We start from the raw sequence: 72,089 nt of genomic DNA, 5'->3' as shown, positions 1-72,089 counted from the left end.
TGTTATGCTTCAACATCCACTCCACTTGCCCACACGATTCATTAAGTATCCAAACTCGAAGCAAGTACTTATTCCGAGGCCAGTACATATCAGATGCCACAATGTACACCCCCTTTTTTGATCTTGCTATATTAATATCCGGATGGCCCTCCATTGTAAGATCCATTGGTGGTTTAATTACACTGTATGTATTGTTACACAATGATATTCTGCAAAATGAGGCCAAAAATTATTTTAACTAGAAACTAGTAAGATAAAATTCTAATCAAATACAGTATTAAACAATGTACCTCATGAGAAAATTATGATTGCAGTGTACATAAAGTGCTCCTCGAAAATAGACGGCATGGAATGGCCAATAACCCACTCGCATTTGACTAACAGTCCCTGCAGCCTCACCTTGTCGGGTGAAACACCTCTCCTCCCAACAACCCGACTTGGTTGAGAAAACATACATCTTGCATAGGGATGGTGGCCATTCAGACTGCTCCATCGAGGGGTCTATCTTGTAGTAGCGGTACAAAGTGGGGATCTTAAACACCTCGTAGTGAGGTGATATCATCGGATCATAGACTAGATGCATACTACGGTGCATGACATGCCCTATACCATCCTCCTCAGCCGGGCACGTTGGCAGAATATTCCAGCGTCGCGTTGCAGGGTTAACCACGCAGTTACTCTGAAGCAAAAGGAGCCCGTTGCAGTGATCCTGGATGTTGTAGTTTCGCCAATCAACGCAGCCCTCCTCCCAGAAGTAGCCGCCATGGGGGCTAGCGGAGGGCAGGAAGCTGAGATCGCCGCTGACCGCACAGGAGCCGGCCGCCGAGGAGGGGGGCCGGGCGAGGAATTCTGGGTACTTGTGCTCGTTGAAGTGGACGAAGAGGCCAGCGAGCGTGAGCGGGAGCAGGTCGGCGCGCAGGAGGCCGCGGCCGTCGACGGCGTCCCGCCACGCCCTGCACACGCAGCGGGAGGCTGCGAGCCAGCGCGGCGGCACGCGGCGGAGGACGGCCGCGAGCACGTCGTCTGGTAGGTGCGCCGCCTGGCCCTCCTCGTCCATGCCGTCGCCGCGAGGAGCTGTACGTTGGTTTTCAGCGCTGGCCATCGATCGCCTAGCCGCGAGGACCTCGATTTCCTTTTTTGAGATGCGAGAACCTTGATTTCGTTTTGATTTGGGGAGGAAAAACTCAGGATCAGTCGAGGAGGTGTACCGACTTCCGATCGAGAAACCAGTTGGGCTCGGTTTGGTCAGGGCACCTACTCGGACGATCAGCCCAGAAACCGACATGGTTACTCCATCTTTTTCCCTACAAAAAAAAGGTTACTCCATCTTTTGTGCGATTTATCTGTGTGGTTTTTTACTCAAGGGGAAGGGACCGAAAGCAACAAAAGGAAAATGAAAACTTTATTTTTTTAAATGGAACTATGTTCCACTAAACCTGCTGCAAAAAAAACTTAATTTTGTTTCTTCGAACAAAAGCTCTGTTTTTTGGAAAATTTGCTACAGCACACCGTTATTTCTGGCGTTTGCCAAAATACATCATCCAATTATGTTTTTGCCAAGTACCATTATAATTTTGTGGAACATTTGGCAGAACACACCACTTGTTCAAAAAGGAAAAGTTTTGTGCTTTTGGCTGGGCATGACCATGCTATGACTGATTTTGAAGAAAAAATGCAAAACTTTTACTTTTTCGACAAGTGGCGTGTTCTAGCAATTGTGTCACAAAATTGTAATTGTACATGACAAAGACACAATCGAGCAGTGTGTTTTAACAAACGACGCAAATAATAGTGTCTTGTAACAAACTTTCCCTTTTTTTTATGACCATAAGGCCTCGCTTGGGAGGCATGCCACATAGCATCAAGCCATCAACACAGTGAAAAAAGTTGAAGAAAGCTTGCCGATGCTTTGGTCGCACCTGAGTGAGCTGAGCTCCATTCCCTATTGTTTTTGATGGGTCAAATTTCAGAACCCAATTTTAACTAACTACTATTGATAGCTATGCTTATCTTGGCTACCTTAGAGCATCTCCAGTCGCGTCCCCCAAACCGTCCCCCAAAGGGATTTGGGGCGCGCCGGACAAAAAAAAGCGTTCCAGCCGCGTCCCCCAAAGCCCTTTTTTGTCCGGCGCGCCCCCATTCGGTGTCCGGCGCCCCGAGCCCGTCCCCGTCCCACAGGGGACGCATCGGGGACGCCGGACACAGCGAAAAGCGAGGCGGGGAGTGGCGGGGCTGACCCGTCAGCGGCACAATTAATTTAAACCTAACCGTCGCCTACCTCGCGACGGAAGTTATTGGCGCGCAGCGACGGTGCAGCTTCCCGCAGAGGGCGCAGCGACGCGTCCCGTCGCGCCTAGCTCTGCGTGCCGGCGTTAATGAGCGCCACCGCTCCTCCGCCTCCCTCCGGCCTATAAAAAGGGGCGCCTCTCATCGTCCCTCTCACACACAAACCCTAGCGCCTCTCTCCCAAACCCTAGCCGCCACCATCTCTCAACAAGACTCGACGCTATGTCTGGTAGAGGCGGACCTCGCGGCCGCGGCCGTGGTCGTGGTCGTGGTCGTGGCCGCGGCATAGCTGAACGCTCGCCGTCACCTTCCACGCCGCCGCCTTCATCATCGTCGGAGATGGACGTGGAGCCGGACGTCCTGTTCGAGTTCGTCCACATCCTCAAGGGCGACCCGCGCGGCATCCAGAGGCTGCCGGACTCCTTCGCCGAGTACGTCGGCGGCGTACGCCCGCGCACGATGCATCTGCGGGAGCATTCGTGCGGCTACTGCCGGTGGATCGTCAAGGCGATCTACGACGCGCGCGGCAAGATGTACTTCAACATCGGCTGGGAGAAGTTCGCGCGCCACCACAGCCTCCAAGCCGGCTTCATCCTCGTGTTCTCCTACTTCGGCAACAGGGACATGAGCGTCAAGGTCTTCGACGAGAGGCGCTGCCTCCGGGACTACCACGTCGACAGGGACGACGACAGCACCGACGAGGAGGACGACTGAATGAGTGTTGTTTCTTCGCAGCGAATACGTGCACGGAGGTTTCTGCCTGTTCGCCTCATCGGTAGAACCAACAAGGGCACCATCCTCCCGCTGGATTTTCCGAGTTTAGGTGATCTGGGTGTGCCCTCGAGTGTTCTTTCTTAGCAGCGAACACACGAAACCTTCGATGCACGGCCTACTTAGGTTTAGTTTCTTTGCAATATTTTATATTTGTGTCCACCATGGTTCAAACTATGTATTAGTTTGTGGAAAACCATGTTCCAAACTGTGTTTTCGTGTAAACCACGTTCCAAATTATGTATTAGTTTGTGGAAATTGAAATAAAAATGCCAGAAAAATTATTTTAAATGTTTGGGGCGGCGTTTGGGGGACGCGGCTGGGGAGCGACGTCCCCCAAACGCGGCACGAACGAAACACGTCCCCCAAACGCTCGATCCGGCGCGGTTTGGGGGACGGTTTGGGGGACGCGACTGGAGATGCTCTTACAGTTTGTGTTTTAAATTTTGAATTTGATTTTTGTTACATAGTTGATACATATATTATATTTATGTCATCAGTTTCCCTTTGCATTTTCGTTACTTTTACTATGAGGTTTTCAAGTTTGCGAGTATTGAAAGTCCATCGTGTGTTGGAGTATAGGACGGGTGCGTGGATGGGATTCCATGCCTATGGCATATTTCTCTCACCTCGCATTTTTGTACAATTTGGTGATGAAACACCAGTTGGGTAACCTTTCTTGCGAGAAGTGTCTCCTTGGTCGCCGTGCCGTTAATTGGGATGTGGGACTCGTGCAGCTTTTTTAAACCTATGAGAGTAGTTAAAGTTTTACAAGATTATATTGATCTTCTACGGTTTCATCATTAAGAACTAGAGATACCAAAAAAATTGAAAATTGTGACGATGACTTTGGAATACCTTGATGTAAATTTTGTTCAATTAGAGATCTTTCATTGTTTGAATGTGTTTTGGTGTACCAGATTTTATGTACACTATTTCAATAATGAATAAAGTCAGACTTTTTTCTAAAATAATATGCAAACTCTAAGGAATTCCTGGGATACAAAATACATATGGTGAGCGTGAAGGGCCTCGATGGCGTGCGCAGATGACGTCGATGAGGCCGAAAGGCGCTTGCGGACCATCCGACGGGAGGGCCCTAGTAGAAAAAGAGGCTTCCATACGCCCCCATTAGTCCCCAAAATATTCGAACCGCGACTAAAGGGGTCTTTAGTGGCGGTTCGGGAGGCGACCCGCGACCAAAGGTCTGGGCTCAGCGGGCTCGGTCGACAACTGGTGGACGGGAGGGTCTTTAGTCGCGGTTGGGGTCCTCAAGCCTGGCCAGAAAGCCTTTAGTCGCGGTTGGCCAGGCCAACCGGGACTAAAGGCCCATCCCTATAAATGCAGTTCAGCACACTTCACTTAGCCATTTGGTGCCACTTCTATTCACAATATTCACAAGGGGGGGGGGGTTGCTTTTGGTTCCTCTTATGCACACAAGGTGTTCGATGAAATGCCCGAGAGCATGAAACAAACATGATATGAAGTGTCCGAGCCACACTTGAGCTTTCTCATTTATTTTTCCTCCTCGATCGCGGTTAGCAACTTGAACCTTTCATGTGTCATTAATAAAATATGCATGTGTGTAGTTCATTGTTTAATTTCTATTATTTCTAGCTAGTTAGTTTAACAAATGCATGATGTTTAATTATATACTTTATATAATAATAATGCAAATGAATCGGCAATGGATGTACGGTAACCGACTCTCCGGCGAGTTCATTACGGGTTTGAAAGATTTCCTCGTAGTGGCTAATACGAACAAGCAGGGGGTTTTGTTATCTGTCCATGTGTTGCCTGTAAGAATCAGAAGAGTTACTCTTCCTCAAGAGACGTTCACCTGCACCTGCTTCGACACGGTTTCATGCCAAGCTATAATTGTTGGACCAAGCATGGAGAAAGAGGGGTTAGAATGGAAGAAGATGAAGAAGGGGATGATATCATCGATGACAAGTATCCTGATCATTTCGGTGATACTTTCATGGAGGATGCTGAAGGTGGGGAAGGTGAAGGGGAAGGTGAAGAAGAGGCACGTGATGAGCCCGCTGATGATCTTGGTCGGACCATTGCTAATGCACGGAGACGCTGCGAAACTGAAAAGGAGAGGGAGAATTTGGATCGCATGTTAGAGGATCACAAAAAGTCGTTGTACCCAGGATGCGATAATGGACTGAAAAGCTGGGTTGCACACTAGATTTGCTGAAATGGAAGGCACATGAAGGTGTAGCTGACTCAGGATTTGAAAATTTGCTGAAAATGTTGAAGAATACGTTTCCAAAGAATAATGAGTTGTCCGCCAGTACGTACGAAGCAAAGAGGGTTGTCTGCCCTCTAGGTTTAGAGGTTCTGAAGATACATGCATGCATTAACGACTGCATCCTCTACCGCGGTGAATACGAGAATTTGAATGAATGCCCGGTATGCACTCGCATTGCGTTATAAGATCGTAGACGATGACCCCGGTGACGATGTTGAGGGCGAGAAACCCAGGAAGAGGGTTCCCGCGAAGGTGATGTGGTATGCTCCTATAATACCACGGTTGAAACGTCTGTTCAGGAACAAAGAGCATGCCAAGTTGTTGCGATGGCACAAAGAGGACCGTAAGTCGGATGGGGAGTTGAGACACCCCGCTGATGGAACGCGATGGAGAAAGATCGACAGAGAGTTCAAAGATTTTGCAGCTGACGCAAGGAACATAAGATTTGGTCTAAGTACATATGACCTGAATCCTTTTCGCGAGCAGAGCTCCAGCCATAGCACCTGGCCCGTGACTCTATGCATCTACAACCTTCCTCCTTGGTTGTGCATGAAGGGGAAGTTCATTATGATGTCAGTGCTCATCCAAGGTCCGAAGCAACCCGGCAACGACATCGATGTGTATCTAAGGCCATTAGTTGATGAACATTTATAGTTGTGGGGCAGACCTGGTGTACGTGTGTGGGATGAGCACAAAGAAGGGGAATTTGACCTACGAGCGTTGCTTTTCGTAACCATCAACGATTGGCCTAATCTTAGTAACCTTTCGGGACAGACAAATAAGGGATACAATGCATGCACGCACTGCTTACATGAGACTGAAAGTATATATTTGGGTAATTGTAAGAACAACGTGTACCTGGGGCATCGTCGATTTCTTCCCCGAAATCATAACATAAGAAAGAAAGGCAAGCATTTCAACGGCAAGGCAGATCACTGGCCGAAGCCTGCGGAACGTACTAGTGCTGAGTTATTTGATATGGTCAAGGATTTGAAAGTCATTTTTGGAAAGGGTCCTGGCGGACAATCAGTTCCGCAGGGAGTTGACGGGCACGCACCCATGTGGAAGAAGAAATCTATATTTTGGGAGCTAGAATATTGGAAAGTCCTAGATGTCCGCTCTGCAATCGACGTGATGCATGTTACGAAGAATATTTGCGTGAACCTCTAAGCTTCTTGGGCGTGTATGGGAAGACAAATGATACAAAGGAAGCACGTCAGGACCAACAACGTTTGAAAGACCCAGATGGCCGGCATCCGGAATGGTTTCAAGGTCGTGCCAGCTACAATCTTACCAAACAAGAGAAGGTCATCTTTTTTGAATGCCTGAGCAGTATGAAGGTCTCGTCTGGCTTCTCGTTGAATATAAAGGAAATAATAAACATGGCGGACAAAAAGTTCCAAAACCTGAAGTCTCACGACTGCCACGTGATTATGACACAATTGCTTCCGATTGCTTTGAGGGGGCTCCTACCGGAAAATGTTCGAGTAGCCATTGTGAAGCTATGTGCATTCCTCAATGTAATCTCTCAGAAGGTAATCAATCCAGAAGATCTACCATGGTTACATAACGATGTGGTCCAATGTCTTGTCAGTTTCGAGTTGGTGTTCCCACCATCCTTCTTCAATATTATGACGCACCTCCCGGTTCACCTAGTCGAAGAGATTTCCATTCTCGGTCCCGTATTTCTACACAATATGTTCCCCTTTGAGAGGTTCATGGGAGTATTAAAGAAATATGTTCGTAACCGTGCTAGGCCAGAAGGAAGCATCGCCAAGGGCTATGGAAATAAGGAGGTAATTGAGTTTTGTGTTGACTACGTTCCTGACCTTAAGCCGATTGGTATTCCTCAATCGCGGCACGAGGGGAGACTAAGTGGAAAAGGCACGATAGGAAGGAAATCAACGATATGTATGGACAGCCATTCTATGACTGAAGCACACCACACAGTTCTGCAAAATTCCAGCTTGGTGGCTCCATACTTCGAGGAACACAAGAATATTTTATGCTCGAACAACCCGGGGAAGCCTGAATCCTGGATTAGAAAGGCCCACATGGAGATTTTCGATGGTTGGTTGCGAAAACATTTAATGAACGATAATGATGTTGGAGATCAGTTGTACATGTTGGCCAAGACACCATCTTCGACTATAACGACTTTCCAAGGGTACAAGATAAATGGGAATACATTTTACACGATCGCCTAAGATAAAAAGAGCACCAACCAAAACAGTGGTGTCCGTTTTGATGTAGCAACCGAGAATGGGCAAGAGGTCACATATTATGGTTACATAGAGGAGATATGGGAACTTGAGTATGGACCCTCGTTCAAGGTCCCTTTGTTCCGGTGCAAATGGTTCAAGCTAACAGGAGGTGGGGTAAAGGTGGACGAGCAATACGGAACGACAATGGTGGATTTCAACAATCTTGGTTACCTTGACGAACCATTCGTCCTAGCCAAAGATGTCGCTTAGGTTTTCTATGTGAAGGACATGAGTAGCAAACCGAAGAAAAGGAAAGATAAGAAAACGAGTACATCATGCAATGATCCAAAGCGCCACATTGTTCTTTCAAGGAAAAGAAACATCGTGGGAGTGGAGGACAAGATAGACATGTCAGAAGATTATAATATGTTTGGGGAAATTCCGCCCTTCAAAGTGAACACTGATCCAAGCATTCGGTTAAATGATAAGGATGCTCCATGGATACGGCACAATCGTAAGCAAGGGACACAAGGGAAGAAATTATATGTAATAATTTATTGTACCAAACTTTGTTGGAATGGATCATGTGAATTATATTATATGTGATATGTTTGGTCTCCATTTTCGAATGATTCGATTGATTCGAGATACCACTGATGATACATGAAATTTGAACTACAGCCAATGATGTGAAGGACATGCCTAGGCTTAGGAGTACATCTTGGAATATTGGAGTGATTTAGTCATACTCATGCCTAGGCCTATAATATGCATACTCATAGTCTTCGTAGTCTCCGCCATTGTACTGGTAGTCGTCGCCTTCTAAGTTGCCACCGTCGTCGTCGCTGTCGTCGGGCGGCGCTTGTGGCTCGATCCTCGACTGGTAATGAGGGTACCGTAGGTGGGGGATATCGCTGGCCGTGATGTAGTCCATGACGCTCCGTAGAGTCCGGCCGCCCCACCATAGCCGACGGCCGGCCTCGTGGAAGTTCCCAGGAGGCAGACCATCCTCCTCATACCTGGCGAGCGCCCTCTCATGCCGATTGATGAAAAAGGCGTCCCAAGTCTGCTGGTTGTTGGGATGTCAGCGGGGATTCATCCGCTGCTCCGGCATGAGATCGAGGTAGTAGTGGTTCGTGATGGCCGCCCGGCGCGCAGTACCCTGAGGGACAGGAGGGACCGGCACGCCTCCGGCGCTTAGGCTCCAGCCGGCGGGGACGTGGTAGCCCGGTGGACAAGGGTAGTTTGAGGCGCAAAGCTCCTCCACCTGCTGGTAGGTTAGAGTGGGTACGGTGGAAGCCATGAGAGATTGTAGAGATGTGATAATGTTGGCCAAGCCGGGCTACATATATAGAGTGAGAAATGGCGGGAAAAATGTGGATGGGAAGAAAGGAGGCGGGAAGACAGTGACAGGAACAAATGTGGGCGGGAAGAAAGGAGGCGGGAAGACAGAGGCGGGAACAAATGGCGGGAAGAAGAGGAATCTAGACCTGGTCATCTAACCTTTAGTCCCGGCTGGTGGGTGCAACCGGGACTAAAGGTGGTTTTTGTGTCATCTAACAAAACTGTCGGTGAGATAAGGACGTCTGGGTAAGCTTTAGTCCCGGTTGATGGGTGCAACCAATACTAAAGCTACCGACAGGATAAGGACGCGTGGGTGGACGCACTGCTCGATGAGATAAAGCATGTAGCGCACGACGCCCTGTCGGAGGAACAAGACAAAGCAGAAGCGGCGTCGTGCCTATAAAAGGAGCATCGATACGTCTTGGCAAGCAGACCAACAAGCCAACCTAGCATCGATACGCCTTGGGAAAATTTTCCTGCAAGCCCGTGAAAGACTCCATCTCCTCTAACAGTGCTGGGGAAAGGGTTGGAAAATCTCCCGTGGCGCAGCTTCTCGAAGATGTCGTTGGTGCACACGCCCTACGACATCTTCGGAAGTTGCGCCTCGGAAAAATTTTCCTGCAAGCCCGTGAAAGACTCCATCTTCTCTAACGGTGTTGGGGAAAGGGTTGGAAAATCTCCCGTGGCGCAGCTTCTCGAAGATGTCGTTGGTGCACATGCCCTACGGCATCTTCGGAAGTTGCGCCTCTGGAAAATTTTCCTGCAAGCCCGTGAAAGACTCCATCTCTTCTAACAGTGTTGGGGAAAGGGTTCGAAAATCTCCCGTGTCGCAGCTTCTCGAAGATGTCGTTGGTGCACACGCCCTACGGCATCTTCGGAAGTTGCGCCTCGGGAAAATTTTCCTGCAAGCCCGTGAAAGACTCCATCTCCTCTAACAGTGTTGTGGAAAGGGTTGGAAAATCTCGCGTGGCGCAGCTTCTCGAAGATGTCGTTGGTTTACACGCCCTACTGCATCTTCGGAATTTTTTGATATATTATTTATATTTTTAAGATTTTGAAATGAATTATTTTTATTTTTCTGAATTTTTTATATATTATTTGTATTTTTAAGATTTTGAAATGAATTAGTTTTATTTTTCTGTATTTTTGATATATTATTTGTATTTTTAAGATTTTGAAATGAATTAGTTTTATTTTTCTGAATTTTTTGATATATTATTTGTATTTTTAAGATTTTGAAATGAATTTATTATTTGTATTTTTAAGATTTTGAAATGAATTAGTTTTAATTTTCTGAATTTTTTGATATATGATTTGTATTTTTAAGATTTTGAAATGAATTAGTTTTATTTTTCTGAATTTTTTGATATATGATTTGTATTTTTAAGATTTTGAAATGAATTAGTTTTATTTTTGTGAATTTTTTGATATATTATTTGTATTTTTCAAATTTTGAAATGAAAAGTATTTGGAAAAACACCTTTAGTCGCGGTTGGTCTGGCCAACCGCGACTAAAGGGTCTTTACGCGGGAACCAAAATTCCGGCGAAAAAAACCTTTAGTCGCGGTTGGTGGCACCAACCGCGACTAAAGGGTGACCCTATATATTCGCGCGGGCGCGAACGGCCGCGCCAGTTCTCATCTTCTCCACCAACACCGAGCCCCTGCCCTAGCGCCGCGCCGTCGCCAGCTTCTCATCTTCCGCCGTGAGGCTACACGACCGCCACGCCGTCGCCGTCGCCGTGCCCCTCTGTCGCCAACCGCCGCCGCGCCTCGACGTTGCCCCCGCGTCGGCCTCTCGTCGCGTCTTCTCTCTCCGCGCGCCTCGACAAGCAACCGGCGCGCCGGCCGTCGCCGCCCTCGTCGTCGCCGCGCGCCGTCGCCGTCGCCTCGTACGCGCCGTCGCCGCCGCCGCCACACACACACGTGCGCCGCCGCGCCCCGCGCCGGCCAGTACACGGGAGAGATGGAGGGGCGCCGCGTGTGCCGGCCAGTACACAGTACGGGCGGCGCCCGGCCCCCCTTCAATCTCTCTTTTTTTTACTTAAGAAAAATTTAACTTAACAAAAATCTTGACTTAATAAAATTTTAACTTAACAAAATTTTAACTTAATAAAATTTTAACTTAACAAAATTTTAACTTAAAAATCTTGACTTAATAAAATTTTAACTTAATAAAATTTTAACTTAACAAAATTTTAACAAAATCGGAGAACATAACCACCGCGCGTATACGGAGGGGGCGGCGAGGAGGCGGCGCACAACTTTGTACGCCGCGCCCACTCGTTGCCCCTCCATATACGAGCGGTGTTTTTTTTGGGATCGAGAGGGGGCGGCGAGGGAGGCTCCTATGTGTGTTGTCCTCGGCACCGCCACCGCCCTTTCGCCACCACCACCGCCCTTTCGCCACCGCCATCGCCCTTTCACCACCGCCACCGCCCTTTCGCCACCACCACCGCCACCGCCCCCTTCCGCCACCAGGCGTACGCGCGCGCGTCCTCTCACGCGCCACACTATATTGTTTCTTTACTTAATTAGTTTTTACTACATGTCTTCAGGAGTGACATATGGCGGACGATAGAGCTGACCCGATTCTTGCAAGCTACTATCCGGAAGCCGAAGCACATATAACCGCCCTCATAAACGGCGATATTGAGTATGTGCCGGAAGAAGATGAAGAAGATGTCTCTTCTTATCTGAACCTTGACGATGAAGGTGTTGGTGAAGGTCGAGAAGCTGATGACGAAGGAAGAATGGAAGTTATTGAAACGTTTGCCTCCGGAGGGCAAACGACAAACGACGATCTCGAATTAGCAACCACCTCCGGCGAGGTATATATATACATTGAGCCTCTGGTGATACAAACTTACTGATTTGAATAAATATGTATTAACGCGCATGACTCTCTTTCTTTTTTTAGCCCTCGGCCGGATCGTCGAAAAAATCGAGTACGACAAAGCGTGGCAAAACCAAGACGATGAAACAAGGAGAAACATATACTATCGATGTTGTCAGTGCAACTGGCAGGCCGCTGGAGCCCAAAAAGCATTATACAAAGTTCATCAACCAATGCGGAGTCGTTGTTAGAGACAACGTCCCGATCACCGTCCAGGAATGGAATGAGCCAAAGAAGGCACGTGTTGGTTTCAGTTTTGTCCACAAGAGAACGAAAAAGGATTGCTGAAGAAAGCTTATGGAGCATTTCATTCTACCTCCGGAATTCAACAAACTCGATGAACAGGGGAACGAGATTCCCGGTGGACGTCAGAGGAGGAGGCTAGTCAAAGAGTTTACTCTTCAGAAGATGGCCGAAGCATTTCGGACATTCAAGAAAAATTTAGCCCGTGACTATGTCTCCCAGAAAAAGACTCCGGATTTCAATGGACAATATGAGAAGCTGAAAAATGATTGGCCCGAATTTGTGAGGCAAAATCAATCAGAGCATTTTTTACACCTGAACCGTAGGGAAAAATCCCTACGGTGTAAAAAGAAATCGGAGCATTTCAAGGCCATATCGGAAAAAATAAGGAAAATGCGTCTAAGAAAGTGTACCATCATATTATGGGGCCAGGAGGATACTCTCTTTCGGAACCTAAGTGGGAGAAGATGGAGCACGACCTGAGGGAGCGAGGAATCCCTCTAGGTACAGAGGGATGGGCCAAAAGCTGCTGGTACGGGCATGGGGGATCGCTAGACCCGGAGACAGCGATGTGTGTTCACCGGAAGAAAGCGTTTAAACCCACCCAAGCCCTTATTGACACAATGACCAAAGCTCAAGAGGGTAAGATCAAGTTCAACAGAGAGAACGACGCGCTGACATTTTCCCTCGGGAATTGTGAACACCCAGGACGTGTACGAGGCAAAGGCGCCATTCCGTGGTCCGTCGGGTTTTCCCAGGACGATGACCCGTACAGTTACAGAAGTTGTAAGAGAGAGACGGATCGGGATGCATATCTTGTGGGGCAGTTGGCATCGGAAATCTATGAGGTGAAGCAGATTGTGCATGAACTAGTAAAAGAAAGATCATCGGCAGGGCCGCATGAATATCATGCAGCGGATGTCGGAAGCCAGCAGCGGAGAGGCAGCGTGGCTTCCACGGAGGCCCCGGGTGGTGCTAATGCACCCTTCACCTCGACTGGTGCTAATGCACCGACGATCGAGATTCATGCACCGAAGCCTCACTACCCCGAGGATGATGTAAAGGGGATGAAAGAATGTGATCTGCATTATCCAGTGGGGAACATTTCCATGAAGGGAGCGATCGGCAGTGCTTTACCATGTACACCTGGAGCACTCCACCACAACAACCCCATTGAAGATGGCTATGCTCGTGTCATGGTGGAAGACATAGTCCAAGGGTTTGAGGACCTGGAGATTGACTATGCTAAACCCGAAGGGGAGAAAAGACTTGGAGATGTCAAGCGCCAGTTCATTCTATGAAAAAAGAAGTACATAGTGTTTCCAGGCGAGGCGCCAAGGCCAACAAGTCCACCCCCTTCCGGTGGTGGTGGTGGCGGTGGTGGTGGTGGTGGTTCACCTACACCTCCTTCACGTCAGCCGACGCCGCCCCCCCCCCCCCAATCCACCTCCGGCGGGTAAGTGATACGTCTCCAACGTATCTATAATTTCTTATGTTCCATGCTAGTTTTATGACAATACCTACATGATTTATTAATACTTTATATCATTTTGATGCATTTTCCGGTACTAACCTATTAACAAGATGTCGAAGCGCCAGTTCCTGTTTTCTGCTGTTTTTGGTTTCAGAAATCCTACACAGGAAATATTCTCGGAATTGGACGAAACAAAAGCCCACGGCCCTATTTTCCACGGAGGGTTCCAGAACATCGAAGAAGAGTCGGAGACGGCCAGCAGGGGGGCCACCCCATAGGGCGGCGCGGCCCACCCTCCTGGCGCGCCCAGGTGTGGGGAGGCCACCCCCTGGCTCCTCCGAGGCCGCCCTTCCGCCTATATATTCTCCCAGATGCGAAAACCCTAAATCAATCAGTCATATTCCACGAAAAGTTACGTAGCCGCTGCCATCGCGAAGCCAAGTTCGGGGGACAGAAGTCTCTATTCCGGCACGCCGCCGGGACGGGGAAGTGCCCCCGGAATCCATCTCCATCGACTCCATCGCCATCTTCATAGCCGTTGCTGTCTCCCATGATGAGGAGGGAGTATTTCTCCCCCGAGGCTGAGGGCTCTACCGGTAGCTATGTGGTTCATCTCTCTCTCTCCCATGGTGTGATCTTTATGTGATCATGAGCTTTGTGATCTAGTTGAATATGTAGATGTTACTCTTGTCTATTATGCACTCTAGAGGTTACTTTAATATGAACTCTGGAGTTACTCTCCACGGTGTGATGGTGACAGTGTGCGCATCGTGCGTGATTCCTTTATGAAGTTGTGGAGCTTGTTTACTCCGGCTTGAGGTGTGCTTTTGTAGCCCTACACAATGAATGATGTTTGTCATCCAACAAGAGAGTGTTTGAGAGTAGCATTTATTTATTCAATTATGTGATCATTGTTGAGAGTGTCCACTAGTGAAAGTATGATCCCTAGGCCTTGTTTCTAAGCATTGAAACACCGTTTTCAACAAGTTCTGTTACATGTTCGCTTGCTGCCATTTTTATTTCAGATTGCAATTACTACTTATAATCATCCATATTACTTGTATTTCACTATCTCTTCGCCGAACTAGTGCACCTATACATCTGACAAGTGTATTAGGTGTGTTGGGGACACAAGAGACTTCTTGTATCTTAATTGCAGGGTTGCTTGAGAGGGATATCTCTGACCTCTACCTCCCTGAGTTCGATAAACCTTGGATGATTCACTTAAGGGAAACTTGTTGCTGTTCTACAAACCTCTGCTCTTGGAGGCCCAACACTGTCTACAAGAATAGAAGCACACGTAGACATGAAGCTATTTTCTGGCGCCGTTGCCGGGGAGGTAAGGTAAAAGGTATTCACATCCTCCGACTACTAAGCTATTTCCTAGCACTGTTGCCGGTGTGTGAGTGCTCGAAGGTATCCCCTTTAGATTCTGCAATTTTATCTTTTTGTCTATTGTTTTTATTTTCACTAGTTAGGCTTAATGGAAAACAACAAAAATATTAGAGATCTCTATAGTATTTATCTTGAGTTAGGACATGAGTAGTTTGAAGAGAAAATTAAAAAAACCTATGGAACTTTATATGCATGCTAATGGCAATGTTATTAGTATGAATGCATTGAACACCATTGTTGCTAATGCTATGGAAAACTCTAAGCTTGGGGAAGCTGGTTTTGAGGAGCATGATATTTTTAGTCCCCCAAGCATGGAGGATAAATTTTACTTTGATGATACTTTACCTCCTATATATGATGATTACAATGATGACTATCATATTTTCAGTCCACCTACTATTGAGGAGAAAATTAATTATGATTACAATATGCCTCCTATATATGATGATTATAGTGATGAGAATAATAATGATAGCTATCTTATTGAATTTGCTCCCACTACAATTAATAGTAATGACTATGCTTATGTGGAGAGTAATAATTTTATGTATGTAGCTCATGATAAGAATGTTTCATGTGATAGTTATATTGTGGATTTCATCAATGATGCTACTGAAATTTATTATGAGAGAGGGAAACATGGTTATATGCATCTTAATAATATTAAGTTTCCCCTCTTTATGTTGAGAATCTTAAAGTTGCGCTTGTGTTGCCTTTCTATGCTTGTTGTTTTGTGCTTTCAGTACTTGTTCCCTTACAAGATTCCTTTTCATAGGAAGTGGGTTAGACTTAAAAGTGTTTCTTATTTGCTTTTGATCCTCTCTTTTGCTTCAACTCTTATTTCTTGCGAGAGCATCATTAAAATTACTGAGCCCATCTTAATGGCTATAAAGAAAGCACTTCTTGGGAGATAACCCATGCTTTTATTTTGCTACTGTTTTGTTGTGTATTGGAAGTTGTTACTACTGTAGCAACCTCTCCTTATCATGTTTATTTCATTGTTGTGCCAAGTAAAGTCTTTGATAGAAAAGTTGATACTAGATTTGGATTTCTGCGTAGAAACAGATTTTTAGCTGTCACGAATTTGAGTTGATCTCTCTGTAGGGAACTCATAAAATCCTGAAAAAATTCATGCGTGATCCTCAGATATGTACGCAACTTTCGTTCAACTGGAGCTTTTCCATCTGAGCTTGTTAAGTTCCTCGAAAAAATTCGTCTTTACGGACTGTTCTGTTTTGACAGATTCTGCCTTTTATTTCGCATTGCCTCTTTTACTGTGTTGAGTGGATTCCTTTGCTCCATTGAATTTCAGTAGCCTTGGGTAATGTCCATAAGTGTTGGGAATGATTGTGTCCTTGCTGAACATGTGAATTTTGATTATGCACTAACCCTCTAATGAGAATGCTTTGAGTTTGGTGTGAAGGAAGTTTTCAAGGATCAAGAGAGGAGGATGATATGATATGATCAAGAAGAGTGAAAAGTCTAAGCTTGGGGATGCCCCCGTGGTTCATCCCTGCATATTTCAAGAAGACTCAAGCGTCTAATCTTGGGGATGCCCAAGGCATCCCCTTCTTCATCAACAACTTATTAGGTCACCTCTAGTGAAACTATATTTTAATTCCGTCACATCTTATGTGCTTTACTTGGAGCGTCTGTGTGCTTTTATTTTTGTTTTGTTATCTTAGTTCTCTGAATAAATTGGATCCTATCTTGTTTGGGAGAGAGACACGCTCCGCTTTTTCATTTGAATACTCCTATTCTTCGCTTATATTTGTTGAGTATTCAGTTTTTGCACTGTGTAGCTTCTAGCTCTTAGTTTTCATGTATCTCTTGTTCAGAGCTATTAGTTATTTTATAGAAAATACTCTCTTACTTCACTTATATTTGTTTTGAGAGTTTCTTGCTATTTAGTTGGAAACAGAAAATGCTTCATGTGGTAATTGGTATATTGTCCTGAATAATTTGATACTTGGCAATTGTTTTGAGCTCTCAAGTATATCATGTATAAGCTCTTGCATCATGTAGTTTAAATCTATTAGTGGAGAACTACCGTAGAGCTTGTTGAAATTTGGATTGCATGATTGGTCTCTCTAAGGTCTAGATATTTTCTGGTAAAAGTGTTTGAACAACAAGGAAGACAGTGTAGAGTCTTATAATGCTTGCAATATGTTCTTATGTAAGTTTTGCTGTACCGGTTTATACTTGTGTTTGCTTCAAACAACCATGCTAGCCAAAGCCTTGTACTGAGAGGGAATGCTTCTCGTGCATCCAAAACCTTGAGCCAAAACCTATGCCATTTGTGTCCACCACAACTACCTACTATATGGTATTTTTCTGCCATTCCAAAGTAAATTGCTTGCGTGCTACCTTTAAAAAAATTCATTCCTTGTCTTTGCAATACATAGCTCATGGGAAAGTAGCCTAAAAAACTATTGTGGTAATGAATATGTCGCATATGTATCTTAGTTCTTATAAGTTGCTTGTTGAGCGGTAACCATGTTTCTGGGGACGCCATCAACTCCGTCACACCTTTGTTGAATATCATGTGAGTTGCTATGCATGTTCGTCTTGTCTGAAGTAAGGGATATTTCTCATGATTAAATGGTTTGAGTATGCATATTGTTAGAGAAGAACATTGGGCCGCCAACCAAAGCCATGTATCATGGTGGAAGTTTCAGCTTGGACATTAATCCTCAAATCTCTTATGAGAATATTATCTGTTGTTGAATGCTTAAAGTATAAAAGAGGAGTCCATTATCTGTTTTCTATGTTGTCCCGGTACGGATGTCCTCAAGTTCAAATCTATCAAAATCGAGAAATCAAATGTGATTTATCTCCTTGGACCTTTGTACAGGTGGCATAGAGGTACCCCTTTGTGACACTTGGTTGAAACATATGTAATGCAATGATAATCCATGGAAGTCCAAGCTAATTAGGACAAGGTGCGGGCACTATTAGTATTCGATGCATGAGGCTTGCAACTTATAGGAAGTTTTATGCATAACACATATGAATTATTACTACCGTTGACACAATTGTTTCCATGTTTTAAAAATAAAAAGCTCTAGCACATGAGTAATCCCTGCTTTCCTCTGCGAAGGGACTTTCTTTTACTTTATGTTGAGTCGGTTTACCTACTTCTTTCTATCTTAGAAGCAAACACTTGTGTCAACTGTGTGCACCGATTCTTACATGTTTACTTATTGCACTTATTATATTACTTTGTGTTGACAATTATCCATGAGATATACATGTTGAAAGTTGAAAGCAATTGCTGAAACTTAAATCTTCCTTTGTGTTGCTTCAAAACTTCTTATTAAGAATCTATTGCTTTATGAGTTAACTCTTATGCAAGACTTTTTGATGCTTGTCTTGAAAGTACTATTCATGAAAAGTTTTTGCTATATGATTCAGTTGTTTAGTCATCATATTTTTGTTAGCAAACTATAGACCATTGCTTTGAGTCACTTCATTCATCTCATATGCTTTACAATGGTATTGATCAAGATTATGTTGGTAGCATGTCACTTCAGAAATTATTCTTTTTATCGTTTACCTACTCGAGGGCGAGTAGGAACTAAGCTTGGGGATGCTTGATACGTCTCCAACGTATCTATAATTTCTTATGTTCCATACTAGTTTTATGACAATACCTACATGATTTATTCATACTTTATATCATTTTGATGCATTTTCCGGTACTAACCTATTAACAAGATGCCGAAGCGTCAGCTCTCGTTTTCTCGCTATTTTGGTTTCAGAAATCCTACACAGGAAATATTCTCGGAATTGGACGAAACAAAATCCCACGGCCCTATTTTCCACGGAGGGTTCCAGAACATCGAAGAAGAGTCGGAGACGGCCAGCAGGGGGGCCACCCCATAGGGCGGCGCGGCCCACCCTCCTGGCGCGCCCAGTTGTGGGGAGGCCACCCCCTGGCTCCTCCGAGGCTGCCCTTCCGCCTATATATTCTCCCAGATGCAAAAATCCTAAATCAATCAGTCATATTTCACGAAAAGTTACGTAGCCGCCGCCATCGCGAAGCCAAGTTCGGGGGACAGAAGTCTCTGTTCCGGCACGCCGCCGGGACGGGGAAGTGCCCCCGGAATCCATCTCCATCGACTACATCGCCATCTTCATCGCCGTTGCTGTCTCCCATGATGAGGAGGGAGTAGTTCTCCCCGAGGCTGAGGGCTCTACCGGTAGCTATGTGGTTCATCTCTCTCTCCCATGGTGTGATCTTTATGTGATCATGAGCTTTGTGATCTAGTTGAATATGTAGATGTTACTCTTGTCTATTATGCACTCTAGAGGTTACTTTAATATGAACTCCGGAGTTACTCTCCATGGTGTGATGGTGACAGTGTGCGCATCGTGTGTGATTCCTTTATGAAGTTGTGGAGCTTGTTTACTCCGGCTTGAGGTGTGCTTTTGTAGCCCTACACAATGAATGGTGTTTGTCATCCAACAAGAGAGTGTTTGAGAGTAGCATTTATTTATTCAATTATGTGATCATTGTTGAGAGTGTCCACTAGTGAAAGTATGATCCCTAGGCCTTGTTTCTAAGCATTGAAACACCGTTTCCAACAAGTTCTGTTACATGTTCGCTTGCTACCATTTTTATTTCAGATTGCAATTACTACTTATAATCATCCATATTACTTGTATTTCACTATCTCTTCGCCGAACTAGTGCACCTATACATCTGACAAGTGTATTAGGTGTGTTGGGGACACAAGAGACTTCTTGTATCTTAATTGCAGGGTTGCTTGAGAGGGATATCTCTGACCTCTACCTCCCCGAGTTCGATAAACCTTGGGTGATTCACTTAAGGGAAACTTGCTGCTGTTCTACAAACCTCTGCTCTTGGAGGCCCAACACTGTCTACAAGTATAGAAGCACACGTAGACATCAGTAAGCAGCCGCCGCCCCCCAGTCCGCCTCCGGCGGGTACGCCGCCCCCCAATCCACCTCCGGCGAAGAAGCAGAAGCAGGCTGACAGCAAGGCAACCCCCTCCTGGACTATTAACCCGGACCCTTATGTACCTAAGACCACAAAGGTACCAATGCCATCACTGAAGCCTCTCATCCCGAGACCTTGGGAACTTAGTGTCGAGGAAACCAACGCGGCCGCGGCTGCTCACCATGAGAAATGGAAGGCGGATATGAAGAAGAAAAAAGAGCCTGAGCCCAAGCCAGTATTTACTGAGAAGGAAAAGAAGTGGGGTAAGGATTTTTTGATGACACCGTCCCAAGTCGAGCGGAATCTGCCAGACGACTATGGACGTGAATTTCGTAGGCAAGAAGCAATATTGGAAAAAGCGAAGGCAGAGCAGGAGAAGAAAGCCTTGGAGGAGAAGAAAGAAGAAAGTAAAAAAAGCGAGAAACAAGTTGCCGAGCTCGGGGAACAGAATAAACAATCGACCCCCCCCCCGCTCATAGTGAAAGTCGGTCCGGATGCTATGACGTTGTCCTTCAGAGCCGATATGGATAAGGACTTTGAACTAATGAACCCCGCTATCAAAGCAGCTGCGGCAGCATAGGGAATGACTGTAGCGGAGGCCAAAAAAAGAGCGGCCGAGTGGGGTATGACTCTTCGTGCATTGTTAGGCCTTGAGGATGCGCCACTAAGTGAGGTAGCATTTACATATGTGCTGAATGGGCCTCTCGCCAAGCCTGCGCAGGAAGAGAGTCTACCAACACAAATGCGAAATCTGCTACGTTGGTACAAGAATTTCATAAAAAATAAGGTCGGCAAAGAATATATTTATGCGGAAGTTAGAGAGGAGCATTACTTCAAACAGTACTCTGTACAAGTTCATATGAGTGAATTGTTCCAGCTGTTCAATCTGCGCGAGCTCGACAAATCTATCCTGAGTTGCTACGTTCTGTAAGTGATTTATTTCTACCTCATCTCGTTCATTGCCTGCACTATATATATTGTCCTAAATATATTGTTGTGTACGCTATTATGCAGAATGAAGATTGGGGAATGCAAAAAAAAGGAACATCCATGATGTTAGGTTCATTGACCCACATATCGTTAATGGATATGTGTTAGAAAGACACCCCCGCGACGTGGAGAAAGACCTGTGGGATTTTCTTACAATGCAGCAACTCGAAAGTCAAATTCTATTTCCTTACCATTTTGGGTGAGTGTTTCTGTCTTGTGCACATTCTCTTTTGTTTACTCCATGCATGGTATGTCTAATCGATGAGTTATGCATGACTGTGCATGTAACGTGTCCGCAGGTTCCACTGGATTCTGCTAATAATTGAATTTCACACCTCCAGAGTTCTCATCATGGACTCTCTGAATATGGATTCAAAGCTTTGGGTCGACATGAGAAATATGCTGCAAAAGTAATTATTTTCGATCATTTGCGCCCTATATCGATCGGCCTCTTCCGTTCATTTCCTAATATCAAGTAACTAATTATTCCCTTGTTCATTTAATTTTCTTTGCCCTGTAGGGTTTGGAGACGGTTCTCAGATCAAATGGTTGGTGAATTCAAACATGAGCTTGAATTTAGAAGGTTAATTAATGTGGATACTCAGCCACCGGGGACCAATCTATGTGGATACTATGTTTGTGAGTTCATCCGGAGACACACCACTGAGCGGAGGGCGTCGGATAGCAACTTGCGGAGGAATGACTTGCGGAAGAAGCTTAGTCCAGAAGCTCGCTTCCGACCAATTCAAGAGGAATTAGCAGGATTTTTGGCGAGGGAAGTCCTGCATCCTAAAGGAGAACACTATTACGAGGACGTAGAACTTCTGATGCCATAAATTGTGTATGGAAACTTGTTCGAAGTTGTATATGGTCACCCGAGATTGAATATATATTGTATATTCCTCTTGAATTCTTCTTGTTTGAAATTTCAAACTTGTTTGAAATTGTACATTCATATGCATCAACGTGTAACATGCATGTATATAGTAGCGTAGTACTGAAACTTCTTCAAAATTAAAATAAAATACAAAATAAAATATAAAAGAAATAAAACACTACAAATTAAAAAGAAACCAGATTTATGGGGTCAAAAACCCTAAACCTGCGGAGGCCTTTAGTCGCGGTTGGCCAGGCCAACCGCGACTAAAGGTCCTCCGCCCCGACGGACGCCTGCCGCCCACGTGGACGGGCCTTTAGTCGCGGTTCGTAAGCAACCGCGACTAAAGGGGGGACCTTTAGTCGCGCATAATTGGTCCCGGTTGCGCAACCGGGATTAATGGCCGTTGCGAACCGCGACTAAAGGCCGTTTTTCTACCAGTGCTACTCTCTCCAGCGGCGACTCATCGACGACATTCCTTGCGGGCTAAGAGGCGGCCGGATTGTGGGGCGGTTGGATTGGGGGTCAGGAGTGAGCGCCGCGAACAGGTGCGACAAGATGGAGACAATAAGCAGGAACTGAGCTAGTGGGGGCCATGCCCCCCTGTGTTGGAAATTTTTGTGAAAACACCTATAAACTATGTGTTTTGGCCCCTAAATTTGCTAAGAATTGGCTATATGGCACCCTCCATGTAATTGCATGTTTATTTGGCCCTCTCAGGTATTAATACTGGCTCTGTCCCTGACAATAAGGTCTCCTTTTCCTTTTTCATTTCCAAGTAAAGCTGTTATGAATGTTTTTACGATGTTTTGGATGTTGTCAACTAGACAAGTGACTGGTGACGAAACAGCGAGGTCGGCTTAAAAGTGCACGGTGCAGCTTTGACCTTTTTTCTCAAAAGATATATTTTCATAACTCCAAGCAGCACGTCCAGTTCAAAAAGAAAAAAGGAAACGTGTCAAGACATGTTTGACCTGATACGAGTACAAACAACTCCACTACCCATGGAAGCAACAACTAAGTTTTTAGCATGCCTTTGCCTTTAGTTTAAGATTAAGAAAGGGTGACGTGCTCATTTCTTTTTTCCCTGACAAACCCCACTTCTTTTCTTGCAGCTCGCATTCCTTTTCATGCATGATTGTTTCTTGGGCTGATAAAAAGGGGTGCACTACAAGTAATTCTTGGTTTCTACATACATACATCAAGAAAGATGTTTTACACTCCATGACTCGAAATCTCCGATCACTTTGATCTTTGACTCGTCCAGATATCAAACCTGTCATGTACCCCTACAGCCCTACCACAACTAAAAGTTAAGAGAAAACTTTACTCGCTCGTCTGTTTAATGTACCGGCGTCACAATTTTTTGGTGGCCAATCTTCACTAACCTCTACCAGATGTATTTTCCTTTCTTAAGACAAATATGGTCGGGCGTGCTAAATTATGGCAAAAATGCAACAGTTTTATTTTCACCCTTGCACGTGGTGAGTCTGTAAGACTAGTCACAATGCATAGTATCATATAGAAGTATCATGTGTATGATACTACTACGTAGTATATGTTATTATGTCCACAATGCATGGTATCATATGCTAGTATCATAATCTTCTTATATTAATTAATTTGAAGAATCTCAATGCAAATATATGTACAAGATTTGTTTGGCATTAAATTTTCTAGTACTACGTGCTATGATACAGTATCTACCTATGATACTACTACCATCTCTCTCTTCTTTAATTGCACTGCCACATCAGCTTTTTGCATGCATGTGATGCATGATACTACCTATGATACTCCCATTGTGGATAGTCTAAGCACCTTTTGTAAAAACCTTGTCCCTATGTGCAACATTATCTAAGCTTCCCTCCGACTCCCCAATCCCCTCGCTTAGAAACCCTTGCTCCAACTACCAAAAGCTATGGCCGGCAACGAATAGTCGGGTTGAGGACTGCATGTAAATCCTTCTTCCGCCTTTGGTCCTAGGCCTAGCTGCAAAGAATGGCTGCAAGCGCCGGTGAGACAGGCAGTTGGCGGCTCTAGCTCTGGTAGGAGTCAATTTGTCGGGCTTGACCTCAACATCCCTTATGAACATTCAAATGTGTCCTGAATTTATACACATTTGGATGTGTTGTTATATATCTAGTAATGCAACATTTTCATGTTTTGACATAACTAGCGAGAGAACGATATTTGCCCCATGTGATACATATATTTGTCCGAGAAAAAAAAAATTCAAAAAAAAGTTTAGCTACCTTGGGGCGCGCCCAGGCTCCGACAGTTTTCTGAATCTGCCACTGCTCTACGTGTAGAGTTTATTTATAAATGGGAGCAAAATGCTTTCAAGAGAGGTATGTACGATACATCATGCGATACTATATTACCCTTGACCATGGCTAGCCTAACATTGTACTCTAGTGTGAGGTTTCCTTTGATTCATATGATAGAAAGGGCATAGAAATAGGAAAATCTAGGATTGAGATATCATGCCTACTTGAATTTTATGGGATATGAAATATGTTTGATTGTAGCAATTTTCTAATGTTTTTTGCTATAAGATTTCTATTGGGTTATTCTTATAGGATTAATTCCTATAAAATATGTTCCTATTAATCAAACAACTTATATGGAATTTTTTTCATAGAACCTAAATCCTTTAAAATTCCCATACAAAAGAATTTTCTAATGTTTTTCTATAAGATTTGCACTACAAGATTTTTATAGGATTAATTTCTATAGGATATATTCCTATGAACCAAACAATTTATATGGAAATGTTTCCATAAAACCTAAATCCTATAAAAAAAATTGTATGAATCAAATGGGCCCTTGGTGGAGGAAATTGTCATGAAACCGTATACAATGGCAGATTAATCTTAACTGAAATTCTGAACAAAACAGCAGAATCCAGTCCACACATGTGGATGTGTGCAGGAAGTGGAGTAAATGGCAGGCCATCAGTGAGAGAGGAAAGGCACAAGAACCCACGCCTGGTTGCTTCTTCTTCTCGGTTACCCAAACAGGCACACTGTGAGTGGGTCGAGACAAGGCATTGGATACGGAGCAGCAATATACTACTCCCTCCTTGATTGTGCCCTGCCCAAAGTGTGAAAGTGGCAGCAGCTACCAGCGTGCGGCTGCGGCTGCTGAGCTGAAAGCTGGAACAGGTGCCGGTGGTCAAGGAAGCAGAGCCACCTTCCCGTTCTCGCTGGTCTTGGGGTCGTTCCTGAGGTGAGACCTTGCATTCTTGCTCTTGTTTTCCCAGTTGATGTGAAACGTTATAGCCATTCGAGCACCAGATGCGAAAAAACCGGAGTTCCTTGCATGGATTTGGTTGGCGCGGAGGAATCTTGTTCTTGTCATTATGCATTTCTTTCTTCGCTTCTTCTCCAGGAGCTCTGATTTCGCATGAATTGCAGGAGATTTCAAGATCTTGCTCACCTGGCCGCATTGCGAGCGAACCGGATGCGAAACTGACCTCCGGGGATGGAGGAATCGAGGCGGCGGAGGGGGCCGGCGAGGGTCCGGGCCGTGCCGATCGCCGTCACGCCGGAGGGGTTCTGGTGCTGCCCCTCGCCAGCGGCCCTGCACAAGAGCCTCAAGAACCCGCACCACCACCATCACGGCGCCGGCAACAACAGCAGCCACTGCAGCAAGCAGCAGCAGCGCAAGATCCCGTCAGCGCCCCCGTCCGTGGCGCCCTCCTCCGTGCAGAACGCGCCATCCGTAACCGGCGAATCGGCGCGCCGCGAAGCTCCCGACGAGCAGGACACGGCGGCGGCCGAGGTGGCGGCGGATAAGCGGGAGGAGAAGACTGGCGACGTGGGAGGCGAGGTCCAGCAGCACAAGATCTGCGTTGGATTTGGGCAGCCTGAGACGAGTGACCTGACCGTGATGCTCTACGGGAAGGAAGGGATTGCCGTCAGGATGAGTGTGCACAGGGATGTGCTCTGCGAAAGCAGCACATTCTTTGCTGAGAAGCTCTCGGAGGATGGCCATGGTGGCTCTCCGGTGCGCTGCGTGGAGATCCATGACTGTGATGATGCAGAGATCTATGTGGAGACCGTCGGGCTGATGTACTGCGACGAGGCGAAGCACAAGCTGCTCAAGCAGAATGTGTCTCGTGTGCTCCGCATCATGAAGGTATATGGATGTTAGGAAATGGGAACTCACATTTCAGTATTGTCATGTTTGTTGCAGAACCTCGTGTTGCTTAGATTGCATGAGTTACATTTTCCATAATAAGTTGCATGAATTGCATTTTCCAAAAGAGTTACATGACAGTCAATTGTTGGTTGGTTCTGAAATTTAGGCACTAGCAATACTAGGTAACACCATATTTTATAATCTTAGTTCATGTAGTCAATTGTCCTGCATATCTCACAATACTTGGCTAAATTTGCAGGTTGCTGAATCACTAGGTTTCCATGCCTGCGTCAAGTCATGCTTGGATTATTTGGAAGCAGTTCCTTGGGTAGGTGAGGAAGAAGATAGCGTTGTGTCGTCGATACGACATCTGCAGAGCAAAGCCTATGGAGTTAGCCCTTTACTGAAAAGGGTTACTTCTGACAGTGTGTACTCACCAACCGATACTTTATCTAACATTATGGAGATGGTCTTGAAGAGCAACGATGACAGGGGGCGTCGTGAGATGAAAGCCTTAGTTCTGAATCTTCTCAAGGACAGCAGCCGTTGCACGGATGGAACTTCAGACATCTGTTCTGAATTATTTTACAGTTCATGTCGGTGTTGCTTAGAGAGACTTCAGCTGCTCTTTGCAGAAGCATCTGAAGCAGGTTTCCCTTCTCAAGTTACACGGCAAATAACTCTGGAGACCGATAATCTCCTCTGGTTGGTCGAGATATTGGTTAACCACCGAATTTGCGATGATTTCGTGGTCATGTGGGCAAACCAAAGTGAGCTTGCCTCATTACATGCAAAATTGCCTGTTGCCTCTCGCCACACAGTCAGCTCTATCACAGCAAGGCTTTTTGTTGGCATTGGAAGAGGAGAAATGCTTCCGTCCAAGGACACTCGTCTTCTTCTCCTGCAAGTCTGGCTGCAGGCACTCATCGATGACTACTCATGGCTACAATGCAGCTGCCGGTCATTTGATAGGAAGCTCGTTGAGGAAGGGATTGGGCAGACAATCCTGACACTTCCTTTGGAAGACCAGCGGTCTATACTACTGTCATGGCTTGGGAGGTTCTTGAAATTAGGCGATAACTGTCCGAATTTACAGAGGGCGTTTGAAGTGTGGTGGAGAAGGACTTTCGTCAGGCCTTATGTCAGTCAGGCAAGGTAACGTGCTATGATCAAACACAAATTCATCTTGAAATCATAGGGAAGAGTAGTGATTGACAGATTGTGCCCGTAGATTCTTTCGGAGATTGCCGTGGTCAATCTGATAGTGGACTACCTGAAACCCGGTGAGAATCTAGGTGACTAGCTTTTTTCTTATCATGTAAATGTCGATGGCACCAGAAATTTGTATGAGTGCACATTTGGCCTATGTGTAAAGCTGTATGGTTTTCCACTAGTTAATATAAGAATACCTCGACCAATAGCTCCCTCCCCTTTGTACCTCTGTTTGATTTTCATGTTGTTATCAAATATGACCAGCACTTCCCTTTGTTATGGTTACCTGAAGGTTGCTTGCTTGAACTGGGGGCCCCGGTACCCACCCGAATCCCTCAAAATCACTCACTGATATGACAAAAGCAGAAGTCACTTTCATAGTAAATGTCTCTTTCTCAGAAGCTTACAGATAGAAAAAAAATGGTGACTCTGTGCATGTATAGTCCATTTCAGGTCTTACATTTCCCCATGAAACTTGTACCAGCCCAAAAAATCCTCGAAAATCTCCTTGTGAACTTCCCAAACAAGCTGATCTAGATGACACTGACTGACTGATCTATCACATTCTGTTTCTCTAGACTAACTCGGTTGAGGACTTGAGGTTTCTGTAGAATGCAGAAACATTTCAAGAAGCATAAGTGAAACACAGAAACATTTTAATAAAATAAGATAGATGCTGGCCAGAAGTATGCGCATGAAAATCTGACCAATTTCTCTTTATTGCCTATATTGTGACATTCGTACCATGATTGTAGATTTTTTTTGTTTCCATTTGTGATCATCACCATATAATGTTTCTCTTTACTTCTTTAGGTATCTGAGTTGTGTTTTACTTGTCTCTGAGGACAACATGATCTTCATATGAAAAAAAAATCCCGCATAAAAAGAGAGTGCTAAATGTTCTTCATGTGGAAAATATATTCCTTTGGACCAAATTTTTATTTTCTTTAACTGACTTAATTTTGGATAGCGATGGCGGATGAACCCGCAGATGGAGGACTAGGGCATGAGTAGGAGAAAGAAAGAAGTTATCGCTACCTATGACCATGCCTGTATGCATCAACTTGGCCCAGATGGTCTCTGTGTCATGGTATCAGTGGAAGCTTGCACCTCAGAAATGACATGGAAAGCAACACAACTTAGCATTTAGTGATGCTGATGATGATGTGATGCTTTTATTAAGCGTCATTGTCGATGACTCATGAGACATTTGTGATTCGACTGCATCTTATTGAATCTGAAAGAAGCGTAGATCCCACGCGCCTTGTCTGCGATGCATGAATTTTCCTGAAAATGGCTCAATTCCTGCATTAAACAAGAAATATTCCAATTCTATCTATAAAAGATTGATGAAGGGGGAAAGATGAACATGTGACCTTTTTCCCCATGATCGAGGTTTTGGTACGAAAGCTGATTCCCTAAAATGGTAATTTGGCATGCTCTAATTTTTTATGTTCGTTATTATCGTTTTGTTTGGGGATACGTCAGAAGTTCAATAATCTGCATTCTGAGGTAGTATCTCTACTAAATATCTGCTTAACATGAGCTGGACCAATTGCCCCACATGGTGTGTCTCAGATCAGCAAGTTACAGTGGAGGTTGCTTGATTATGCATGTACCTAATCATCTCATTAGCTCATACCGACTCTGGGCATGTATAGCAATAACATATGTGTAAGCATGCAATAGAAAAATATCTGTGTTTGCATCTGCATGTTACTGTTGTTATTGCTTTCTCTTATTGTATGCAGGAGCGGTGCTAGTTGTGCCTAATTAAAATGCTGAGCAGAGTACTACATGGCATGGATTGGTGAAGTACCTTATTTGCTATGTTATTGAGCCGGTGAACCTAACTAGAGTAAAATAAGAACTTCTATGCACCAAGTCTCCCAGTTGTGTATTGTGGTCAAGGATACGTTGTATTTTATCATGAAGCCATTTGATGGATCAAATTATTTTCCTAAACCAAGATAAACTATTTAGGAGTGGGGTGGAGTTTTTTGCACTAGTTGGATAGAAAGTGGAGTAGAGGGATACTTAGAAAAATTGCACTATTTTATAAAGTTGCATTACAAGAATGGGTAGGATAGGCCGGTCTAAAAAAACTGGATATCAGCAGACTACACTTGTTTCATCGGCAAAAGGTCTGTCTACAAAAGAAAGTACGATTAGCCAGGGATGTTAATCCCATGGTTATTCACAAATAAGATAATAAATAATCTATACCGACAAGAAGATTGTACAATTTTTATGTTTAATAACGTGCAACTACCTAATCTACGAATTTTCACTTGCAAAATACAAATATCCCGTGCGGCTATATATATTTAGAAATGAGCCTACCTGAGTTACATGTTTAAAACATAAATTTACGCTTGTATTTAGGTGTTTCTTCAGAGTTTAGGCTCAGCAATATGCGCAACAGCTACGTACAGAACCGAAAACTAAAATAAACAACGAAGAATATTTTGTCTTCAGCCTAACTTTTGTAAGTTGTATCACAGAAAAAATCACATACTCAATAAAATAATAATATCGATAGATGCTATTATGTTTATACTAGAGCATATCCACCCGTTCCCCTATATGCCGTTCGACAACAACGCGTAATTGGTCGGAGTGCCCAAGCATGGTGCCAGTGTTTGGGGAGCATCGGGCACATGGTGACATCCTCACAAAACGACACCCGCCCATAGATTATTTTCAGTTTTCTTCCAAAATTCAACCACATTTCTAACAAAGCTGCATAGTTTCATCCTAAAACAATTGCAATAATTAAAACTAGAAATAAAATAATTCATATAATTCAAACAAAATGAAATCCAAGGTCAACTAGATCATGTGACATTTCGTTCTACTTGATCATTTTGGAGTTGGTGATGAATAAGCTCATTATAGGATTTCCGAATGCATAGCGAGGAAATCAGCGAACTCAGCCGACACGTGGTGATCAACTTAGGGAAGAGGTCATTGTTCATCATACAAACTATCATCAACCACTGTAGCAACGCACTCACTCTTGATGATCATGTTATGCATGATCACACAAATATTCATGACCTTCCACATATGGTATGTTGACTAGGTAAAAGTAGGGTATCAAACAATAAAATAAACGAGGTTGGAGCACACACCAATTGCCCAAATCGACATCCATCCAATTTCTACGACTCTCTTGGTGTATATTTTTCTGATCTAGTGGAGATGAAATTGTTTTCACAAGTGTCGACCATCTTGGATTGATATCATTAGCTAGGTAGTACCTTGTTATGTATTGGTGGCCATTGATATCATAGTTGCACTCTTGTGAATGGCCTTCAGCAAGTCTCTCGAACAATAGAGAGCGTTGTAGCATGTTGATATCATTGTAAGATCCATCCATGCTAAAGAAAGCGTGTCAAATTCACATGTCATAATCTAGCAACTTTAAGTAACACACCACATTCTCTTGTATGACATTTGTACAAGCCTTACCAAGCAAATGGATAGCATGCAATCAATGTTTTCAAACACCCCAGGAAATCCTCTCAATGTATTATATGCCAGGATTTGAGCTTTGTTTGCTTCATTTGGTGCTCTCAAATAGATTAGTCCAAACACTTCCGCCACTGCCATGGAGAATCTATATGATTTAATGGTTGTGGACTCGAACATGCATAGGTAGTCATCTTGTGTATACGTAGGAGATCCATATGCTAGCATGCTCGTAGAAGTAGTGCATTTTTTAATAGATGAGTAATCATACATTCTAGTGCAATCTTTCTATAACATGGAGTCGTTGTCGTACTTCCTCGCACCATACACCAGCTTCATGGACAATTATTCTTTCATCCTAAAGCATCACCAGAAATCCTTTTAAAAAAAATGAATTAGTGCTAGGAGGAACTAGACACTAAATGATATAGTAGAAGCGGGACCTCGGCGTGAGAATTCCAGAAATTCGTTCCTGACAGGATTCGAACTCTGGTCGTTGGGGTGCACCACTGCGACCCCAACCACTGGGCTATGCCCACGTCCTCACCAGAAATCCTTTTGGGATATGCATGTGTTAATTCGTTGGAAAAATAGTCGACATATAGCATACAATGATCCTCCATTCTTTGCCTTGGTTTGGTCTTCCTTCCCGCCACACTTTGAGCCTACACTAGTAGTACAAAATGGCTTTGCGTTTTCGCCATTGGTAACATGGATCTGGCACGCCACCAATATGGGTAATACTAGCGGTGTGGTGCACTACGCCACCAGTTTTGGAACCAATAGTGGTGCGCTGCATGCCACTATTAGCGAACACGGTGGTGGCATTTTCGCCATTTCTACGCACGACTGCTTTATTTTCTGACGTTTTCTTGGGCTGATTTCATTCAGCTTGTATGGCAGTAGTTCTCGCTATATAAAAAACGACATGCATAAGAAACTTATTAACTTATAATTGCCGGTCAAACATATACTCTCTCCATTTCTAGATATAAGGTGTATAAAAATCCAGAATATAAGATCTATTGCATTGCATAGCTATTTGGACATTTTTTTAGGTATTTGATTGTGTTTCCTTATCTTTTCCGAACTCCTCTATTTTCACATGTCAATTGTCCGCCCAAACTTGGTATAATTTCCCCTCCATGTATGTTCTTTAATTGTCATGCCAAAAACTATATACTTCCTTCCTCCCTGTTCACACAGGGCTTACGCGTATCCCTGGGTTGCTTATTTGATCAACATAATATCATTTGTATAGTATAAAAATTATATCATTAGAAAGTAGAACATCTAAGCTTTCTAGTGATATATATTTTATAATATATATTTTGTATTATGTTGATAAAATTTACAACCTAGAAATACGTGCAAGCCCTATGAACTGGGACGGAGGTAGTACCTTATATCTAGAAAGAGAGGGAGTATTTATTAACCATATATCAAACAGGTGACATGCATAAAAAACTTATTGACTTATAATAACTAGAACATTCTATATGTATGCTCTCCATCACAAATATCATGTTCAAGTTGGGCTGCCCTATGGTCTTGATTGTGATAAGCACAACTTGTTCAACCTGTATATCCTCCTCACCCATGTGGAAATCCTAGCACGCCTCTCTGTTCAAGGGCCGATGGCATCGACCTCTATCTTGCACACAATAGTGTCGGCACGACCTGCTCCAAGACACACTCCAGCGAAGCCTTTACCAGGATGGTAATGGAGGAAACCATTTTCTTAGGTAATTTCTAATATGATGTCGTGGATGCAAAAGAAATAGAGAAATGAAGTCAAAAGACAGCCACAAACCACATTGTGTTTGACAAAATTAGAGTTTGTCAAATGAGTCACAAATGACACGTCATTAAAGGAACTGGCTTGTGGTATGGTATCCAAGAGGCGATATTCCTCATCCTCGGGAAGGTTTCATCCGTGGGCGATAATGATAGACTTAAATGAGCCTTGGTTGCCACCGCCGATATAGAGAATGATACGTCTCCGACGTATCGATAATTTCTTATGTTCCATGCCACATTATTGATGATATCTACATGTTTTATGCACACTTTATGTCATATTCGTGCATTTTCTGGAACTAACCTATTAACAAGATGCCGAAGAGCCGATTGCTTGTTTTCTGCTGTTTTTGGTTTCAGAAATCCTAGTAACGAAATATTCTTGGAATTGGACGAAATCAACGCCCAGGGTCCTATTTTTCCACGAAGCTTCCAGAAGACCGAAGGAGAGTCGAAGTGGGGCCACGAGGTGGCGACACACCAGGGCGGCGCGGCCCAGGCCCTGGCCGCGCCGACCTAGTGTGTGGGCCCCTCGTGCCGCCTCTTTACCTGCCCTTCCGCCTACAAATAGCCTCCGTCGCGAAACCCCCGCACCGAGAGCCACGATACGGAGAACCTTACTGAGACGCCGCCGCCGCCAATCCCATCTCGGGGGATTCTGGAGATCTCCTCCGGCACCCTACCGGAGAGGGGATTCATCTCCCGGAGGACTCTTCACCGCCATGGTCGCTCTCGGAGTGATGAGTGAGTAGTTCACCCCTGGACTATGGGTCCATAGCAGTAGCTAGATGGTTGTCTTCTCCTCATTGTGCTTCATTGTTGGATCTTGTAAGCTGCCTAACATGATCAAGATCATCTATCTGTAATTCTATATGTTGTGTTTGTCGGGATCCGATGGATAGAGAATACTATGTTATGTTAATTATCAAGTTATTACCTATGTGTTGTTTAAGATCTTGCATGCTCTCCGTTATTAGTAGAGACTCTGGCCAAGTTTTCGCTATTAACTCCAAGAGGGAGTATTTATGCTCGATAGTGGGTTCATGTCTCCGTGAATCTGGGGGAGTGATAGAAACCCCTAAGGTTATGGATGTGCTGTTGCCACTAGGGATAAAACATTGATGCTATGTCCGAGGATGTAGTTATTGATTACATTACGCACCATACTTAATGCAATTGTCTGTTGTTTTGCAACTTAATACTCGGAAGGGGTTCGGATGATAACCTCGAAGGTGGACTTTTTAGGCATAGATGCATGCTGGATAGCGGTCTATGTACTTTGTCGTAATGCCCAATTAAATCTCACTATATTTATCATGACATGTATGTGCATTGTTATGCCCTCTCTATTTGTCAATTGCCCGACTGTAATTTGTTCACCCAACATGCTTTTATCTTATGGGAGAGACACCTCTAGTGAACTGTGGACCCCGGTCCTATTCTTTACATCGCATACAATCTACTGCAATACTTGTTTTACTGTTTTCTTGCAAACAATCATCTTCCACACAATACGGTTAATCCTTTGTTACAGCAAGCCGGTGAGATTGACAACCTCACCGTTTCGTTGGGGCAAAGTACTTTGGTTGTGTTGTGCAGGTTCCACGTTGGCGCCGGAATCTCCGGTGTTGCGCCGCACTACATCCCGCCGCCATCAACCTTCAACGTGCTTCTTGGCTTCTCCTCGGTTCGATAAACCTTGGTTTCTTTCTCGAGGGAAAACTTGCTGCCGTGCGCATCATACCTTCCTCTTGGGGTTCCCAACGAACGTGTGAGTTACACGCCATCAAGCTCTTTTTCTGGCGCCGTTGCCGGGGAACGAAGAAAAGTTACACCACAAAGATTTTCAACTCCCACGTCAACAGCTCTTTTTCTGGCGCCGTTGTCGGGGAGATCAAGACACGCTGCAAGGGGAGTCTCCACTTCCCAATCTCTTTACTTTGTTTTTGTCTTGCTTTATTTTATTTACTACTTTGTTTGCTGCATTATATTAAAACACAAAAAAATTAGTTGCTAGCTTTACTTTATTTACTGTCTTGCACTCTATATCAAAAACACAAAAAAATTAGTTACTTGCATTTGCTTTACTTATTTCATCATGTTTCCTTTTAATTTTACCACAAAAGACATACCGGTAGGACGTGGGTCTATAGTTGGGAGAAACAATATAGAAGAATTTTTCAATCATGTTAGTACCGTTGAAGATTTTGAAGATAGACACTTGGTAGAACTTGCTCCTACTTATGAAATTGCTGCCGCTGCTTTAGTTCGCATGTTGGAAACTAAATTTGTTAATCTCAATCCTATAATCCAACACATGTTTCTTACACTCGGTGATATGGAAGAAGGGGAAAAGAAAGATTTTGTTTTAGAAACCCTTCTTAGAGAATTTGGTGGTTTAGCAAGAGAAGCTAGAAAGGTCTTTAGTAAATATAAGATGCTTGGTTCTTATACCAATTTTGCTAGTATCCTTGAAAAGATGGACATGGAGAGAATAAGGTACACTAATAATATTAATGACGGTGGGGAGATCAAAGCGCCGATACCATGTAAGCTCCTAGCGATGAATGAAGCGCTAGAAAATAACTATGCTTGGCTTGTTCCTGAAAATTTGTTTGATGAGAGTAGCAAGCCCAAGACTAATGAAAAGGGAGCCGCTGAAACTTATGTATCCAATATACTATGCATGGTTGAGAAAACTCCAAACCCCGCTGAAGATTCATCATCTCTTGATAACACTTGATATACACTTTCTGCGCCTAGCTGAAAGGCGTTAAAGAAAAGCGCTTATGGGAGACAACCCATGTTTTTTCTACAGTATTTTTTGTTTTGAATTTGAGTCTTGGAAGTTGTTTACAACTGTAGCAACCTCTCCTTATTTTAGTTTTGTGTTTTGTTGTGCCAAGTAAAGTCTTTGATAGTAAGGTTCATACTAGATTTGGATTACTGCGCAGTTACAGATTTCTTTGTTGTCACGAATTTCGACCTGCCCCTCTGTAGGTAGCTCAGAAAAATATGCCAATTTACGTGCGTGATCCTCAGATATGTACGCAACTTTCATTCAATTTGGGCATTTTCATTTGAGCAAGTCTGGTGCCTTAATAAAATCCATCTTTACGGACTGTTCTGTTTTGACAGATTCTGCCTTTTATTTCGCATTGCCTCTTTTGCTATGTTGGATGAATTTCTTTGATCCATTAATGTCCAGTAGCTTTATGCAATATCCAGAAGTGTTAAGAATGATTGTGTCACCTCTGAACATGTTAATTTTTATTGTCCACTAACCCTCTAATGAGTTGTTTCGAGTTTGGTGTGGAGGAAGTTTTCAAGGATCAAGAGAGGAGTATGATACAATATGATCAAGGAGAGTGAAAGCTCTAAGCTTGGGGATGCCCCGGTGGTTCACCCCTGCATATTCTAAGAAGACTCAAGCGTCTAAGCTTGGGGATGCCCAAGGCATCCCCTTCTTCATCGACAACATTATCAGGTTCCTCCCCTGAAACTATATTTTTATTCCGTCACATCTTATGTGCTTTGCTTGGAGCGTCGGTTTGTTTTTGTTTTTGTTTTTGTTTGAATAAAATGGATCCTAGCATTCATTGTATGGGAGAGAGACACGCTCCGCTGTAGCATATGGACAAATATGTCCTTAGGCTTTACTCATAGTATTCGTGGCGAAGTTTCTTCTTCGTTAAATTGTTATATGGTTGGAATTGGAAAATGCTACATGTAGTAATTCTAAAATGTCTTGGATAATTTGATACTTGGCAATTGTTGTGCTCATGTTTAAGCTCTTGCATCATATACTTTGCACCCATTAATGAAGAAACACCTAGAGCTTGCTAATTTGGTTTGCATATTTGGTCTCTCTAAAGTCTAGATAATTTCTAGTATTGAGTTTTGAACAACAAGGAAGACGGTGTAGAGTCTTATAATGTTTACAATATATCTTTTATGTGAGTTTTGCTGCACCCGTTCATCCTTGTGTTTGTTTCAAATAACCTTGCTAGCCTAAACCTTGTATCGAGAGGGAATACTTCTCATGCATCCAAAATCCTTGAGCCAACCACTATGCCATTTGTGTCCACCATACCTACCTACTACATGGTATTTCTCCGCCATTCCAAAGTAAATTGCTTGAGTGCTACCTTTAAAATTCCATCATTCGCCTTTACAATATATAGCTCATGGGACAAATAGCTTAAAAACTATTGTGGTATTGAATATGTACTTATGCACTTTATCTCTTATTAAGTTGCTTGTTATGCGATAACCATGTTTCGGGGACGCCATCAACTATTCTTTGTTGAATATCATGTGAGTTGCTATGCATGTCCGTCTTGTCCGAAGTAAGAGAGATCTACCACCTTAATGGTTGGAGCATGCATATTGTTAGAGAAGAACATTGGGCCGCTAACTAAAGCCATGATTCATGGTGGAAGTTTCAGTTTTGGACATATATCCTCAATCTCATATGAGAATAATAATTGTTGCCACATGCTTATGCATTAAAGAGGAGTCCATTATCTCGTTGTCCATGTTGTCCCGGTATGGATGTCTAAGTTGAGAATAATCAAAAGCGAGAAATTCAAAATGCGAGCTTTCTCCTTAGACCTTTGTACAGGCGGCATGGAGGTACCCCATTGTGACACTTGGTTAAAACATGTGTATTGCGATGATCCGGTAGTCCAAGCTAATTAGGACAAGATGTGGGCACTATTAGTATACTATGCATGAGGCTTGCAACTTGTAAGATATAATTTACATAACTCATATGCTTTATTAGTACCGTTGACAAAATTGTTTCATGTTTTCAAAATAAAAGCTCTAGCACAAATATAGCAATCGATGCTTTCCTCTTTGAAGGACCATTCTTTTTACTTTTATGTTGAGTCAGTTCACCTATTTCTCTCCACCTCAAGAAGCAAACACTTGTGTGAACTCGTGCATTGATTCCTACATACTTGCATATTGCACTTGTTATATTACTCTATGTTGACAATTATCCATGAGATATACATGTTACAAGTTGAAAGCAACCGCTGAAACTTAATCTTCCTTTGTGTTGCTTCAATACCTTTATTTTGATTTATTGCTTTATGAGTTAACTCTTATGCAAGACTTATTGATGCTTGTCTTGAAGTACTATTCATGAAAAGTCTTTGCTTTATGATTCACTTGTTTACTCATGTCATTACCATTGTTTTGATCGCTGCATTCATTACATATGTTTACAAATAGTATGATCAAGGTTATGATGGCATGTCACTTCGAAATTATCTTTGTTATCGTTTTACCTGCTCGGGACGAGCGTAACTAAGCTTGGGGATGCCGATACGTCTCCGACGTATCGATAATTTCTTATGTTCCATGCCACATTATTGATGATATCTACATGTTTTATGCACACTTTATGTCATATTCGTGCATTTTCCGGAACTAACCTATTAACAAGATGCCGAAGAGCTAGTTGCTCGTTTTCTCGCTGTTTTTGGTTTCGAAATCCTAGTAACGAAATATTCTCGGAATTGGACGAAATCAACGCCCGGGGTCCTATTTTGCCACGAAGCTTCCGGAAGACCGAAGGAGAGTCGAAGTGGGGCCACGAGGTGGCGACACACCGAGGCGGCGCGGCCCGGGCCCCGGCCGCGCCGACCTAGTGTGTGGGCCCCTCGTGCCGCCTCTTTACCTGCCCTTCCGCCTACAAATAGCCTCCGTCGCGAAACCCCCGGCACCGAGAGCCACGATACGGAAAACCTTACCGAGACGCCGCCGCCGCCAATCCCATCTCGGGGGATTCCGGAGATCTCCTCCGGCATCCTCGCCGGAGAGGGGATTCATCTCCCGGAGGACTCTTCACCGCCATGGTCGCCTCCGGAGTGATGAGTGAGTAGTTCACCCCTGGACTATGGGTCCATAGCAGTAGCTAGATGGTTGTCTTCTCCTCATTGTGCTTCATTGTTGGATCTTGTGAGCTGCCTAACATGATCAAGATCATCTATCCGTAATTCTATATGTTGTGTTTGTCGGGATCCGATGGATAGAGAATACTATGTTATGTTAATTATCAAGTTATTACCTATGTGTTGTTTAAGATCTTGCATGCTCTCCGTTATTAGTAGAGGCTCTGGCCAAGTTTTCGCTATTAACTCCAAGAGGGAGTATTTATGCTCGATAGTGGGTTCATGTCTCCGTGAATCTGGGAGTGACAGAAACCCCTAAGGTTATGGATGTGCTTGTTGCCATTAGGGATAAAACATTGATGCTATGTCCGAGGATGTAGTTATTGATTACATTACGCACCATACTTAATGCAATTGTCTCGTTGTTTTGCAACTTAATACCGGAAGGGGTTCGGATGATAACCTCGAAGGTGGACTTTTAGGCATAGATGCATGCTGGATAGCGGTCTATGTACTTTGTCGTAATGCCCAATTAAATCTCACTATATTTATCATGACATGTATGTGCATTGTTATGCCCTCTCTATTTGTCAATTGCCCGACCGTAATTTGTTCACCCAACATGCTTTTATCTTATGGGAGAGACACCTCTAGTGAACCGTGGACCCCGGTCCTATTCTTTACATCGCATACAATCTACTCGCAATACTTGTTTTACTGTTTTCTTGCAAACAATCATCTTCCACACAATACGGTTAATCCTTTGTTACAGCAAGCCGGTGAGATTGACAACCTCACTGTTTCGTTGGGGCAAAGTACTTTGGTTGTGTTGTGCGGGTTCCACGTTGGCGCCGGAATCTCCGGTGTTGCGCCGCACTACATCCCGCCACCATCAACCTTCAACGTGCTTCTTGGCTCCTCCTGGTTCGATAAACCTTGGTTTCTTTCTGAGGGAAAACTTGCTGCTGTGCGCATCATACCTTCCTCTTGGGGTTCCCAACGAACGTGTGAGTTACACGCCATCAGAGAACACTTATCCTCGGCATACTTATCTAACTAATCACTGCTTACACCTTAGGCACATGATGCTAGAGGGTGAAATCTTCACGACACCTAACAACATATATGAGTTGCCCACTAGAAAGGACACGGATACTCCAATGGACAGTGAGAGCAAGGAAAGATTATTTAAACCAACATGACAATATCAGATTGCTCAGTCACTTCACATGAACAGAGACAAGAAGAAGCGGCGTGTCAGGGAGGGTGGTGGCGGCGCACGTGGGGCCATGTGGACTGGAGAGGGCGCGGGAAGAGTGAGGGGGGTGTCATTTCACTCCATCTACATCGAAGGAACGACCGGGGTGGGTGGGGTGGGGGTGGGATGGTGGTTAGGTTGCACGCGGGTAGCCCCGCACATAGATCCATGCCATATATCACAATGAAACACCACCGTCACGTTAATACTATTGACGGGGTTTAATATCTTGTCACCATAAAGAATGTCATGCCGCTGGCCGGCTGAACTACTGGGTTCGACTTAGTCATGGCGTTGTGCTACTTTTAGCACGCCACGAGAATACGAGATGCCACTTCATTTGTAAACAAAGAAGACAAGAGATGATGCTTAAGTCTACATCATCAACTGCCACGGCATTGGTTTCCTCTTCCACAATAGCTTTTAAACAATAAAAGTATATAGTTTTGGCAAAAATATAAAAAAACCTTCCACAACAATGATGATTGAGTTTCCTCAAGCAAGCAAAAGTATTTGAAAACTGTCACAACACTATATTTTTCATTCTGTTTGAACTTTGAAATAGTACGTAGTACATATATGGCGTTAGTTTCGACTAAAAAACAAGTCCACCCCGCCACTCCTCACTCAGTCACATCTCCCTCGAGGCTCTTCCGAATCATTGATTGATTGACTCCCTCCGTCGTCGGCACGACGCCCGCAACGCGTTCGACGGAATGCGCCGCCGCGCACCGCCCATGTGGGCGCCTCCCGTGCCGCCCGCCGCGCGCACGAGCGAGACGTCGCTGTGCCAGCTGCGCCGCGCTGGGAGGGTGGCGCGAAGGGGACGTCACCTTTTTGACCCGGCAACCGCCTCCTCTCCTCCACCACCTCCGCTAGCTTCCCCTTCTCCTGCCGTCCATGTCACGCATTTGTTCCCTTTTGCTCCCACCCCGCTTGTCCTCTTCCCACCCCTGCCCGCCTACTTGTCGCTCGCGTCTCTCTCTCGCTCGCGCGCGCCCTCTCTCCTCTCTTTATCCTCCCCCGCCGGTGGGCGCCGTCCAGCCTACGCGACCGGTGGTTGCCTCGCCCGCCCGCCGGTTCTTCTTGCCCTCCCTTCTGGGATCACTTCGATTTCCAAGGTTTGCTCAACTGTTTCAATTTTGTGTTTTGATCCCGTCCTAGGATCGGGCTTAGTGATTTGATCTTCTTTCGATCTTGGTTTGATCCCGTGCTCAAGCTCTGACATCAGCCGTTCTTGATTTTCTTGATGCTGATGGGTCAATTCGAATTGCCCTCTGTTCGTTCAAGAACTCAGAACTTCGATAGAGCTTGGCCTGGCTACCCGCTCTATGATCCCGATCGATTTGATCGAGTGAAAAAAAACTGTCCAGTTGGTTGCCAGAGAGACCTTCTGATGCGGGGAAAGTTCCCTTTGTCAGTCTAATCACGCTATGCCTGTCGGCACTGATATGGAGAAACATGGGCGTACCGGTGCTTAGGAATCTTGCCGGATAGTTTGGTTGCCACTTGCTACTGATCATCACTGTGTGGTCCTGATGCCCTATTCTTAGAGAAGCGCGCGCGCCTGTCTTTTGTCTGAATGCATGGCCATTGGTTGCTCTTAGAGCCCCCTTGCTGGCTTGATCACAAGAATATTTGCTGTGTCCCATTGGATATTGAATAATCTCAGCCCCTTGGTTGGTGCCTTGTGAAGACAAAGTGACAAACATTAGGTCATCATCGCTTAACGTGGTTGGAGTATGAAGTGGGTTGGCCTCCACTGGTTGCCAACGAGCCTAGTTAGTTCATCCCTGATGCAGAGTTGCTTTGCTGCATTGGGGATGTTTTTCTTCTTGTCATTTCCTGTCTCCTCAGAATGACACTGGTCACTCGGATATGTGAGTGGCATATGGTTTGGTTCATCGCTGATCACCTATGTTCAGTACTTCGATGTGGCCCATATGGTAATGCAGAAATGCCAACCCTTGGATTACTGAAGTCTAGATCTGTTACTGATACACAAATTAAATATGTCACCCTGGAGGAGGTCTCGACAAGCTCCGTTTCTGAATATGTCATCCTCCCCGTTGCAGGCTAAAAGCAATTTGATCCTCTGTTTCTGAATTCATCGTCTTCCCTGTTGCAGGCTAAAAGCAATTTGATCCTCTGTTTCTGAACTCATCGTCTTCCCTATTGCAGGCTAAAAGCAATTTGATCTTCAGATAAGCTCAAGATCATGGGTTGGTTAAATAAAATCTTCAAAGGCTCAGTAAACAGAGTTTCAAGGGGTCACTATGATGGCAACTGGCATGAAGGCAATTCACCTGATCACATCAGAGTTAGCTTCTTGCCATTTACTCTCTGTCTACCCATATGCATACTTCTCAATCATTTATTCTTTCTAGTTTCTATTGCAGCTAGTTCTTTCTTGATCATATAACCTAAGCATGAACACATTCAGTAGAAGTTAAAACAACTGGCCATCAACATTTTGTTCCATGTGATTATTCAGGACCTTTAGGATGCATATACCTGATATGAAAGAATGGTCGTTCAAGTTGCTTGTCGTGATTGCTGTAGGGTGCATATGACGAAAGCGACAATGAAGATATGGATCGAGCTATTGCATTATCTCTAGCAGAGGGAGATCCTGATAAGGGAAAGGCTGTTGGTAAGTATTCCAATCAATTCTTATCCTATTTTCCCTTCGCGTATTCTATTTTTAACCGACTATCTTGTCTTATATGATAAATGTTAGCTCCTTGGGAACAGTCGCCTCTGCAATGGAAATGACCCAGTACAGTCAGTTACTAAGTATAGTTTTTTTTTGCTTACCATTCTCATTGGTGATTTTAATGCAGAGCCTGATTACAGTTTGGAGGAAGATGAACAACTTGCACGGGCTCTGCAGGAGAGCCTTAATACCGAGTCTCCTCCTCATCAACACGTTCCTGTCAGGAATGTTCCATCAGAGAGTATCCCAACAAGGGAGCCGCCTCAGCCTGTCTTTCCCTCAAGTGGATACAGGTACCTACTGGCTGCTATGGTTTATTTGATCTTCAATCTTAACAAATTTTTAGTTGCAAAAAATCACAAGTTGTATTGTTTTTTTCCCAACACATGTTATATTCGGTTAATGTTCCAGTATGTATGTTTCTTCTCCTGCTGCATTCCATTTCTCTGTTTTGAAACACAATAGTGTTGCTATGGAGTTTTATCAAAATAGTAGTGTTGCAAAACTAGAACCACTCCCTTAGTTTTATCTGAAAATACAATGCAAATATAAGTAGTAGTTGGATGATTAGCTCACACTTAAATAGCAAAAGAGGGCCTGCAATTTGTATTTTCTACGAGCTTGCAGGTTCCACAAAGTTGCGGAATGGTTAGCCTTCACATATGGATGCTAGCAGTCCTTTTTCTTTTTCACAGAATGATTAGCTCCATACTCCCAATGCAAATTCTCCGTCATTTGTTGCCTTAAAATAAGCAACATCAGTAGTTTAGTTGCCAGTCTTGATTTTATTAGAAGAACCCACTATTGTATGATTCTGTTTATTCATAGCTATTTACAACTTGTGTAGGACTTGTGCTGGATGCAAAAATCCGATTGGCCATGGACGTTTTCTTAGTTGTATGGATGCAGTCTGGCACCCTCAGTGCTTTAGATGCTTTGCTTGCAACAAGCCCATATCTGAGTATGAGGTACAAAAGCCTACAGCCTGTATCTACATTCAATAAGATCAAATAATTAACGCCAGTGTTTCTTCTATGCAGTTCGCCATGCATGAAGACCAGCCGTACCACAAATCCTGCTATAAAGATTTTTTCCATCCAAAATGCGATGTCTGCAAGAGCTTTGTAAGTGTTCTGCAGCCATTTTTATGGAAGAGCATAAAATTAGCTAGAGTTAAGTTCTTGATATGAGTTGAATTGCATTATTGTGTTTTCTTCCCAGATTCCAACAAATAAGAATGGCCTGATCGAATACCGGGCACATCCTTTCTGGATGCAGAAGTACTGTCCTTCCCATGAAGATGATGGCACTCCCAGGTGTTGCAGTTGTGAAAGGATGGAGGTCAGTAAAGATTTTAGATTCCTCAACCAGATCATCTTTTCCAGGTTGGCTGGTTCCTGGTACTGGAAGTAAACAGAGAGCTTTCATTGAAAATTGGAAAAAGGTTGATTTTAAGTAATGTTTTCTGTACCAGTATAACCACTTATTATCAGTGTAACATAGATGGAACTAGCTAGAGCACTTACTCCTGGTTTTGTCATATGGTTCTCAGTAGTATGTACAGACTACAGCTTAGTATGAGTCTTGAAAATCCGCCTTAGTACAATGTTCAAATATATCTAACTAACTAATAGCCACAAAGTATCTTCTGTGTGACTATTGGTTGTTTAAGTTAAGTATGAAGTTATTCCTTTTACCGTTTGATGTGTGGGCATATTCTTAACTATTTCCTTTGGTATATAAGAATTATATTTAGAGTAATCCCTTTTATTTCTTCCTGGAATTCAGCCAACAGATGTCAAATATATAACGTTGGAGGATGGAAGGAAACTCTGCTTGGAATGTCTGACTTCTGCAACAATGGATTCTCCAGAATGCCAACATCTTTACATGGATATTCAGGAATTTTTTGAAGGTTTGAATATGAAAGTAGAACAGCAAGTTCCATTACTTTTGGTCGAGAGGCAGGCTCTTAATGAAGCGTTGGAAGCTGAGAAAAGTGTAAGTAAGATGATAATATGGTTATCTAGTGCGTACAATTCTTAGTTACTCCCAACTTATGAGTTCCTTACTTTCCTTCCTCTCAGGGACATCACCTTCCCGAAACCAGAGGTCTGTGTCTCTCTGAAGAACAAATTGTCAGAACTGTGAGTTTCTAAATGCCGCCGCAGTACTCCATTTATTTGAGTACAAGCATGTACAATACTCCGTATTATGGTTTACAATTCCATATACTGAGTAATCCAATGCGTTCCAGATCTTAAGAAGACCAACAATTGGACCAGGAAACAGAATCATGGATATGATTACGGGACCATACAAGCTGGTCAGGCGGTGTGAAGTGACTGCGATCCTTATACTGTACGGGCTACCAAGGTATTGTTGTGTATTTCTTTCCCCTGACTGATCCTTACTCTTTAAGACCTTGGTTAATTCAAAATTCATTACCTGTCACAAAGTTCTTACGTATCGATTTATCCAGATATGTTTTCTCATTAAATTAGTTGTCATGCAGATTGCAAACAGGCTCCATTCTTGCTCACGAAATGATGCACGCATATCTTCGCCTGAAAGGTAAGTGTACTTATGATCATCATTCTTTAGGAAGATTCACTCGCATCCGCATCCTAGTCTCACCATGACAGTGTCGCCTTCTTTTTTTCTTACTGTAGGATACCGATCACTTAGTCCTCAGGTTGAAGAAGGCATCTGTCAAGTCCTATCCCACATGTGGCTCGAGTCCGAAATCATCGCCGGCGCTACGAGCAACGCTGCGTCCACCTCGGCAGCATCATCGTCGTCTTCCTCCTCAACTGCTACCTCTTCGAAGAAGGGCGCAAAGACAGAGTTTGAGAAGAAGCTCGGAGCGTTCATCAAGAACCAGATCGAAACAGACTCTTCCGTGGAGTACGGAGATGGTTTTCGGGTGGGCAACCGGGCGGTCGAACGGTACGGATTGAGAAGCACCCTTGACCACATGAAGATCACAGGGTCTTTTCCTATTTGATCATCATTCAAGTAAAGCGAAGGACATTCCTCGATTTGTGAAGATGGCTGCATACTTTGGAGGGTTAAATTAGACACGTCATACATTATACCACAGTATAAGATTAGTTTACAGTAAAGCAAGAAGAGAAAGAAAGATAGTCTGTACACATATTTGTAAAATTTACTGTCGTTTTGTGAAATAATAATACTATGTAAGTCTTCAGATATAGAGGTGCTACAACTGTTTTCCACATTACCAACATCTTTAAATAATGGCGTGCGTGCCTTGAGTCTTATGTACTGTACATGTTTAAAATCGTGCAAACCATATTTACTTGGAGGTTTGTGGTCGTAGAGCTAGGGTATAGTTGTATATTGGGATTTCAAAAGTGTCATCTGGGGATCGAAAGACATAATCAGTGACTGGTTAATTAAGATCTATGTAGCCATTTTACATGAAAGGACTACTTGTGTGAGTGAGAACGATTGAACAAAGGAACATGAGGAAAGGGATAGAGGAAATGGATAAAAATATGGACCAACTTTTAAATTGATCTAGAACTGGTAAGTGAAATATATGCGGTATTTTTGCCGTGCACTGATATAACATCAAATAAAAAAATATGTGTTAACTCACCATGTGGATTTAGCTCTATGAATTTTTCTAATATCGCCACATACAAAATGTACATTGTCTCACTGATATGATTCTAAATCTTGAAGTTATGATTCGCCACTAAATTAAAAATGATCAAGTTAAATTTTCGGTGACTTTTTTATTCACCATGAAATTTGTTATCACAAGATGTTAATCCTTTTTTTTACTACATGCATGCTTCATCATAACATCAAGGTTAACATCATGATTCATGTTAATCCTAAATGCACATGTAACTGTCCATATATTTTCTAGACATTTTTTTTACATATTTCAGTCAGAAATGAATATTTATGTAAGATATTGATCTCTCAGTTTCTAAACCGTCTTGTGATAGGAGCAGGATCTATTTGTATAAGATAATTAATAATTATTTAATGTTTTTTTACATTATTAAAGACCGTGCTAGTTTATGGAAAAACACGAAATGATGGAACTCAGTAGGGGCCGGGTAAGCCGAACCCCAACCCCTGCTGCAGCAGCATCGTCTCCATGCCGGCACCGGCTAACCCCGGCGGCAGCGGCGCCATGGCCATCATCATCATCTGCTGCATCTGCATGTCCATCTCTCCGTCGTTGCTGCTGGCGTTGCCTGCGCCGAACTGATCAAACCCAACGGCGCTGTTGCTGACGAGGAACTGCTGCACCTGGTTGTTGTTGTTGTTGTTGGAGGAGCGGACCCTGGCCTGCATGGCGCGGCCGTGGTTGAGTGCGTCCTGCAGCACCTGGTTGGCGCGCGCGGCGACGGCGTCCTGCACCTCCGCCAGCGCCGCCGCGAACGCCATCAGCTCCTCCTCGCCCATGTCGCGGACGTCGGCCTCCAGCCACGCCGCCACGGGGCTCGCCGCGGAGCGCTCCTTGGCCATGGCCGCCTCCGCGCGCTCCTTCCGCGCCTTCTGCGCGTCCAGCTGCGCACTCAGCTCCCCGACCTGGCGGTTCAGCTCCGCCAGCTGCCTGCTGTCTTCTCCTCCTCCTCCTCCTCCTCCGGCCGCCGCCGCTGCCCCACCGGTCGGAGCAAAGCGCTCGAGGATGGCCTCGACGGAGGGGTGGCCGAAGGAGAATGCCTTGCCTGCCGGGGAGAAGACGACGGCGGCCACCTCCGCGCCGCACAGGATCGCCAGCTCGCTGGCCTTCTTGAACAGCCCGGCGCGGCGCTTGGAGAAGCACACCTGACGCGCCTCCTCGCTCTCGATGCGGCGGATCTCGATCTTCTGCCGGCCCATGCTCGTGCGCCGCGGCGCCATTGCCACACCCAAAACCTTTCTGGATCGGAGGAATGAGAGGGAGGAGCGCTAGGCTAGCCAGATCGCTCTCCATCGTTGAGTGTCGTGCTTATATAGCGGCGGAGAGAAGAGCTGGCAACTCATTCATGGTGGGTGACTGCAAATTCTCATCTGTCCACGCTGTATATACTCATTCATGACCGGATTTCGACACTGTCACAACAGCTTAGATCGATGAGGAGCACAGTAAGAACGAAATTTTAGTGGGCACAAATCATCGAGAGTACCATCCTAGTTTGGACAGGTCACAACCATATGATCGTCACCATGATCATCACACTCTCGATTCTCCACACGACTCAGGGAGCTGAGATGAGACAAGGATCTGCACTCCACACGTTTTTCTTACTAATTGTAAACGATTTTGGAAAATTATCATGCGCATGAACTCTTTTCTCATGCACAGCTAGCTAGTTCTTTGCTAGCGGAATAACAATCAGCAATGGGGTGGTGAATGCGATCGAGCTAGCCGACGGCTAATGGTAATTAATGGGTTGCTATTCTAGGAAATGGTTAAGTTGATGCTAGCTAGGATGTCCATTACTCTAATCTTCATGGGCTTCCTTTTTTTTATTGGAGATTGATAAGGATCATTGATGCATTGCTCTTGGGTGACAGCCCTGAAGAGTGTGTTCCTAGCTACGCATGCATTCATGCGATCATGTCTGTGACCCATACCCCATTAATTTGTGAGAGGTTATGTCACCACCTATATAAACCCAATTTTATGAGATGTCACCAAACATAAAAGTAATTAAATATAATCCCCTATATTTTTTAGATAAAATCCCCTATATTGCCATGAGAGAGGCAATCCACATGTATCTTACCATGGGATTTCTGAGAAATTGATGCCCCACACTTCTATATTGTAATGCGATTAGGCCTGGGTCGAAACTCATGAGCTAACCGAGTAGATTTTGGCATCGAATTGGCTCAAACTCGATGTCCACATTCAGTGTTCTAATCGCACAAGCATAACTACACATAGATCGGCTCTGATGCCACCGATGGAATTCGTAGCAAAAACAATAATTTTTGTAACTAGCGTACTCTGATTGCCCAGATATATCTAAGAGTAATGTTGTAATGGAAAGTGTTTCGGTGACGTACCCTCATAGAATGAAAGCGGTTAACGTTCCGCTAGAACGTGGATGATGTAGTCATACTTCGTCGCCGACCTCAGGGTTGTGAAGCTCCTCGTACAATGACAGGTGCCACAAGTGACAGCACCTCCGAGGTCTCGCACACATACTGTCCGGCGATGACTCCCGTACCTTGTACCTTTCATCCAGCTGATATTGCGGAAGTAGATCTTCTGGATCGAAACCCCAGCAGCACGGCGGTGCACCAGGATGGACTCAACCCTCGCATGTGCATCTCTTCGAGGAACCGCATGTGGGAGAGAAAACTAGAGGGAGAGAGAGAGGGGCACTGATAAGTTGCAAACGTATCTATAATTTTTGATGCTCCATACTTGTTTTACACCAATTTCTGTATGTTTTGTTTACACTTCGTTGCACTTTTATACATTTTTCCGAACTAACCTATTGATAAGATGCCATAGTGATATTTCCCTATTTTCTACTGTTTTGTATTTCAGAAAAGTTGTACGGGAAATATTCTCGGAATTAGATGAAACGAAAGTCGAAGTTCCTATTTTACTGTAATGAAGACGGAGTCCGGAGGAGATACGAAGAGGGGCCACGAGGCGGCCACACCTGGCCTAGGCGCGGCCTAGGCCCTGGTCGCGCCTAGGGGTGGTGTGGGCCCCTCGGGCACCCACCAACCTCGCCCTTCCGCCTATTTATTCACCTGTTCGGGAAAAACTTAAATACCCGAGCTTACATCCACGAAAATTTCCGTCACGGCCGCCATCGCCGACCCTAGCTCTGGAGGGTTCTAAAGCTCTTCCCGCCACCCGGTCGGAGAGGGAGATCATCACCGGAGGCCTCTACATCGCCATGCCTGCCTCCGAAGTGATGCGTGAGTAGTTCATCTCTGGACTACGGGTCCATAGCAGTAGCTAGATGGTTATCTTCTCCAACTTATGCTTCATGTCTAGATCTTGTGAGCTACTTATCATGATCAAGATCATCTTTATATAATAATATATGTTCTGTTTGCTAGGATCCGATGAATATTGAATACTATGGTTGAGATTGATTATATAGTTGTCAAATGTTATTTTTCATCTTACATGCTCTCCGTTGCTAGTAGATGCTTTGGCCAAGTATATGCTTGTAACTCCAAGAGGGAGTATTTATACTCTATAGTGGCACTACATTAGATATGATATTTTTTGACAGGCCCCTTATGTCACTTAATATCCATATTTTGTCAATGAATATGTGCTATTGACAAATATATGTTGTCACTAATTTTGTCAATAAAGGTGAGTCATAAAAAATCCCTTTACTATGAACTATTGATATATAATAATAAACACCCTTTATTATGAACTATTGATATATAATAATAAACATCCTTTATTATGTGCCTCTAGATAAGGCACTATATCAAACATGTTCTTCATACTGTACTGTAGGGGATCAACCATGTTAGCTCCCCTGATCTGTCAACTCCCTTTGTCAAAAATAATTGCATGTCCTCGACTGTACTCCCCTTATGTACACTAGCATGAACTGGCGCGGCGGCACGCCGCGCCGACGATGTAATACAACGGTGGTAATTATCTTAAAACCGTAACAACAACAACATGTGACATGATTAGTTATGACAGTTCTAATGCAGTTCGACGGTGGGGCATATTTGGGAGTGCTAGTAATAGGTGGAATATAGGTGGTTGTTGATTGTATATGCACAGATGGCATGATTTAGAATCTAACACAGCAACAAGAGCATGTGTAACTCAGAAATTTTATTGATGGGTCATAGATAAATAGTTGCATAACAGGATCCTTCCACTGGTACTTGTAAGTTGTAGGAATCAAAAGGTGGTCTAGGCCTGGTATCTAGGTGATGTATCCCTTGTTGTGTCGGATGATTATTTTTTCGCAGCCATTGCTCCCGAATTTGGCCACCTTCATTGACGAATCCACGGCGTAAGTGAAGAACAGAGTGTCACCTTCTGGAATGCCATTGTCTTCTGCGAATTTATTCCATCCATGTTCAATGAAGATACTTCTTCCCCATTATACCATTTAGGAGGATGACAATTCCACATTGGCTGCTTAAGTTAGTATCAAGGAACATGGCACTACACGAAATTTGCAAGCAGATGCTATCTATTTTAGAAGGCGTACCTTGATGTCAGTTAAGTAGATATGTCTTGTAGGTTGTTGGTTTCTCTTCGACGGGATGATGTCTGCCAGTACATTCCCCAATCCCAGTGTATCCCAGAAGCACAGCATCGTTTTTTAAGCAAGGGAGTTTGCGTGGTGAAGACAAAATATGAATGAGACAAACCATATCAGTCGTGAGAGACTTGATAAAAGAGTATTGCTTCCCTTATGGGTTGCTAAGACACCAAACATTGTGCATTAAAACATGGGAATTGTCCACATGAGGAGTGATTTCCTGGATTCTTTTAATGCTCTTTTTTGCTTTAACCACAATGAGCACCACAAACATGTAGATTGATCCTTCCTTTAGTTATTCTCTGAATTGGTCGATGTAAATGCATACAACATAGCATTCGAATGTACCTCCCTGTAATATTGATCAAATTCCGAATTTCAGTCCATAGAAAAAGTAGTGAAAATCGCAATCACAAATTATGCATATGTCTCAAATTTGAATCAAAGTTTCAGTTTGTATAAAGATCCTGAAGTCTACGTGTATTATTCGGGATATTCCTTTCTATTGTTTGATTTCTTTGTGTAAAATGGCTTACTGAACAGTGTGCTTCTACAGGAGTGGATCTTGCTACATAGATGTTTATTACTTGTATACTTATCATTGGTATGTCTTGATAATGCTGTGGGGACAAAATGTTGACATGACAATAAAAAAGCTGTAAAAGTTAGGCTAGGATTAAGAAAGATGGATACATGGCAATCACTGAAAACACAGTCTTCCTATAATCCTATTTCCCTTTTGAAGAGAAAGAGATCATTTTTTGCCAACGGACTGAGCCTCCCATGGAAAAATAGCCATTTAACAGTGCCAGCTAACGCATACATGATTTTTTTGTGAGAATAACATGGAAGTGGTAAACAATTTTAGAAAAGAAGCACTACATAGTTCTAGGGCATATAGTTTTTGTCTTAACAGTAACTTATAATTATTACGTGTTCGAGAGGGAGTCATGTATTGAATAATATACCTCAAGGTCAATAACAATATAATCCAGTTCATATAGAGGGAGCATGGACTAACAGGTTTAGCTGATTTTGGTGCTCGGGGCAACACGTCACTTCCAAGATATCAGCAATGTTCTGATTTAGTCTTCCCCTGCTCTGCTACCATGAAGAAGATAAATCAACAACCAGTGGACAACTCTCTTCTACATTGAGGTGTACACAACATGGATCAGAACAATAAATATAATTGGTATCATTATTCTATAAACAACAGAAAAAGAACAACAATCATAAGTGTTTTGCCAAAAAAATATGGAAGTACTGATAAACTAAGGTACAGCTAGGGCCTACAAGTGTTCTCTATCCATGGAATCTCATCCATCATCACAAACGGACAACTGGATCTGTCCTCTATTGGCGTTTGATAGCTCATTGCTACCTCGCCGGAGGGATGGGGAGCATAATCAAACACCAGCTACCAATTATGTCAACAAGTTTATGTGGTTGACTTCAAATAAATACAAAAATACGAATAAGGGACATACACCACAGCTTCACCAATATCATGTCAACTTACAACAGAATAGCTGTGTAGACTTTTTCAATTAGCAAAAACAGTTGTTCCTAATTCCTTGTGGGGTTGATATGCCCATAATGGGCAGATTAACCAATTTGGGGATATATTTCAGCACTACTCGGGCAAGTTCCACCGTGCAATGCAAAGATATATTAAATTAAATATTGTGCAGGTAAGCAAATAGATAAAAGAAATAACTACATAAGAGGCACTAAAATATAGGCTTCTCGCTTCTTTGTCTTAACAGTAATTCTTTTTCTTAAGTTAGCAGCATGTATACAACAAATGCAAATTTTCCTCTGCGATTTTTTTAGAGGCCAAAATGCAAATGCTTAAATGCTGGCTAGCAAGTAGAGAAATTCAGATAGTATTGCTCTCTTCGAGATTTCTCTAGACCTTGTAGCAACGCACTGGTGCCAATGTCAGCTAACCACAGAGATCATATGGTACTATGGATCATTTCACATGATTCGTCTACTGCATTAAAAATACTATAAAAAAACCTACTGAAGTTTGGATGTGATTTGCAAATTATGATCACCAGGTACTTGCGCATCCAGTCATCTGCATTATTGGCACAGTGATGCATATGTAAACTTGTTATTATAGGAAAGCTTACTCTTTGACACTGGAAAGTTAGATAAGTTTCGAAGGGAACAAAATGTTCAGAGAAGTCAGAAAGGTTTCTCCCCTTTCTTATTTGAAAGCAACTTTGGCACAACCAGCTTGGATGAATGAAAATCACATCTGACCTGCTCCACTTTGCTTGAATTTGCCCAATCTACCTCAAAGAGATCAATTTTTGACAATGTGTTAACTGTTGCTCCCCTTGGTGCTTTTGATGGATTAGTTATGTGAGTCGTTTCTTGTTGGATAAATTTTTTTTTTCTACTGGAATACCAGTTCACATGGATATGAATATGAACTTCCATAAGAGTTACCATCATCATGACTTAGCATGGATAAATCTAACCTGAGAGCTTAAATATATGGTAAAAAACTGACATCTGCAACTGCAGATCATTCCTTCTGGTGGGGGGTACAAAGAATTACTCCGTAGGTAGCTACACCGAAGGAAATGTAACATGAATGATGTTCCTTAGACGCCATAGTATGTTCTTTATCATGAATGTCATAAAATAACCAAATCTACAACAATTTTAGAACACATATGTAATCTGCTTGAAAGATTCAAAGTAGAAGAATCCACTCAAGTATTAAATCCTTAATTTACATATTTATACTGCCCATCCGCTATGTTTTGTTGGAGCACGCCTTTGTAATCTTAGTAGGCTTCAGGGCTTAAGTTGTAGAAGTACCTTAATTAAAGGTGTGGAGGATCGACTGAATGGAAGTATGCAGGAATATTTTCTCAGCCTCCCTTGTGTTCTTCCCTCTCTTCCCAAATCTCTTCTAAATACTTTCAGAAATCAAGATGGTATCAGAGCGGGATATATCTGGTGTGTTTCCCTGTGATTCGGAGTGACCTTGATCGAAGTTTGTGATGCGGCATCGTCTGCCCTACTGGTTGCAGCGAGGAAGGCCGCTCCTCTGTTTTTGCTGCAGCCCTGCGCAACGGAGAGCGAGCTGCTGCTAGTTGCTATTGTGGCTGTTTTCTACTCTAGTTGTTCATCCGAGAAGATGCTTGTGTTCTTGTGTGATTAAGTTAAACAGATGTGGTGGAAATTCTTTTGAGTACCATGTATGCACAAAGGTTGTTTGGTGGAATGCACACAAAGGAGGGTTCACGGCCAAGAAGTTTTGGTGTTGTGGTCAATGTGGAAGGCGTGGCCACCCTGCTGGGATATCTATGGCAGGCAAGGGGATGCTGCAATGCTGCAGACAAAAATCATACACAAAGTGACGATTATGGTTGATTGGTTCAGGTGCTTCTAAGCATGTGGTTGGTTCAGCTAAGAACGTCAAAAGGTATACTCCTTGTATTTCAAGTGTGAAGCTTGATGATGGTTCATTTCAGAGTGTGATAGACAAAGAGCGCACTAAGCCCATTTAAATTGTTTTCTGGCCATCCTTTTACATAGAAGTATCATTGACTGGCTCGGAAGTTTTTGTTTATATCATTGGTAATAAGGAAAGGTTCAGGAGCTATACATACCGTTGACTTTAACGCACTATAGGGGAATATTTATTTGGATAATGTTTTAATTGTGGCCATACTCTTCCTTCTCACCGACTCATAAACTTGAGATATTTTATGTTAATATGTATGTGACATATTACTCTTGGAGTTCTCGATTTATTATCATAACTATGAATTTTGGAAAAGCTTTAAGTTATCTCTGCATCTTCCTCCAAATTCGACTAAGCATGTCCCGAAGCCAAAGCATGAAGTGGTATTTGCACATAAAAAAAAATCTCGAGGTGTGCAATACAAAAAAAATGTGCAGGTTTGTCTATCTGTAATTAGATACTAACTACTAATGTGGATTAATTAACTATACTGCCAGCAACTTGTCTATTCGAAATTTTTGCAGCTATGCACACAATTTTCCCTTGGGAGCCAGAGTACATTATCTTTTGACTATAGTTAAATCACCTGACGATCATTCTTATGACTGGAATTTCCATCTTTAAGCTTAGATGGTCTGAAAATTCTAGTTTGTTTTAGACATTCGGTTTGCAGTTTTTCATTTTCTAGATGCTTTAGCTATATGGGAACAATTACCATGTTGAAATCAAAATATATTGTGGAGAAAATATTATGTAACTGGGAAAACAAAATAATAATGAAACTGCGGTCTGCAGGTACAATCTAGGGATCATATGCATGCCAGAAAATGAAATATGGTACCTTTCTTCAGGAATGTGCAATGTATAAAAATGGCGTAGCTATGTTGACTTGTTTGAGTCAGTGACTTTGTGCTTTCAGTTGGTTCAAACAACATAAACATGCATCAGGGAAGAACCACCACGGCAAGGAGGCATCACAACAGTGACATCTTGCAGACGCTGACGCCGATACGGAACTGGGGGTGGCGATGAAGAAAGAGGCCGGTCACTCCAGCCTGCGGCACCACACTCATAGGGAATCTGCAGAAACAAGGTATGCACATCATATGTCAAGGAAGCAGGCAGAACGTTATACAATAAAAACCAACGAAAAGCTCAATGAAATCAGCAAGATCGACCAGATACAAAGTAGAGGACAATGATTCAATAAAGGTAGCAAGCAGATCAGCCGCACCTCTGAGCATAGCAGAACGCGCATGGCCACCTCCAACGTGGTCGCGCGCTCATCTAGAGGACCAGCTGTTGCTGAACACAGAGGGGGCCATCCTCAGGTCCGCAGTCAGGAAGCAACCCGCGCGCATCCATGCTGGCCGAGATTGCGCTCCTCCTCCCCATCAGCCTGGTTCAGCCCGGTCGGGATGGTGGCCGCCGTTGTGGAGTTCACCGCCGCCGACGCACTCGCTGTTTCAGAGTATCGATGATTCTGTGGATTGTTGAGTACCTTCAGAGAGGCGGCACACGGACTGGCCAAGATGGAAAGCGCGGCGACCTGGCCACATAGAGAGAACCGAGGCCCGTCGGTCAGTTCGAACCGGATGGGGAACTGTCGGCGAAGGCCCGGAGCGCCGCCAGGTCGTCGACGTCGAAAGTATGGTTCAGGGCGTGACCTGTCTCCCGCGAACGGCGGCGGCCCGCCATCTTCCGCGAGCGGCGGCGGCGGAACTACCGGGGCGAGTCTCAGAAACATGGGAAGGAGCAGCCGTGGCCGGCCATCCTCTCCGGTCGCCCAGGTCGCGCCGAGTCGCCAAATAGAGGGTCGCACCCACACCAACCTCCACAGCACCGCGGAGCCTCGTCGTCCTCAATGTGTTGCCGGCAGGTATGTCTCTCTGACTTGGCAGGAGGTCACAGATGGAGGCAAGGGGAAGCAGCGGCCGAGAGGGATTCACGCAGGACGGGCCGCCGAGGGCTACGGCGGCGAACGGCGGCGAGCAGCGATGCGGGATTGGGCGAGTCGTTGTGGACCTGTGGGCTGTGGTTAAGGAAGAAAGAGCCGAGGTGGGGAAAGATTTGTGTAGATGGTCAGAACTGGGGTCAAAGCGGTGGTACAGCAATTAAGAATGTGGACCCACCAAAAATAACTATGGCCACACTCCAAGAACATCAGTGAAACCCATGCAAAGTACATGGATGGGTAGGTGTCGGCACCATACCAATTCCTAGCACTACCCCACACACGTGGTTCCATTGCATCAATCCAAATCCCACAAAAAATTGCTGAGCGCACCCAAATCAGGCTACACAGATGATTCTGTAAATAGCAAATCAACTAAAACGCAAACGTGTCATTATGCTGTAAATCCTCAGCCTCTCCCAAAACTCTTACAAAAAAGATGTGTGTTGATCTTTAATATAGTAGTTATGATGAATCATTGTATGCACACAAACATTTCGTCCATCTCTGTTCGAGTTCTTCCTTTACCATTTGATTGAGATCTTGAATAGGGGCATATCTTTTTTTTACCAATGGCTTCAAAGAGGCCTATATGAAGAAGGTTTCCAATAATGTTTTTGACTTCACTTGGATCGCTGTGAGCACTTTTATCTGTACAAACACACCTGAATGTGGAGGACCATGTGGATTCAGATATTCAAGCTTACAGAGGAAGACAAGCTCAAATTGAGCAACGTCGACACTTTCTTTGTGCTTTATGATAACGAGCAACTGAGGCAGCACCTGCAGGAAATACAGCGTGCCCTATTTTCATGTCTGTTTGTTCATATGTACATGTTTATGTGTAGTAATTAGCAGTTTATGCTTCGACATCCCAGTGCAAGCCGAGGCATATTGAGTTCTTGAACAATCCGGTAGTCAACCATGCTCAGAAGGTAATCTTCACATCTAGGATTGTTAGCAAGCAATGACTCTACAAACCACATTTGCTGATCAAGGCACTCAACTTCATTGATGGCAACAAAGATGAATGCGTCGAATATCATGGGCTGCAACCATGCATGGCAGAGGAGGGCATGGCTTAAGACCTTGCTACACAAGCAGTTTGTTTAGTGTTGTTGCTTTGTTGTTCATCATCCTTTCGCTGTTGGTCATGATCGGCTGAAGAGATCATGTATATTTTGTGAGGTGGTCACTCCATTAGGTAGGACTTGATTCAACACAATCTCCGGTCTGTAATATGATGAACTTGTTCGAGTTTGTATATTCCCCTGTTTTAAATAGCCGGCTATAGCCGCTATAGCCTTTCCCGCATGATGCGGCTAACTGCTATAGCCTAGCTAAAGGTGCCAAAGTTCTTAAATAGCTGGCTATATGTAGCTGTTTTGGGAGGTCACGGCTATAGCCTATAGCCGGCTATTTAAAACCATGGTATATACTAACCCTTCGTATCTTAAACTACTTAAACTACTGATGCATCACGAGCTATCATTGCTTTACTCATGATACATCGGCCATTAGACAACTGTGTGTTGTGTATTACCAACCCTTTTTGATGATGTTGCAATGTGCTCTTGTTCATTCACCAATATTGGGTAACCTCACCACTCAAATGAAAGAGATTACCATACCAACCTCATGTGTGCAACCAAATAAGGATTGCTTTGCACCAGCACAGCAGAGAGACCTCTATGCAGCCAAACAAGGGGCAGGCCCCCCTCCCCCACCCCTGGTGCAGAATATGTCTTCATGAGCAACCAACCAAATCGCCAAAAGTGGCCCAGAGCTCATTCCGAATGGGTTAAAACCCACAAAACCTGCCCATAGGAAGCCTCAAAATCGACCTAGGCTACCAAACACGGCTCAACGGACCAAAGGTGGTGCTGGATATACATGCTCTCTCGGTCACTTTTCAAAGTGATTACCAACTTAATTGACCACTTGCAAAATGATTAGCTAGCGTTGTGGAAAACAAAAAAGAGTTTGGGTTTGCCTAGTCCATGCTATATAGGGGATGGTAGTGATATCACTTTGCCAATTGAAAATGATATCCAATTTTACCAAAACTATCACTTCTCTGTTTTTTAAATAAGCGTCTCTTCTTTTTTCTAATGTTTATTTATATTTGTATCTAGAGAAAACTACTATACCTCCATTTCTATAATATAAGACTTTTTAGTGGACTATGCAAGAGAGTGATAGACGAATTTTACTTTGGAAGGAGTACACATTGGCACGGAACACGCTCACTCGGTACACAGATGCAGTGACGTCAGGACGTGAACCGACTAGCGCCTAACCCAAACCCGACCGCACACATGTTCTGTTCCCCCGTCTCTTCCCCGAGACGCGAAACAAATCACCACCAGTCGCCGGCGCGCCGCCGCCTCCTCACATTCACCCCAACTACTACCCGACGGATGAGGACACACCAACTCTAGGGTTTCCCCTCCCGCACCGCCGCCGCATGCATCCCTGCACCGATCGATGCTACGGTAACTTACTTCAAGGGATGACAAACGGCCTTACTGCAAATAGTTGGTTTGTTAGGGAAAGGGATGGCAAAGGGCCTTGCTGCAAATTGTACCTGCCACGTGTGCTTCAATGAAAAGCTCCTCTGGGGTCGTAGACCCCGCCTTGTGTGCAAAAAAAGGAGTTTGCATGTTATTTTATATAAAGTCCAACTCTATTCATTATTGAGCGTTTGGGGGACGTATTTTGTTCGTGCCGCGTTTGGGGGACGTCGTGTCCCCCAAACACCGTCCCCAAATAAATATTAGTGCACGAAAATAAAGGTTTTCATTCAAGTTTGATTATATATTGCAAAGTTTGAATGAAAACGGCTAGATTTTATCTAAACTCTAGCCTATTGACCGCCCAGCGGTGTGTTCGACGGCCCTGCCTCGTCATCGCCTCCCATCCGCCGCAGCTCTTGCTGTGTGCGCCGCCTCTCCATGCGTAGGGCGGTGAGCAGACGTCATTGCTCCAGCAGTGCGTCGTCGCCCGCCCTCCCCTGCTGCGCCGCCTGGAGGGAGAGCTCGACGGCACGGCGAATCTGCGCCTCTTCGCGGGCACGGGCGTCGTCATGGAGCTTCTTTTCCGACTCGAAGGACTCGACGAGCGCTTGTTGCTGATCCGCCGCCTCGTCCGGGTGCAGCCCGTCGTCGTCAGACCACTCAAAGTCGTCGTCGTCCTCCTCCTCCTGCTCCGCCTCGTCCTCCTCTGCCTCGTCGTCCTCCTCCTCCTCCAATTGTGCCTCTAGTTGCGCCGCCAACACGTCGGCCTCCGTCGCTAACGCATCCGCTCGCGCCCCCAGGCCACCTCCGTTGCCGCCAGTGCCACCTCCGCTGCAGACGCTCCTCTGCCGCCTGCTTCTGCTGACGCTCCACCGCCGCCGCCGCTCGATCGCCTCCCGCCGTTCACGGTACTGGAGCTCCGCACACCACCGCTCGGCCAACTCCTCCGTCCGGCACTGCCTCCTCCCAAGCCGCTTTGTCCTCAGCTTCAGGGTCTCCCGCTGCTGACGCTCCCACCACCGCCTCCCGCAGCTGACGCTCCTGCTGCTCGATTGCCTCCCGCCGATCACGCCGCTCTGCACGCCACCGCGACTCTTCCTCCGCGGCGGCGTCGATGTCAAACTGCGGATCCGGTGGTGGTGGAGACAGCGGTGAGGAAACTGGCCGGCGCCGGGGCCGTTCATCATTGCGCAGTGGTGTTCGAGCGACGAGGGCTGTGTTTGCGGCGGAGAAAGGGGTGCCGGCGGCTATGGTAGCTGCCATTGAGCTGGGGGGGGCTTTTATAGACACCGGCGGCGAGAAGAAAGCGCGGGAAGAGGCCAGAAGCGGCGGGAAGAAAGCACGGGAACGCGCGGTGGCGTGTGAACGCCGGCGACGCGTGGAGGCTGCGCAGCACCGACGAGATGTCTCTCCTGCCCGTCGCCATTAAGGCAAAGCTGCGACGCTTCGGTCGTGTGTCACTGCGCGCCAATAACATCCGTCGCGAGGTAGACGACGGTTAGGTCGGGTTGCCGGACACCGTACCGAACACCGCCGGACAAAAAGAGACTTTAGGGGATGCGGCTAGGATTTTTTTTTTTGTCCGACGCGCCCCAAATTCCTTTGGGTGACGCATTGGAGGATGCGACTGGAGATGCTTTGAGTGGCCAGGACGCGATCCATGGCGTCATGGAGTGATTTGGTCCCCCCACCAGGCCACCACTAGAAATATGTACATAAAATCTGGTACACCAAAACACATTCAAACAATAAAAAAATCTATAATTAAACAAAATTTACATCAAGGTATTCCAAACTCATCATCACAACTTTTTTTTTTTGTATCTCGATGGCTCCCCTCCTTATTAATGAAAGAAACCGCAGAAGATGTGACCATGTTGGGTTCTGGGCTGAACGACCCCGGCCCAAACCAAGCCCAACTGCGTTCTCCATCTGAAGTTGGTACACTTCCTCAATTGATCCTGAGTTTGCTCCCCAAATCCCCAAATCAAATCGAAATCGAGGTCCTCACTGAAAACCAGCCGGCAGCTCCTCGCGGCGACGGCATGGACGAGGAGGGCCAGGCGGCGCACCTACCAGACGACGTGCTCGCGGCCGTCCTCCGCCGCGTGCCGCCGCGCTGGCTCGCAGCCTCCCGCTGCGTGTGCAGGGCCTGGCGCGACGCCGTCGACGGCCGCCGCCTCCTGCGCGCCGACCTGCTCCCGCTCAGGCTCACCGGCCTCTTCGTCCACTTCGACGAGCACAAGTACCCGAATTCCTCGCCCGCCCTCCTCCTCCTCCTCGCCCGCCGGCTCCCGTGCGGTCGGCGGCGATCTCAGCCTTTCCGCCCTCCGCCAGCCCCCATCGCGGCCATATCCGGCACGAGGCCTGCGTTGATTTTGACGACTATAACATCGGAGATCACCGCAACGGGCTCCTTCGCTTCACAATAACCGCGTGGTTAACCCTGCAACGCGACGGTGGAATATTCTGCCAACGTGCCCAGCTAAGGATGGTATAGGGCCTGTCATGCACCGCGCGCATCTAGTCTATGATCCGATGGTATCACCTCACTATGAGGTGTTTCAGATCCCCACTTTGTACCGCTACTACAGTGGCGATGACGAGATATACCTCTCCATGGAGCAGTCTGAATGGCCACCATCCCTATGCAAGATGTATGTTTTCTCATCTAAGTCGGGTTGTTGGGAGGAGAGATGTTTCAGCCGACAAGGGGATGCTGCAGGAACCGTTAGTCAAATGCAAGCGGGTTATTGGCGATCCATGGCTGTCTATTTTCGAGGAGTGCTTTATGTATACTGTATATCTAATTTTCTCATGAGGTACATACATTGTTCAATACTATCTGATTTGAATCTTATCTTACTAGTTTCTTGTTAACACAATTTTTGGCCTGATTTTGCAGAATATCATTGTCTAACAATACATACAGTGTAATTAAACCACCAGTGGATCTTGGAGTGGAGGGCCGTCTGGAAATTAATATAGGAAGATCAAAAAAGGGGGTGTACATCGTGGCATCTGATATGCGCTGGCCTCGGGATAAGTATTTGCTTCGAGTTTGGATCCTTAATGAATCGTGTGGTCAAGTGGAGTGGATGCTGAAGCACGACGTAGACCTTAAGCACGTGCTAGCAGGTCACCATTTTTACGGAAGAGATCAATGGATCTTAGAAGATATTAACTACAACCTGTTCCGTTCTTCTGGTGGTTGCCAAGAATACAGCAAGAAAGCAACAACCCAAGAGAATACTGAATGGAACTCTGACGAGGATGATATTGCACTTAACTATGGAGGTATGATTGAAGACTATTACTCGGATGAAGATCATTATGGTGGTTCATGTAATGGGGACCTTAGGATACTTGGGTTTCACCCATATAAAGAGATTCTCTTCTTGAGTGCATCAGAACGGATATGTCTCGGCATACCATTTAAATGGCTCCAAGATTGAAGATTTAGGAAATATATACCCAAAGGAATATATATATTTCAAAGACTTAGCTAATGAACAGGAGAAAATCCAATCTTTTCCATACACCGCCTGCTGGATGGAAGAGTTCCCTGGAAACAATTAGTCTACAAGTTCATCTTATGTATGGGCCTATGTTATTCCATTTATTCGTGAGATGTAATAAAAGGCTTGCAAATGATGTTGGGACTATGTTATTTCTCTATTTGTCTGAGTTACTTCATAAACAGCTTGCATATGATGCTTGAGTCATCTTTTATATGGATCTAAAGAAAAAGAGTCATCTTTTATATGTATTTATAGACATTGGTTTACTTTGTACCTGTTTTCATTTCTTTGTTACTGCTGCTAATTTGTAACTGTTATAATGATTTATCAGCTAACTTCTTCTTTTGTGCATTGTTAGAAAGTATATATTTCTCGCTTTGAATAGCTACCGGTTAGAATCAAACATCCCATTCGTTTGGAATGAATTGTCTCAACTCTCAGTAGGTGAAGTGTCTGACCAGGTTTCCACTGCACGAATTTTGTGGTACAAAGGTCAAGAAGTCTACAACTACAAGTAAGCAAAACAACATTTCAGCAGCTTCTCATAGTCATTTCCACTTTGGGTAGAGTATAATTAAGTTATTGCATATTGCTAATTTACTCCCAGTTTTTTTTCCAGACTGTTTGGTTAGCCAGGAAGAGTCAAGCAAACATTTCTGGCCTGCTGTATAGTATGCTTATTCCTTGCATGATTTACTTCAGCATAAATATAAAATGCTTTGGGTAAGACACTGTAAGATATTTGCTGCAGCAATATATGATTAACTTAAAGTAAAATTATTATGTGAAAGTAAAGGCATGATAAATCTGAGAGTTCTACTTCATTCTTTATAGTTTTTGTCCATTTTATCAGTCAAAGTTGCTGATATCAATCATCCAAGTTCTGGGAAGTGAGAGGACTAAATTTGGGCATTGTATTAGTATATTGATTAATCATTGTTGTGGTAGGGCTGTAGGGATATTTGGATTGGTTGAAATCTAGGCCAGTGCCATCAGAGTGTAAAACGTTTTTCTTCATATGTGTATATAGAAACTATCACGGTCTTAACTCACAGGTGTCACACACAGTGAATTAGAGACAGGATTCAGTATATTTTGGATACAATTGATAAGAGAACCTTGAGAAGGAAGATGAACAAGAGAGGGGAAAGTAGTCAATGCTACAGCATACATCCATCATGCCCTATTCCCCTGCTCTCCCAGATTACATAGGCTCCATGGCCCTTGCGCTAGACACAGCTAGGTTAGTTTCTACACGGTCCGACTCGACCGCTTGAGTCGCTGCCGCTTGGGTCTTCGTCAGGTGCGTGACATTCCCCTCCGCTTGTTTGCCTGCTTGTCCCCAAGCGGGTGAATTTGGATAATCTTCAAATAGCCTGTTCTTGTTCTCCCAGGTGACCCAAGATGAAGGCATATTAGACCACTGAACAAGGACCATGGTGAAATTCTTGTTGCCTGCTTGAAGTTCCTTAGTGTCCACAATAGCGATAGGAACAGTAGATTCATCCATGGAAACACAATGAAGAGGAAGATCAAGCTCGGCTGTGACCTGAGTTGGCAATGCAGGTTTCAAGAGGGAAACATGTACGACAGGATGAATCTTGCTGCCTTGGGGAAGATCAAGCTTATATGCAACAGCACCCACCCGTTGTAGGATCTTGTATGGACCGAAGTACTTGTAGCTCAGTTTTTGATTTGAACGCCGAGCAATAGAAGTTTGTACATAAGGTTGTAGTTTTAAGTACACACTGTCACCCACTTGGAATGATCTTTCCATTCTTTTCTTGTCTGCTTGGCTCTTCATGCGTTGCTGGGCACGCAACAATTGTTGTTGAACCAACTTGTTCATATCCTCTTTTTCTTTAAGCCATTGAACTAAATCAGGTGTTGTCTCGGAAGTGCCATCTTGAATTCCAAAGTGTTTAGGTTTGTAACCATACAACACTTCAAATGGGGACTTGTTCAAAGCAGAGTGAAATGTTGTATTATACCAATATTCGGCTAAGGACAACCATTTGCACCACTTGGTTGGACAAGCACTACTCATGCATCGCAAATAAGTTTCGAGACATTGATTTAATCTTTCTGTTTGGCATCCGTCTGTGGATGGTAACTAGAGCTCATATTCAATGTAGTATCAGTTAACTTGAACAACTGCTGCCAAAAGATACTAGTAAAAACTTTATCTCGGTCTGAAATGATTATCTTTGGCAACCCATGAAGCTTGTATATTTGGTCCACAAATACTTGCGCAACAGACATAGCAGTGTATGGATGTGATAGGGGAATAAAATGGCCATACTTTGTGAATTTGTCGATGATGACCAGTATAGTGTCAAACCTGCCCGATTTGGGAAGGCCTTCAATGAAATCAAGGCTGATAATATCCCATGCTTGTGCTGGAATTGGAAGTGGTTGTAGCAGTCCTGGCATACGTGTATGCTCTGGTTTGGCTTGTTGACAAACTGTACAAGCCGTGACATAATCCTTGACATCTCTCTTAAGATTCGGCCAAGCAAATAAAGCTTTGATCTTATGGTAAGTGGCAGTAATTCCACTATGGCCACCAATGCCTCTTGCATGGAGAGCTAATAGAATTGCTTGCTTAGCCTCATGGTGATTACCTAACCAGATGCGGTCTTGGTATTTGATCACACCATCGTGTAATGAATAGTCATTATCATCAGGGCTTTTCAGACTGAGTTGGGTAAGTAATTTCTTTGCTTCGGGATCACTGGCATAACTTTCAACTACCATTTCCAACCACTTCGGTTTACTGATTGAAACTGCGGATAATTCCTGATCTTGAGATTTGCGAGAAAGAGCATCTGCAGCTCCATTTGCCGTGCCTTGTTTGTACTTGACCTGGTACTGGAGGCCAAGTAATTTACAGAAAGCCTTATGCTGGATACTATTAGTCAGTTGTTGTTCTTCGAGATGAATTAAGCTCTTATGATCCGTGTATATGGTGAATTTTTTATGTTGAAGATACGACTTCCATTTCTCCACTGCCATGATCAAGGCGAGGCACTCTTTTTCGTAAGTAGAGTAAGCTTGAGTACGGGAGTGCAATGTTTTGCTCAAGTAGGCGATAGGGTGACCATTTTGGGACAGAACTGCACCAATTCCTATCCCTGAAGCATCAGTATGTAAAGTAAATGGCTTGCTGAAGTCCGGCAAGGCTAAGACAGGAGCCTGAATGAGAGCTTGCTTGAGAGCTAAGAAAGCAGTATGTACCAAGGGAGACCAAACAAATGGAGTATTCTTCTTTAATAGTTCTGTCAACGGTTTACTGATAGTGCCATACTATTGGATAAACTTCCGATAATATCCTGATAAACCAAGAAATCCCCTCAATTGTTTTAGAGTTGTCGGTGTTGGCCAATCTTGGACAGCTTGGATTTTTGACCCATCTGTTGCTACCCCAGCAGCACTTATGACATGGCCCAGGTATTCCAATTGTGGTTGGGCAAACGAGCATTTAGTGGATTTCACAAATAACTTGTTCTCTTGTAGAATATGGAAAACCATTTGCAGATGCTTTTTGTGCTCCTCCAATGTGGGACTATAAATAAGAATATCATCCATGAAGATTAAGACACCCTTTCGAAGCAATGAAGCAAATAAACTGTTCATCGCGTTCTGAAAAGTGGCTGGCGCATTAGTCAAGCCAAATGGCATAACTTTGAACTCCCAATGCCCATGGTGGGTTTTAAACGCCGTTTTATGCTCTTCTCCTGGCACTAGCCGAATCTGGTGATACCCAGACCTGAGATCAAGTTTAGTGAACCATCGGGAACCTGCTAGCTCATCTAGGAGTTCGTCAACTATTGGTAAAGGATACTGGTATATCAGAATGAAGTATGGCGTTGTATAAAGATTTGACCGAGAAAGAGCCATCTACATGTAAGTTCCACCTAAATTCATCTGGTTCAGGTGATAGGTTAATATCCCCCAACCTTTGAATTAGTGCATTCCATGCCAATAGTCTTTGTCCTAGCAAAACTCTTCTGAACGTCACATTCGGTGGCGAGGTAGCCATTACTGTAGCAATGGTATTGACATAGGCATCCCTAATGGGCCTGCCGAAGATAGTACCCGGGGTTTATTGAAGGCCCACTACTCGAAGAATAAGAAGATTCGGAAGCCCAAGATGTTATTAAGGAAAGTTAGAGTTGTAATAGAAAGTCTTATTTGTAATCTTACGGGATGAGTTTGAAACCTTCCCGGACTTTGTAACTTGTACAAGCACGAATCCCTCGGCTCCGCCTCCTATATAAGGGGGAGTCGAGGGACGCAGAGATCATCGAATCATTGTCGACAAACCCTAGTTTTCATAATCGTCGAGTACTTTTCGGCTGAAACCTTCGAGATCTACTTGCCCTCTACTTCCAACTAAACCCTAGCCTACAATCCATAGGCATTGACAAGTTAATACCTTGTCAATTGGCGCCGACCGTGGGGATTAGAGGCGACAAGGAGCTGATCTCGATGGCACGTTCAAGATCGTCGACTTCATCAGTAGCAAGCAACATCATGGACAGAGGTAAACAGATCAAAACTGGTCTTGTTGATTTTGTTCCTCACCCGCCCTCCCGTTTGGATGCATATGCGTATCTGGAGGATCCAATGAAGATGACGTTTGGAAAATTCGATTTCCGCGTCGAGAAAGAAGGAGTGTATCGTCTCGAAGTTCCGATCTCGTCGGGATTTTCGTCGGGTGGTTCTGATCTCTCAAACTCAGTATCATCCGTCGAGTCCAAGCGATAAGGAGATTTCGTCGCCACGCTTCATCGACAGCAGGGCAAGTGAAAAACTCGCCAAAATCTTCAGCAACATGTCCTTCGAATCATCGGCGGACTCTTATATAAGCGATGACTCGAGCGATACTGATAGCTTCGACTTCATCGACAAATCCACCTCTATTGGGAAGGTCTTCACCAAACTCTATGATGGTGTCACCAAACCAAGCAAAGTGAAAACTCCAAAATATCATCAAGTTTTTGCCGTTGGAGATGCAAGTCGCGATCAAGAGGAAACATCGGAGGCTTTCGACGATTTGGGCAACCCCTATGTCGATCCCTCAGATCTAAGGAGAGGTATGGGCACTAAATATGTCGGGCCCACACCACGCGTCAGAGTTCAACTTCCACAAACAGCCTGGGATAGAGCTGCGAAAGCTTTAGATGGCTCGGAACCAATGACGACAACTGGTACAGTCCAAGAACTGCAAGCTTATCAATATAGACTCTCCCGAGCTGGAAGAGAACTGGAAAAACAGACAGAAGCTCTAAACAGAAGAAGGGAGGCAGCTTCCGCGTCAAGCCGACGAAGGGCAGAGCAAAGTCGACAACTCGGAACCTCGGGAGATAGCCATAGAGAAGCTCTGGAACGGAGCAAGGTCAAGGTTGCAACACATACCTGAAGGAGAAAGAGAGTACCTGGTTCAAAATCTCGACATGTCTTTTATGTCGATAGACACAAGAGGGAATATTATCCCTAAGACACCAGAAGCTGGGTATATGGCGACACAAGCCTTTATCCTTGCATCTAGGCCGCCTCCAGGGGATCCAAGGGAGGCTTTGTACAACATGGCAGTGGCAGGAGCTGAAGCCATGGGAACGGTGTTTGTATCAACACCGCCAGAAGGAGCTGCAAGGCAAAATAGTCCACGACCTACGGCAGCAGCAGAAGCAAATGTCGAAGGAACAAGTGGAGCAAGAGATACGGCAGCACAAGCAAGGGTAGACAGAGCACGGCAAGGCGTAAGGGAACATCGGCATTCCCCGGAATTAAACGACGAGGATATGTGCGGTTTGCCGTGCTTTACAAGGAGAGTACGAAAACTCGAGTCCCTTCGGGATTTAAGTTGCCCGATCATTTCAAAAAATTCGACGGCCTGCAAGACCCGGAGGATTGGCTAGTTGATTACCTCGAGACGGTGAAGTTAACTCGGAGGGACCAGGGCAACGACCATGCAAAGCATTCAGGTGCACTTAAGTGGAGCTGCACGATCTTGGATCAAAAAGCTTCCGCCAGGATCTATCGACAGCTGGGATAGCTTTGAGGACATATTCGTCAAGAATTTCCGATCCACTTGCAAGAAGTCCGCGTCTCTAGAGGAGTTACGGGCGTGTCGCCAGAAGCCAGACGAGCCAATGAGAAAATATATCCAAAGGTGGAACATCATAAAAACTCGGCAGAAAATATATCTGACGAGAGGGCAATAGATGCATTTGTCGCAGGGATCAGGCGTGGAGATTTTGTCGAAGATTTGGGAAGAACCAATCCAAAGACAGTATCGGCATTAATGGAAATAGCAAATAGATGGGCAGATGGAGAAGATGCTGTCCACAACAAACGACATAGATCGCCAGAGGAGGACCGCGGTCGAAATTATCAATCAAGGCGACGATTTCCTCGGCAGTACTCGAGTTATGACGCTCCAGGTCAAATTTCGGCTGGTTTTCGAGCCAGTGCAGGAGGAAACAATCGAGATGACTACCAGAGAAGTAATGAGCAACGAAGTGACAACAGAGACGAATTTCGACAAAATAGGCAAAACAGCGGGCCAAGGTTCCAGAGGCCTTTTGTATCTCCCGAAGAAATGATGAACGGGCCGTGTCAGATGCACTTTTTCCTCGACAGCAACGGAAAAGACAGTCGAGACATCTGCAGAAGGATTGTCGAAATTTCCGGGCAATGCCGAGATATGCGGGGCATGCTAATGCTCGAGCAGACGCAAAGAAACCCTCAAGAACCCGTAGTGAGGTCCACCTACCACCTCCTCCCGCGATAACGGATGACAATCGACATCAGCCTAAGAATAGCGGCGGCGCCGCACCACCACCTTACGTTGATCCCAATTCTAATGGAACGGTCTCGATGATTCAGAAGGGAAGGCCGTCCAATAGAACTCAAAAAGTAATCTCGCGACAGGTGTTCATGGCAGAGAAAATGCCTCCACCAACAGTTGAGTACCTCAATTGGTCAGGGCAAGACATCGGCTTCACCATAGCAGATCATCCGCAGCAAGTTCCCCGACCAGGGCAGTCAGCACTCATACTACCAGCGGTCATCGCAGGATTCGACGTGTCTCGCGTGTTTATAGATGGCGGCAGCAGCTTGAACCTCATGTACGCAGATACATTAAGGAAGATGAACATCTCCCTAGCAAACCTGAAACCAACAGACACGAGATTCCACGGCATCACACCAGAGAAGCCAAGCTATCCGTTGGGAAAGATAAACCTCGACGTTCAGTTTGGGACCCGAGAAAATTACAGAATCGAGAAATTGGAGTTTGAAGTCGTAGATTTCCCGTCACAATACCACGCTCTGTTAGGACGACCAGCATATGCTAGATTTATGGCGGTACCACACTACACATACCTATTGTGGAGGATGCCCGGACCCAAGGGACCAATCACAATCAAAGGAAGCTTCGCCCTAGCCGATAAATGTGACAAGGATTTTCATCGACTATCAGAAACTTTCGGGATGCAAGCAGAATATATGGAGGCAAGGCTTACAACTGATTATGATGTGCTGCCAGATGTAGGAAGGCCAAACAAAGAATCAACTTTCAACGCTGAGAAAAATTCCAAGGAGGTACAGATTCACCCGACAGATCCAAAAAAGACGACGTCCATCGCAAAAGACATGGACCTCGCATAGGAAAGCGCGCTCGTCGAGTTCCTCCGTGAGAACTGGAAAATCTTCGCATGGTGTCCAGCTGACATGCCAGGGTACCCGAGGAACTTGCCGAGCACCACCTAAATTTGGATCCACTCGCGAGACCAATCAAACAACCTTTGCGGCGTTTTTCGGAGCCAAACCGCAAAGCTATGTTATCGAAATAGATCGATTACGCGAAGCTGGTTTTATCAAAGAACCGCACACGGAGGCTACATGGGTAGCAAATCCAAAGATTAGTGCCGAAGAAAAACACTAAAGTCCTTCGCATGTGCGTCGACTTTACGTGTCTCAATAAACATTGCCCAAAGGATCACTTCCCCCTCACAAGGATCGATCAAATCATCGACTCCACGGCAGGATGTGAATGTCTTTCCTTCTTGGATGCATACTCTGGTTATAACCAGATCAGGTTGAAAGAAGAGGATGAAGTCAAAACAGCGTTCATCACACCCTACGGCGTGTTTTGGTATAGAACAATGCCTTTTGGTCTAAAAAACGCGGGAGCAACATACCAGAGGATGATGCAGAAGTGTTTGGCGACACAGATTGGAAAGAATGTGCAAGTATATATTGATGATGTCGTCATAACATCAAAAAAGGGGACAACGTTGATCGAGGATCTGAGGGAAACTTTCGACAACCTCGACAAATTCTGCCTCAAGTTGAACCCGACGAAGTGTTCTTTTGGCGTCCCAGCAGGAGAGCTTCTTGGCTTTCTAGTTTCAGCAAGAGGGATTGAAGCAAACCCTGATAAAATACAGGCTATCGTAACAATGAGGAAGCCAACAAAGTGACGGCTTCTCCTTCTCCTCGACAAGTAAAAGTCAAAGTCTAAGTCATAGTCACACGCGCTCTCCACACGCGGTCTGTCACGACGGGCTTCTACTTATAGAGTGCAGCCATGGTTGGAGGGAACAGAGGCAAGCAGGATGATCAAAGATGAGTGGAGAGGATGATGTACATGTACGGTCCAGATACAAAGTGTCACGGATTGATGATTTGGCACTCTCTCATTAATCAGATGGTGCCATTAACCATACAGAGTAATTGGTTGGCGCCTCCTCGATTTTCTGGTTCCATCGGTTTAGCTGTGGAGTGACTACAAAGTCTTTAACTTCTGAGTAATTAACTCCTAACTTCCATGACACGGATTACCAGGCGTGCTTAATTTATGTAGACTATTTTACTATTCCGAGAAATTTGCATACCCTTCTCAGTTATGTGGTGCTTCAAGATAAAAGAAAGGGACGACTTGTTTTTACCAGCGTGCTTGGAGTTTAGACTGCGGTTCTACTCGCACACATGTAGTGGCCAGGGAGTTAAATTCATATACTCAAAGGCATGTATGCAACACGGAATTACTGCGACTCACAAAAATAACCACAGAAAGAGGTGAAAATTTCTTCTTGTGCGGACATATATATGAAAATTCCCAAAAATAAGTATTTATTGATCAAATTTTACAAGCTACACATACAACATCTAACTCGATCGGATAGCTAATACCTCCATGGTATAGCAGCTACCATCACCCACTAAGAACTAACTATGTCAGACATGGCTGAATTACAACATATTTGGGCTTGTGTGCAAACACACTGCCGACCAAAACAAGTATGGATCAGCTAGCTAGCTAGTGGCTACACATCCAGCAGGTGCAAGAATATGAACCAGCATTAGCTAACACAACACCGCACACAGCTAGCTACCATGACTAGGGACACCTAACATCCATCAAGTTGAAGAACAAGTCCAGCCGCCATATATCAATCATCTCCCTCCAGGACACCACCAGCTCCATATCTCCCCTCCAAGAATTGGATGCAACTTGCTAGCATCACTTATATATATCTAGACCAGAGAGCCCAGGTTACCAATGACATTAGGGTTAAATTCTTGGCAATTACAATGCGGGTATGGGCTCCATATTGGACACCTCTAGTTCCACTTCAACCCAAATATTGGTGTTGCAGCTACCAGTGGTCCAACTAGGCTCGGCGGCCCGTCCATTCTTTACCTGCAAGACAACAGAACAAATATTACAGCTGGTAACAAGACAACGGTAGCAAAACACTAGAGAGTTCATTAAACCACTCTGCCTTCTATCCAAACATAAGAAACGAAACTGACTGCGATATAGTATACAAAGATTGAAGCCAAAAGAGAGATCACATTGAATCAATGAGAAAAAGAATGTTGATTGATTGATAGCTAGGTATAGTTAGAATTCTGCACCAGCTAGCTAGCATGCACATCAGCTAGTTACCTGCAGGAAAAAAACAGAGTTTTGACATGCATATCAGCTATCTAGCATGAGGAAAAACAACACATTAGTAAATAAAAATCATGAAGAAGCATCAGCTAGCAAGAGGCTTGGCGTGTCTAATATCTTTATGGTGAACATGTATGTCAGCTTCAATTCAGTAGCTCCATGAGTAACTCATCATGCA

At 44.4% G+C, this 72,089-nt stretch overlaps 3 protein-coding genes and 1 long non-coding RNA gene across 6 annotated transcripts; 2 read left to right on the top strand and 2 right to left on the bottom strand.

Moving 5' to 3' along the window:
- Positions 1 to 24,840: 24,840 nt before the first annotated feature.
- On the top strand, positions 24,841 to 27,342 carry LOC124654113 (BTB/POZ domain-containing protein At3g50780-like). Its single transcript, XM_047193144.1, has 3 exons — positions 24,841 to 24,930; positions 25,119 to 25,842; positions 26,105 to 27,342. Exons 2-3 carry the CDS (start codon positions 25,186 to 25,188, stop codon positions 27,002 to 27,004), a joined length of 1,557 nt encoding a protein of 518 aa, XP_047049100.1. The 5' UTR covers positions 24,841 to 24,930; positions 25,119 to 25,185; the 3' UTR covers positions 27,005 to 27,342.
- A 13,150-nt stretch (positions 27,343 to 40,492) lies between these two features.
- Positions 40,493 to 45,469, top strand: LOC124652432 (protein DA1-related 1-like). Its single transcript, XM_047191442.1, has 12 exons — positions 40,493 to 40,613; positions 41,674 to 41,812; positions 42,055 to 42,145; positions 42,336 to 42,501; positions 43,056 to 43,176; positions 43,249 to 43,332; positions 43,430 to 43,549; positions 43,997 to 44,209; positions 44,296 to 44,355; positions 44,466 to 44,584; positions 44,724 to 44,782; positions 44,881 to 45,469. Exons 2-12 carry the CDS (start codon positions 41,711 to 41,713, stop codon positions 45,213 to 45,215), a joined length of 1,470 nt encoding a protein of 489 aa, XP_047047398.1. The 5' UTR covers positions 40,493 to 40,613; positions 41,674 to 41,710; the 3' UTR covers positions 45,216 to 45,469.
- Positions 45,470 to 46,291: 822 nt separating this feature from the next.
- On the bottom strand, positions 46,292 to 47,098 carry LOC124655748 (agamous-like MADS-box protein AGL61). The gene has a single exon (XM_047194598.1). It carries the CDS (start codon positions 47,096 to 47,098, stop codon positions 46,292 to 46,294), a length of 807 nt encoding a protein of 268 aa, XP_047050554.1.
- Positions 47,099 to 50,001: 2,903 nt separating this feature from the next.
- On the bottom strand, positions 50,002 to 56,344 carry LOC124652819. 3 transcript variants are annotated; one of them, XR_006987758.1, is made up of 4 exons: positions 55,185 to 56,344; positions 54,792 to 55,030; positions 51,479 to 51,605; positions 50,002 to 50,809 (listed from the first exon to the last, which is right to left on the bottom strand). It is a non-coding gene; the product is annotated as an uncharacterized LOC124652819 (long non-coding RNA). The 3 variants fall into 3 exon arrangements; XR_006987759.1 differs by having other exon boundaries at positions 51,426 to 55,030; XR_006987757.1 differs by having other exon boundaries at positions 51,479 to 55,030.
- Positions 56,345 to 72,089: the final 15,745 nt, after the last annotated feature.

Source organism: Lolium rigidum, chromosome 5, assembly GCF_022539505.1.
Source record: "Lolium rigidum isolate FL_2022 chromosome 5, APGP_CSIRO_Lrig_0.1, whole genome shotgun sequence".
NCBI lineage: Eukaryota > Viridiplantae > Streptophyta > Magnoliopsida > Poales > Poaceae > Lolium > Lolium rigidum.
The sequence above is the reverse complement of the archived record's forward strand: the minus strand, read 5'-3'. Positions and strand labels throughout refer to the sequence as shown.

Bases quoted from the DNA above. Each gene is read 5' to 3' on its own strand.
- LOC124654113 (XM_047193144.1), top strand. From the start codon at position 25,186: ATGGAGGAATCGAGGCGGCGGAGGGGGCCGGCGAGGGTCCGGGCCGTG. The intron at 25,843-26,104 runs GTATATGGATGT...CTAAATTTGCAG, and splicing joins GTGTGCTCCGCATCATGAAG to GTTGCTGAATCACTAGGTTT.
- LOC124652432 (XM_047191442.1), top strand. From the start codon at position 41,711: ATGGGTTGGTTAAATAAAATCTTCAAAGGCTCAGTAAACAGAGTTTCA. The intron at 43,550-43,996 runs GTCAGTAAAGAT...CCTGGAATTCAG, and splicing joins GCAGTTGTGAAAGGATGGAG to CCAACAGATGTCAAATATAT. The intron at 44,356-44,465 runs GTGAGTTTCTAA...AATGCGTTCCAG, and splicing joins AAGAACAAATTGTCAGAACT to ATCTTAAGAAGACCAACAAT.
- LOC124655748 (XM_047194598.1), bottom strand. From the start codon at position 47,098: ATGGCGCCGCGGCGCACGAGCATGGGCCGGCAGAAGATCGAGATCCGC.